General features: G+C 58.5%; 1 protein-coding gene across 2 annotated transcripts; it reads left to right on the top strand.

Annotated features, from left to right (window-relative positions):
- Positions 1–16866: 16866 nt before the first annotated feature.
- Positions 16867–65361, top strand: RCAN1 (regulator of calcineurin 1). 2 transcript variants are annotated; one of them, XM_079766867.1, is made up of 4 exons: positions 16867–17298; positions 60275–60448; positions 61680–61839; positions 63991–65361. In XM_079766867.1, exons 1-4 carry the CDS (start codon positions 17065–17067, stop codon positions 64161–64163), a joined length of 741 nt encoding a protein of 246 aa, XP_079622993.1. In that variant the 5' UTR covers positions 16867–17064; the 3' UTR covers positions 64164–65361. The 2 variants fall into 2 exon arrangements, with proteins under 2 accessions (XP_079622993.1, XP_079622994.1); XM_079766868.1 differs by lacking the exon at positions 16867–17298 and adding an exon at positions 57440–57671.
- The last annotated feature ends 4795 nt before the right edge of the window (positions 65362–70156 follow it).

Below are 70156 nucleotides of genomic sequence, written 5' to 3'. Positions count from 1 at the left end.
CCCAGGAGGAAAGGGGAGCGGCCACGCCCACCTCCCGTCTGCAGACCCGGGGGCGTCCCAGAGGCCCCGCCCGGGGGGGTGGGGGGTGGCGGGGGGGGGGGGGGGCAGAAAGGGGCAGCGAGCTACCTAACAAGCTCAGGTGAGGCCCGCGTGGCGGCCTTGCAAACTCGGACCCAAAGTAGCCACAAAGGATGGTCTGAAATTAAAACTTTTCAGTTAAAAGCAGTGCGGTGGGTAGCAGGTCCTAGGCAGGTATCTTCCCTGACAAGGTCAACTTTGATCTTAACTGAACCTGTTGTCTTTTGCACCCAGGTAACACACCTTTGGGAGGTGGGGTAAGGGGGGGAGGGGTGACGTGTAACTTCCCTTTTAACAGACCCTTCGGCCACAACCAAGGCGCCAGGGCCCAGGGCGGAAACCACAGATCCCCTCCTTGTCCTTGTTGTTAATTGTGGACTATCCTGCACCCACCCCGTCAAAGACTCTCTCCTTTCACTTCTTATCCGATCCCCCAGGCTCCCCCCTTGGCTTCCTCCCTCCTCCCTCATCTATCACCAATGGATTTCACGTGGCCGCTCCGCACCTCCAGGTGACGGTAATTTGTAAAAAGAGGTGAAACCCACCATTCCCTGGGAGCGTGACCTCCGTCCTTGGAGATTCTGCTTCCTGGCAATTGTCAGTTTGGCTCAAACAAACTCACGAAAATGTGTTACAGGTGTGAATGTTTCTCCTGTTTACAGAGCAAGAGGAGCCAGGGGAGCTGCTCTGATGGGGTCCCTGTGTGGGGGCCCTCTTCCCACGTGAAGAGCCCATGGGGGGGGGGGGTGCTGCCCTGGGGGGAGGAGCTATGGGGAGGGCCTATGCTCCCTCCCTGGGCTCTGAGCACGGAGAGTCTGTGGATCTTGCAGGTCCCCAGATCTGAAACCCGCCCAATGCTCTGCCCCCAAGCTTCTGCCTCTAAGCTGTGTGCTGGGAGTTTGGGGAGATGGCGATGGGGGAGGGGGTGAAATACAGGATTTGAAGGGGCGGGGGGGGGGGGGGGCTGTGGAAATCCGGGAGTGTGGATTTGTGTGAAATCCTACAATGAACTAAACCTGGGTAGGTTCGGGATCTCCCGGGACCACAGACCGGACACCGTGTCCCTAAACATGGAAGTGATGCTGAAAATCACGTGGAAAGTTGATGAGCCAGGCCGGACCCTGGGGTTTCTGCAGGAACGGGTGGCCCAGGGTGGCCCGTCTGAAGGTGGCGGAGGAGGGGTCCCCCTGAGGACTGAGGTGAGGAGCCAGGCTCTTGCCACCTTTGGTGGTGCCCTGAGACCCAGCAGCCCGCCCTGTCCACGCCCCGTCCACCGAGGGCTCTGTTACCGTAACGATCAGGGCGTCGTCGAGAGGTGGACACATTTGGCTAATCACCGGGTGCCTCCTTCTCGTTCCCATCGCTCATCACTGATGGTGACACGGCGGAGCCCACTGTCGCCCAGACCCAGGCCACCATCCCCCAAGGCTGGGCCTGTCTGGGAGGAAGCCCCAGAGGCCTCATCAGCACGAAGCATCGTCTCCTCACAGCTAAGGCACCGCTCACCCCGTGACCTGCGGGGACCTGTCAGCCGCCATCCTGCTCTGCCCAAGCTCCGTCACCTGGAGGCCTGGCAGGTCTCCCCTCACCTGGAGGCCTCCCCTTACCTGGAGGCGTCCCCTCACCTGGAGGCGTCCCCTCACCTGGAGGCCTCCCCTCACCTGGAGGCGTCCCCTTACCTGGAGGCCTCCCCTCACCTGGAGGCGTCCCCTCACCTGGAGGCCTCCCCTCACCTGGAGGCGTCCCCTCACCTGGAGGTCTCCCCTCTCCTAGAGGCGTCCCCTCACCTGGAGGCCTCCCCTCACCTGGAGGCGTCCCCTCACCTGGAGGCCTCCCCTCACCTGGAGGCCTCCCCTCACCTGGAGGCGTCCCCTCACCTGGAGGTCTCCCCTCTCCTAGAGGCCTCCCCTCACCTGGAGGCCTCCCCTCACCTGGAGGCGTCCCCTCACCTGGAGGCCTCCCCTCACCTGGAGGCGTCCCCTCACCTGGAGGCGTCCCCTCACCTGGAGGCGTCCCCTCTCCTGGAGGCGTCCCCTCACCTGGAGGCGTCCCCTCACCTGGAGGCGTCCCCTCACCTGGAGGCCTCCCCTCACCTGGAGGCGTCCCCTCACCTGGAGGCCTCCCCTCACCTGGAGGCGTCCCCTCACCTGGAGGTGTCCCCTCACCTGGAGGCGTCCCCTCACCTGGTGGCCTCCCCTCACCTGGAGGCGTCCGGCCGCATCATGAGGAAGGAAGCCGCCTCCAGCCTGTTTCCTGAGGAAGAAGCCGGAGCCCCGGCCCCCAGCGCCAACACAGGACAGAGGCACAGTCCTGTGCACCCCCCTTCCCCCGAGGACGGGGTGTTTCAGAAGAAAGAATCCTGAGGAAGAGGACTGAGTGCTACTAGTGTCTGTCTGCAGCCAGCGCTCTGCCTGGAACACCTTAGTATTCCACAGGGACACAGACTCCCTCAGGGGGACAGTCTAAACCCTTCGTCACTTCAGGGTCCCCAGGTCAAGGTCACCACCAAACGAGTTCTGGTCGCCCCAGCTGGTTTGGCTCAGTGGATAGAGCATCAGCCTTCGGACCGAAAGGTCCCAGGTTTGATTCCGGTCAAGGGCACATGCCCGGGGTTGCAGGCTCAATCCCCAGTAGGGGGCGTGGGCGTGCAGGAGGCAGCCAATCAATGATTCTCTCTCATCATTGATGTTTCTATCTCTCTCTCCCTCTCCCTTCCTCTCTGAAATCAATAAAAATATTTAAAAAAAGAATGATGCGTAGTGATTATATGAGTTTATTCTAAAAAAAAAAAAAAAAACGAGTTCTGGTCAGCTGGTTTTCCTTCCAGGTGGGGTCCCCAAAAAGCTTACCGTTTCAGAGCCTTTGGGGTTCCCGAGTGTGTATAAGGGTTGCTCCCATGGCCCGTTGACAGGCTCCGGGTTTACTGGCGCTGCTCGGAACCCCCCGAGATTCCCCACTCTGTCAGCTTGTTCTTAACAGCACACCAACGGCCCCCAATGCTCTTCTTCCACAAAGAACTGAGTTCAAGCACCTGCCGAGGTGAGCAATAGGGTTCCATCAACTGTTCCTCGGGCCACGTGGACAGACACGTCCTGCACAGAGGAAGGCTGGCATCTCTGGAAACACCTCCGATTGAACCAGCCACGGGGTGATTCACTCATCATCTTAGACAGTTAACTGGTGAGTGCAGGCCTGCGACAGGCGGCCGCTGGCTGAGAGCTGGCCGGGGCGTGTCCTTGTAGAAAACAGCACCAAGAAAGCCTATTCTGTCTTGGCCACCGGTCGTGGCCACAGGCCCTGGCCACCGTCCTGGCCATCGTCCTGGCCATTGTCCCTGGCCCACGGGTCCTGGCCATCGTCCCTGCCACTGGAGACCCTTTTACTCTGAGGGTTTGGACTCATCCTTTTGTGCTGTCTGGGACAGTTACTCACATTGACATTGGCTCTCAACACAACATCATCCCATTTAGAACATGGAAAGCAGCATCTGTTACTTTTCAGTGAGAGCCTTAGAAAGCAGTTTTTCATTCTTATTCTATCTAATAAAGAGGGAATATGCTAATTGACCATCACACCCTCACAAAGATATTGGTGCCCACCGCCAATAAGGAGGGAATATGCTAATTGACTGCCATGCCCTCAAAGATGGCAGCGCCCACAGCCACAAGATGGTGGCACCCAGTCCCCTCAGCCCCACTGGGGTGGCAGGCGCGTGGCATGGCTGGGCCTGCCCCCAGGCAGGTCCCGCCGCTCCACATGTTTGCCTCTGGAGTACCCCAGTCCCCTCAGCTCAGGTAACCAGGGCTGGCTGAGGCTTGCGCTGCCAGCAGTGGCAGCAGCAGAGGTGTGGTGGGGGTGCCACCTTCCCTGATCGCCGGGTCGCCTCCCAGCCCTGAGGGCTCCCGGACTGTGAGAGGGGGCAGGCCTGGCTGAGGGACCCCCTGCCCTCCAGTGCATGAATTTTCATGCACCAGGCCTCTAGTGTTATATAATTCTGCAAATTTCTGTTTGTTTTCCTGTAATTAAACAAAATGTATTTGTTTAGCCTGGCTGGGTAGCTCTGTTGATGAGAGCATTGACCTGATATGCCAAGGTTGCAAGTTTGACCCCCAGTCAGGGCACATAGAAGAATCTACCAATGAATGCATCCATTAAGTGGAACAGCACCTCTCTCTCTCTCTCTATGAAATCAATTAATTTTAAAAAATTAATGCACTATTTTTAAATGATTGTAGGCTCAAAGCTGAAAATAGGGAAAACAGAAAATAACAGAGCTCTTTACAATTTATACAGATCTACAGAGATACATAATGGAATATATACTATATATGAATATATGTCACATTTTCTTTATCCATTCGTCCACCAAAGGACCCTTAGGTTGTTTCCGTATCTGGGCTAGCAATAATGCTGCAATGACCATGGACACACACGCCATGTTAAAACACGACTCCCACACTCCGTCACCCTCCTCTGCCTGGTACTTCCCCGCAGTAGTTATCTCCGTATGACATGGCCTAGACCAGGCGTCCTCAAACCACGGCCCGCGGGCCACATGCGGGTGTTTTTGACGTTTTGTTTTTTCACTTCAAAATAAGATATGTGCAGTGTACATAGGAATTTTTTCATAGTTTTTTTTTAAACTATAGTCCGGCCCTCCAACAGTCTGAGGGACAGTGAACTGGCCCCCTGTTTAAAAAGTTTGAGGACCCCTGGACGATACAGTGGCTACTCACAGCCTGTCTCCCTCATCCACCCCTAGAACTCGGTTCTGAGGAGCCTGGGGGGTGTTTGTCATGCCCGGAACAGGTGGGAGCTCGATAAACATGCGCTGAATGAATGAATGAATGAATGAATACATGCAGGCTTCCTTACATGGATCCCCCTGAACCCCTTTTCAAAAATGCTTTTCTCCGTCGGCTTTACACGCGGTGGAACAAGCTAATGTCACCAGACACGCTGCTCGGGGAAGTTTCTATCTCTGACTTCGGCGACCACTTCGGCAAACACTTAATTATTAGCAAAGGCCAAGGCAGTTAGAGAAAGGAGCACAAAGGAAATAAGCAAACACACGGACCCTGAAGGTCACCGTGGAGTCGCGGAGGGATTGGCACGCCGGGAGCCTGGCGGCCGGCGCCAGATTAGCTATTTCCACGCCAGGGAGGGTGACACAGAGGTGACAGACCGCGGAGGGGAGGCGAGAGGCCAAGTGCTGGTGACGGAGTGGCCCCTGTAACTACAGATTCTCCTACCAGATGCTGTGGCGTGGGGTCCCTGGGGTGACGAAGACAGCCTGGGGCTTCAAACCATTTCCAGTCGGCCGGCCGTTCCGGCTGCTTTTCCAGGACGAACGGCCCCTCCCCCGCAGGTCCCTCCCGGCCGCGCCCTTGGGCTTACGAGAATCTATGACATTCAGATCAGGGCGATGCCACCCCCCCCCCCCCCCCCGCCCCGCTTCCTCTCCTGGCGGGTCTCCCTCCTCAAACCTGCCCTCCTCGGCCGGGGCTCACCAGGACAGCGGTCCCGGGTGCCGGCCTTGGGAAGGTGTGGCTTCCTTCAAAGGGGCTCTCGCTGCAGAAACGGCCTCAGCGAGGAGGCAGGGACCGGGCCAGGGTTAGCCCCACACACGTCCATAAGGACAGGACAGGAGCCACGTGAAGAGCGCCGGGGGGCCCGGCCGGCATGGCTCCGTGGTTGAGCGTCGACCTAGGAACGAGGAGGTCATGGTTTGGTTCCCGGTCAGGGCACGTGCCCGGGTCGTGGGCTCGATCCCCAGGGTGGGACGTGCAGGAGGCAGTCGACCATGATTGCCTCTCATCATCGATGTGTCTCTCTCTCCCTCTCCCTTCCTCTCTGACATCAACAAAACTATTTTTAACGTAAACTGGACGTCACTCCCTGCCGGTCCCTCTGAGCCTTCGCCGTGCCTCTCGCCTCCCTCCTCGTCTGTCACCCGAGGTCTTCCAGAGGCGCCGAGCTGCCTGGCCTCAGGTCCGGGTCCCTCAGACCCCCGGCCCCGCCTCACTGTCCGCTCACTGCCCCGCGCTCAGCTAAACGGGCCCTGCCCAAGCCCTCGCCCCCTCTCACGGCGCTCATTCTGGCTTCTGGCAGGTCCCTGCCGGCGTCACCTCCTTGAGGCCACCACCCCCCCCCCCCCCCACCGCCTGTGCACAGTCTCTCCTCCGTCCCCACCCCCGACCCACCCCCACTCAGCTGGCTGTATCTGTGGCTCCAGGCCAGGGAGCCTCCTGGTCTCAGGCCCTATCAGCACCTGGAACAGCGCCGCCTGGAGGTGCTCGTCACCTTAGCAACAGGCGTGAGGACGGGGCACGAGGAGACTTGGCGCTGTCTGAGCTGCCAGGCGTGTCGGGACTGTTGGCACAGCCCATGTCGGTTCTGAGGCAGCCAAGGTCCTCTCACCCGCCCCCCCCTCCCCGGACTCAGCCCCACACCTGCTTCCGCTGGCGAGTCCGCGCACAGGTGGAGTGACGGCAGCTGTGAGCTGTCCTCAAGTCCAGATCCACGCCGCGCTCACTCCCCACCACCCCCTGCTCACTCCCCGCCCCCCCAGGATGCTGGGCCTCCCGCGGAGGAAGTCGGGGGGCCTTCCTCCTGCCCCCCACTTGATCTGCACGGGAACCCCAGGTGTTCCCCTGCCAAAGGGGTGAGCAGCTGCTCTGGTCCCCACCTCCCCCCAGGCTGACCCCGGTCCCCACGGGGCCACAGGGCCAGTTCCCCGGGGTTCCCCACATCACCCTCTCATGGACCCCGGGGGCACACTCAGCTCATTCTGGGGCCCACGCTGTCCCCGAGCACCCGAGGTTGGGATGCATCCAGACCCACGGCACCCCCTGCTCCCCACCCCGCCTAGGCCAGCTTTTTCTTTCCCCAAAAAACAAAAACACCCCTATCGGGCCCTTCCCCGGTGACGGGGGCAACCACCCGCCCTGTGGACATAGCGGTGTCCCTGCGGAGAGGAAGGTGCAGCTTCTCTCACCGAGGAATGGAAGCGCCCGGCCGGCTAGCTCAGCGGGCAGAGCGCCGCCTGCGGACTGAGGCGTCCGGGTTCGATTCCAGTCCAGGGCACAGGCCTTGACCGATCCCCGGCCCTGATCGGGGCACGTGGGGGAGGCAGCCACTCATGTGTCGCTCTCACATCGATGTTTCCCTCTCTCCCTTCCACTCCCTCTAAGAGTCAAGGGAAAGCCGCCTCGGGTGAGGACTGACCGGAGGAAGCAGTAAGCCGGACGCCGGCTGGCCCCCTCGGAAGGCTCCTGGCCACTCCCGGAGAGGAAGAGCTTTTAAAAAGCACCGGTTCCCTATCCAGGTCCCGGGTGTCCCGGGTGCCACCCGACGTTTATTGACATGCAGATTGCCTTGAACCCCAATTTCAAGATGAGCCCCGGGCAGGCCAGCCCCTCCCCCGCCCGCGTCCCTGCACCTGGCGGCCGGGTGACCTTGGGCGTGTCCTCTACAGCCTCCCGTCGCCTCCTCCCAGCCCTGGGCAGTGGTCCCCTCCTCCTCCGCAAAGTTATGGGGACCAAACAAGAAGTCCGTGCGAACTGTACGGGGGCACGGGGAGGGGGACCCTCCATTGCAGTGCACAAAGGCCGTGCACCCAGCCGGCCGCAGAGGGCCGGGCAGCGTGGCCGAAGGAAAGAGCCCGGCGTCCCATCGGCCCATCTCCAGCAACGCTGCAGCCTGCGCCAGGCCCCCCGTCTCCCTCTGTCTCCCGGTCTGGGAAGACCCCCTTCGGGTCAGCCCTCCGTGCGTCCATGTGAGCCTGGCTCAGGGAGCCACCCCCAGGAGTGTGTGCACTCCAGGTCCCGTCTGTACTTGAGAAAGAAAAACGTGGCTCCCGTTGGAATGTCAAGGCCCCGAAGACCAAGTGAGAACCTCGTTTCAGCAGGAAACCTTTGGTCGTCGATTCCCTGAAGTTACCCCCCCACCCCCGCCCACCGAGCTTTTGGTGAAAGAATCCGAGTGAGGCGTCTCTTTACCACCAGGGTGTCATCGTGAAGGAGTGAGTCAGCCCTGAGATCGGAAAGGGACGTCTGGCAAAGTAAGAGAGGCTGAGGGGGGAGATCTCAGGGCAGCCGACTGGGAGATGCTTATGCCTCCCTGTACGTCTACGTGGTTGAAGGCCTGGCTGTGTGCGTCCCGTCCCGGCGCACTCACCGGCGTTCCAGCGGGAGGGATCCTGCCCGGAGTGGGGCATGCGATACCGGGAACCCCGGAGCGGCCCCTCCTCAACCAGGAAGCGAACTTTCCCACAACCGCATGGGCTCACGTTTCAGGAGAAACTCGCAGCTCCGCCCGCCCGGCCTCACGGTTCTGGCTTTTATTTTTTCCGTCGCCTTAGCCTTAAGAGCCAGCCCGCTACAGTGCAGGTGGCTGGCTTCACCGCCCGGACGGAGGCCTCCGCTCCAGTTCTCGCCCACGGGACGGGACGGGAGGGCATACTGGTTCGAGGGCTGTAAGCGGAGCGGTTTCTGAGGTCACAAACCCCCAGGATCGTGTACCTGCTTGGAAACAGTGGGTGATGCACTCATCAAGGCTGAGTCAGCCGAGGAAGGAACGGCTCTGTCTCCAAGGCAACGGGAGCCAGCACAAGGCCGTGCCCCACCTCCCCTGCTCTCTCCCCCTCCCCTCCCCTCCCCTCCCCTCCCCCCCCTTTTCAAGGCTTCGGCAGCAGAATGAGCTGGGCCACCTGATTATAGCCCGGCGCCACGATCAAGGTCCCCGGACACACATGCATAGGCTCCGCAGGCTCCTGGGGAGAAATTATAGTTTTGTGTTTTTTAAAAAATATATTTTTTTTTATTGATTTCAGAGAGGAAGGGAGAGGGAGAGAGAGAGAGAAACATCCGTGATGAGAGAGAAGCATTGATCAGCTGCCTCCTGCACGCCCCCCACATGGAGCCCGAAACCGGGGCATGTGCCCTTGATCAGAATCGAACCCAGGACCCTTCAGTCCGCAGACCGATGCTCTATCCACTGAGTCAAACCAGCCGGGGTGGAAATCAGCGTTTTATATCCTCGAACCTCAGCGTGAAATTCAGCATCCCCTTTGGCTGTGAGTTGAGGGGAGACAACAGGAACGGTATCTGTGATGTTGCCGCCACCCGCAAGCGCAGATACTTTGTATCTTGTTCCAGAGGGCGTGGCCTGGTGCCCCCTCCCCAGCGCTTCAGAGCCTCGGGGTGTTGGGCCCGCCTCTGGGTTCCGCTGCGTGTGTGCACGGAGACGTACATAGATCACTGCGGTTCTTCTCCTGTTTAATTCTCACCCAAGCATATGTTCATCGGTATTTAGAGAGAGGAAGGGAGAGAGAGAAACATCGTGTGAGAGAGAAACATCGATAGGTTGCCTCCCGGACGCACCCAACCGGAGATCAAACTCTCAACTTTTGGGTGTACCGGACGCCGCTCCAACCAGCTGAGCCACCGGCCAGGCATTTCTGTAGCTCTTTTTAATCACACATTTCTTCTTCACATTTGATATTAATTGCATCTCAATATATCTGGCTTTCTTGGAGACATATGCATTTTCTTTTCCTCATCAGAAACATCATTCCGAGGCAAAACAGGCCCAGGTACAGGCTTTGCTGACCGGTCCCTCCCTGGACAGATTGCGTGACCTGCTCACCAACTCCCAGGCAGAGGCCTGACAGGAACAGCACAGCGCGGCCAATTTGTGTGGGGGGTCGCGTTCCGCCCTTTCAGGCCCCTGTGAGGTAACTGGAATTCTCTCCCCATTTTAAAGATGAGCAGACTGAGGCTCAGAGGAAGCAAACCGCCCTGGGAAGCCGCAGAGCCGGGAGTCCAAGCGGGGACTCTCGGACCACACGGGGACCCCGCCATCAGGCCAGCACTGTCCTTGCCTGTCCCGGCACCTGGCACAGGCGTCCTGCAAATGTTTGCCGTCGGCCTGCCCACCGCCTGCCTGATTTAATTGTTTGAACAAGCACATTAACGCCGCCGCTGGCAGGGGAGCTAGCTCAACGGCATGCGCTCAGATGCCCGGCCAAGGTCAGTGTGAGCTGGGAACGCGGGCCCGGCACCCGAAAAGGTCCCAGTCCCGGCTTCGCCTCCAGCCATGATGACCTTGTCCAGAGATTTGCAGTCATTAACCCAGACGTGGCCACACCCCTTTGCCCTTTGCCCAGGCTCAGCGCCCCCCACCTCTGCCCCAGGTGGGAAGGAGCGGGGATGAGAGGCGCCCCCTCCTGGCCGGGCTGGGAAGAGAGTTCTTTGCATCGGGCCCAGCTCCCTCCCTCCCTGCCCTCTCCCTTCCACATCCCCGGAGAGGCAGCAGGTCCTGCCCTCCTGCCCAGGGCTGGCGGCTCATGGGGCGGGGTGGGGGGGCAGTGCAGGAGAACTCAGCACACACAGCGAGGGGGCGGGGCCGGTGGGAGGGAGACACCTGTGAGAGCCTTAGCCAGCCCTTGCCTTCTGAATCGTATGCACCCCCTTTATCACATTAACATGTTTAATAGTTAATATTAAAAGTCATTTCTGCCGATTCAAAAAGAATATCCAATTAATTTCTTAAAAGAGGCTAGCGATCCAGATTTCCACAGGTCTCCCTCCTGAACGTTCTTGGTCAATCCTGGGTCTTCCTGCTGACCCCTGTTCTTAACAAATCCACGGCGTCTTCCTCAAAACGCCGAGCCGGCCCCGCCCGCGTGGCTCGGGGTTGGGCATCGACCTATGAACCAGGAGGTCAGGGCTCGATTCCCCGTCAAGGGCACATGCCTGGGCTCGACCCCCAGGGTAGGGTGTGCAGGAGGCAGCCGATCCATGATTCTCTCTCAACATTGATGTTTCTCTCTCTCCCTCTCCCTTCCTCTCTGAAATCCATACAAATATGCTTTAAAACAAAACAAAACAAAAGCCCGCCGTGCTGGCTGGTACCCCCTCTGTGAAACGTACCGAGGGGCGGGCGCTGTTCCTTTAAAAAGGCTCGCCCTCGCCGCTCCCCTCCCTGCAGCAGGTCTGGTTTCAGGCGCTGTTTTCTCCCAGGCCTGACCCGCCAGCACATTCATTCCCCAGGAAGCGTTTGAATGAGTGGCCACCTGTTCCCTCCCCCCCCCCCCCACCCCCCGCTGGCCCCTCACAGGCCTCTCCAAACGCGCTGGCTCATTAGGGCCTTGGATCGCATGTCCCAGGCGGTAAGCTTGTTCGGCACGTTCACCTGCGAAGGGGTTTTGGCAGGTGATCAGCCTCCAGGAATTCGAAGCCTTGATTTGCTACCAGAGCCCTCGATCGTGGGGCCCAGAGGCCCCGGAGTCGGGGAACAGCCCCCGGAGTTTCTGACACGTCTGTCATTATCCGTCTGGCTGGCCTGCCTCCAGGAGGCCCAGGTAAGCGGACTCAAAATGCTTCCCGAATGTCCCGGGCTGCCCCTCATGCCCCTCCCTGCCCGGCTTTTCCAGGCAAAGAGGATCCAGAGTCCAGGCTGGGCCCCTGGGAGTGAGCCTGAGAGGACCTGCGGCAGCCGGAGACCCAGGTCCCGTGCTGTGGGGGTCCTTGTCCAGGGGATTGAGGGGCATGCGAGGTCATCGGGGCCACAGCGCCAGGTTCTTCCCCCCAACACAGCGTGGACGGTTTTCCCTGAAATAACCCAGCGCCCCGTCTTTTTAATGCTGCTGCACCAGCCCGCCGTTCCCACGGGAAACACAGCATCCGGGCACCCCGCGCGTGTCCAAGAACTGAGCAGCCAACGGCTCGTTCTGCGCGCGCCTACGGCTCCGTGTCAGGGGCACGTCGGATGAACCTGCCGTGGGAGCCACAGCCTCGGTCTGGGTTCGTGACGTCCCTCCGGAGTGGGAGGCTGCCTCCCGCTGAGCCGAGCAGGAGACAGACAACGTATGGCCCGAATGGCACCTGCCACGGAGCAGGCCTGAACACGGGACGACCGGGGCCACGGGCTCACCTGGCGAGCCCAGGGCGGCCTTGCAAACTCAGAGCCCTCACGTGGCCACAAGGATGGTCTGAGGTGAAAACTTTTCCAATTCAAAAGCAGCTTGTGGTGGGGAGACATGGCCCAGGCTGGTCTCTTCCCTGACAAAGGTCGATCCTGACCTTAACGGAGCCTGTCTGTTGTCTCCCTGCATCTCCGGTAACAGGTCGTTGGAAAGTGAAAGTTGTTTCCTTTTTCTGGACCCCTCGGCGCACAGGCACCCTCTGCCGAGACCGCAAGCCCCTCGTTGTCATTGAGCTCATTGTCGACCGGTAGCTCCCCTGCACCCACCTCAGTGGAGGAAGTGTGCGTCCATCATTGCACTTTGCATCCAATCCCAGAGGTTCCCCGCTTTGCTTTCTCCCGCCTCCCTAGCCCCGTGGTCGGCAAACCGCGGCTCGCGAGCCACAGGCGGCTCTTTGGCCCCTTGAGGGTGGCTCTTCCACAAAATACCACGGCCTGGGCGAGTCTGTTTTGAAGAAGTGGCGTTAGAAGAAGTTTACGTTTAAAAAATGTGGCTCTCCAAAGAAATGTCAATCGTTGTCCTGTTGATGTTTGGCTCTGTGGACTCATGAGTTTGCCGACCACTGGCCTAGTCCACCCCCAGTGGGTTTCACGAACCGCCTGCGTCTCCTCTTCGGGCTGTGATGTATCCGCACGGCGTGAAGCTATCCTTCTCCGGAGCACGCCTCAGTCCGCTGACAGCTGCTTCCCTACAGTTGCTGACCGTTTGGCTCAACTAAACTAAAATAAAAAAAATTCCTCACAGCTTTGAATGTTTCTCACGTTAACAGCACTGTGTCGCAGGCTGATCTGTGCACGTGCCCTTTGACCCAGCAACCCCGCTTCCAGGAATCTTCCCCCAGGACACACTGGCGGGGGGCGCGGGAGATGACGGCAGAGCCCTTTAACTAGCAGCAAAGGCCAGAATCAACGCTTCGGCCTGGGTGAATGGGTCAGAACCTGGCTGTCAGTTAGGACACAGGTGCACCGCGGGAGATAGACACGAACGAGGAGTCGCTCCCTAGACTAATAGACAACAGAATTAATGAAAAGGGCAGCCGGTGTGGCTCAGGGGTTGAGCGTCGACCTAGGAACCAGGAGGTCACAGCTCGATTCCCGATCAGGGCACAGGCCCGGGTTGCGGGCTCCATCCCCAGTGGGGGGCGTGCAGGAGGCAGCGGATCATGATTCTCTCTCATCATCGATGTTTCTCTCTCCCTCCCTCTCCCTTCCTCTCTGAAATCAATGAAAGTATTTTTTAAAGGGAACTCTGCTTGGCCCAGAGGGGAGCATGTGCACCCCAAGCTTCGTTCCAAGCCCTCCATCCCGAGGCGTGTTTGAGCAAGCGGATCCTGCCCCAGCCTCTGGGCTCCCAGCTCCGATCCTCTGCCTCCGTCTGTCTGTCTGTCGGAGAACGTTAGGCACCTGGCCACGTGGGCACACACTTCTATTTCCCCCTCCCACTCCCCTCCCCCACCCCCCGCTCCTCCTTGCTTCCAGCTTTTACAAAGGGATTTGCCCCCTTCCCCAGCGCTGGTGATAATATTACGGAAAATGGCCCTTGCCAAGCAGTAACCCACGTTTTTTGAAAGTCTGCCTTCCACCACCAGGTGGCAGTGTTGCCCTGGCTTGCTCTCCCTCACCTGCCATCTGCGAGGAGTGGTTCTGACAGACAGACAAGGGGTTCTCTCAATGTTTAAGGCGGGGAACCCCGTCACAATGAGCTACGCTAAAACCAAATGATTCTTTTTAACAAAGTGTGTTTTTTATTGATTGTTAGAGAAACAGGAAGGGAAAGAGATAGAGAGATAGAAACATCAGTGATGAGAGAGAATCATGGATCGGCTGCCTCCTGCACGCCCCCCACTGGGGGATGGAGCCCGCAACCCAGGCCTGTGCCCTGACCGGGAACTGAACCAGTGACCTCCTGGTTCCCGGGTCAACGCTCAACCGCGGAGCCACGCCAGCCGGGCCCAAATGATTCTTTGGCTTGTGTTCTCCAATACTATCCTGACGAGACACAACCTGCAACTAGCTTGTTCCGGCAAGTTTACTGGACTTTCTCGCTTTAAATCACGCGTTCTGTGGCCATGTTATTAGGCAATTAAAAAAAAAAAACAACTTCCTATATATATTTTTAGATACGTTTTGGGTTTACAGAAAAATGAAACAAAGCACAGAGTTCCCATGTGTCCTTCAGCACCCCACACAGCACCCAGCTCCCGCCTTTAGAAATATGCAACTGAGAGCTGCGCGGGGCAGTCTCCTGGGGAACAGCGCGAGTGTGAGCCGTCTGCAGGAACTCCAGGACCAGGGGGGGCAGCTGCTCCTCCTGCTGAGCTGTGCCGCCTGGTGCCCTGAAGGACGCTCCTCACATCCCCCTGCTGGGCACCAGGATGGGGAGGCTCCAGGGGTGAAGGCCTTTCCACTGCAGGGACACGGGTGTTAGGGACGAAGGACACGGGTGTTAGGGACGAAGGGACACGGGTGTTAGGGACGAAGGGACACGGGTGTTAGGGGCGAAGGGACACGGGTGTTAGGGGCAAAGGGACACGGGTGTTAGGTCAGCGCTCAGCCACCGCCGGGCTCCATTCACTTCTTAGTAACAATGGCCTTGGTGTCCAGGCAGCGCAGGGACCTGTCCTCACCCCTCACCGGGGGCTGAGCCTGCCCTGGCCTCAGCGCTGCCAGCGGCGCCCGCTTACTGCGTGGCACTTCGGGTTCCTGCGTTCCGGGCGCCTTCTCCTCCCCGCTTTGTCTGGGCGTGGAAGGAGGCTCAGGGCGAGCCAGATGGGAAGGGCCTCGGGTCCTCAGGGTGAGGACACAGCAGGGACCCGCCCGGCAACAGGCTGGCCCGGAGCTGTTTTCCCCAAACGGGTGCCGCTCCCCTCGGAGCCCCTTCAGCGCGTCTGGCGTCTGGCGGGGCCCAGAGCTCTCAGCTCCGCGATGTCCTTCGCGCTGCGCACGTCACCTAACCCCTTCCAGCCTTCCCCACATCCTCTTGTTTTATTTTTAAATACATTTTATTATTTATAAGATTTCCGAGAGGCAGGGAGACAGAGCGATAGAAACATCCGTGATGAGGGAGAATCGTGGACCAGCGGCCTCCTGCACGCCCCACCCTGGGGATGGAGCCCGCGTCCCAGGCCTGTGCCCTGACCGGGAATCGAACCGTGGTCTCCTGGTTCATAGGTTGATGCTCAACCACTGAGCCACGCAGGCTGTGCCACATTCTGTTATTTTAAAATACCCGCTGTGTTGAGGTAGAATTCACCTACTATGAAACCACCCTTCAAAGCACAATCAGTGGTTCTCACGGTTTTCATGGCGTTGTACAGACATCACCTCCGATTTCAGAGCGTTTTCTTTGTTCCCGAAAGAAGCCCTGTATCCTCAGAGGCCACCCCCGCCCCCCTCCCAGCCCCTGGCCACACGCACCCGCTTCCCTTCTCTATGGATTTGCCTTTTCTGGGCATTTCATGGGAATGGAACCAGGTACAGCCTATTGTGACCGGCTTCTTGAACGTAGCACGTTTTCAAGATTCCTCCAGGTCCTGACATGCCTCTGACGGGTGACTCGTTGTCCCGTGCACGGCTGTGCACCTGGCGTACCCCTTTATTGGCGGGTGAACTCAGGGCTGTTTCCACTCTTGAGCCATTAGCAGGACGACGCCATGCGCCTTCGCTAGAGGTGTTTGTGTGGCCACCTGTTCTCCGTTCTCGCGGGTCCCCACCGGGAGCGGAATTGCTGGCCCTGCGGCGGCTTCCTGTTGACCTGCTGGAGACACTGCCGGGCGTTTTCCCCGAGTGGCTGCACCACGTGGCGCCCCACCAGCCAGGCAGGGGGTCCCCGCGGCTCCAGGTCCTCACAACACTTTCTAGGTCATTTCTAGGTCAGGAGCCTTCTCTGCCTACAGATCACCGCCCCCCCCCCCCCCCCCGCCCATGGACGTAAGCCTCTAGGGGCCACAGGCTGGCCTGAGGTGCCACTGCAGCAGCTGGAGCCCAGGGCACGTCGGGCTGTCCTGGGATGGACGTGTCATTACCATCAGTTCCAGCTCCAGCCCAGGGGAGGCCTCCCTGGGGCGAAGACGCAGGTCGAGGTGCACATCTTCCAGAAAACCGACAGACACACGGACGGCGCTGCCGCCGAGGGGGCCCTGCCGGGGTCTTAGCCTTCCTGCCCTCATTCTCCAGGCGAGGACACAGATGCTCTGGCCTCCTGGCCGAGGAGTGACGGCAGAGCTGGGATTCTGCACGTTTTCTCTGCCCCACGCTGTCCTGGGGGGGCGGGAGGGGGGATAGTGTGTTTCTTGGGGGGAGAGACAGGGACCTGTGCTTCCCCCATCCGTTCCCGGGGGCACGGCAGACATTTCAGTTCTTCTCTGTCCCACAGTGGCCAGTCAAAGCCTCACGGATCACCTAAACTGTGAGCAGTGACGTCATGGCTGACGCTGACGTGTAACAGTAAGGCGCTGACGTCACGGTCCCGCTCGCTCCTCATTGGCTGCTCCCTGTAGTAATGCAGCTAAGCATCCAACCGCGGGCCCAGGCCACGGGCCTCAGCCCGGACCGGGTCACACCTGGGTCTCCGACGGTTGGTCCACGTGCCTTCAACGTCACCGCTGGGGGCCCCCGCCGCCTGCCCCGCCGCCAGCCCGGGCCCAGGACGCCGCCTGGCCTGCGCGGCCGCCACCCAAAGTCCGGAATGGGACTGGCACCACAGGTCTCTGCCCTTAACCAACATGGCCGCCGGGGCTTCAGGCTGCAGCGGGCACGTGGGTCACGTAAGGAGAAGATCGCTCTCTGATTGGTGGACTCTCCTGGGAGGGCGGGACACGAGAGCCCAGCGGGTCCGACCTTAAAGGGCCCGCCGCCGAATCCGCCGGAGTTCTGTCCCGAGGCCTGGCGGGTGGGGCTGGCGCGGAGGCCGCGTCTCCCGACCCCGGTGGACGCCCCGCTGGGCCGTGGTCGGGAGCGGGTTCGCCGAGGCCGGCGGCGGGGAGCGCCGGTGCCGGGATGGAGGACGGCGTGGCCGGGCCCCCGCTCGGGGAGGCGGCCGAGGCGCGAGCGCGGCCGGGGGTGACGCTGCGGCCCTTCGCGCCCTTCGCGGGGGCGGCCGGCGTGGGCGAGGGCGGCGGCGACTGGAGCTTCATCGACTGCGAGATGGAGGAGGTGGACCTGCGCGGCCTGCCCAGCGCCGCCATCGCCTGCCACCTGGACCCGCGCGTGTTCGCGGACGGCCTGTGCCGGGTGAGCGCGCCGTCGGAGGGCGGGCCCTGTGGCGGGAGGAGGCGGGCAGGTCGCGGCCGGCGGGGCCGGGGCGGGGACCCCGGGGGCGCGGCGACCCCTTGGGCGCCCTGCCCGGCTCCCGGGTGCCGCCGGGGCGGGTCGCGCTCCCCGAGGGCCGGGTCCCAGCACCCGCTGGCCGGCGCCCCGTCCGCCCGGGTTCCCCCGCCGCCCCTGCCCCGCGGCTGGGGAGGAACTAGCACCCAGAGGCCGGAGCTGGGAGCTGGGCGCCCGCACCTGCTGGGAGGAGGGGTCGCCTGGGGACCCCGGACCGACTCACCGTCCCGTCCCGTCCGCCCGGGGAGGGAGGACCGGCGTGTTTGGGGAGCGGCCGGGGGAGCGCCTGCTCATCGCCCTGGGGCGGGCGGCCAGTTTGGGTGCATGGCGCGGGAAAGGGGCTCCGCTCCAGGCCTGTGGGACACGGACTTGGAGGAGGGACATGCCGCCGCCCCCCCCGCGGGAACACTGGGTACCTGGACCCCCGCCCCCTGCACCTCCCCAGGTTAGAGACACCTGGGACGGTGAGGGGCAGGTGTGAGTAACCGGTGTGGGAGGAGGAGTTATTTCACATCTGCAGTTGGCACCCGAATAAAATGTGGGCGGGGGTGTGGGGTGAACCCTGTCTTCCAGCGAGATGCCCAGGCGGAGGGCGGCTTCCCCTCCTGGCTGCACACTGCATGCCGCGCACTGCACACACTGCATACTATACACACTGCACACTGCACATACTACATACTATACATGCTGTACACGCTGCACACTGTACACACTGCACACTATGCACACTGCACACACTGAATACTATACACACTGCACACTGCACATACTACATACTATACATGCTGTACACGCTGCACACTGTACACACTGCACACACTACATACTATACATGCTGTACACGCTGCACGCTGTACACACTGTACACACTGCACACTATGCACACTGCACACACTGCATACTATACACACTGCACACTGCACATACTACATACTATACATGCTGTACACGCTGCACACTGTACACACTGCACACACTGCACACTATGCACACTGCACACACTGAATACTATACACACTGCACACTGCACATACTACATACTATACATGCTGTACACGCTGCACACACTGCACACTGTACACACTGCACACACTGAATACTATGCACACTGCTCACACTACACACTGCACACACTACATACTATACATGCTGTACACGCTGCACACTGTACACACTGTACACACTGCACACTATGCACACTGCACACACTGAATACTATACACACTGCACACTGCACATACTACATACTATACATGCTGTACACGCTGCACACTGTACACACTGCACACACTGCACACTATGCACACTGCTCACACTACACACTGCACACACTACATACTATACATGCTGTACATGCTGCACACTGCATGCCGCACACTGCACACACTGCATACTATACACACTGCACACTGCACACACTACATACTATACATGCTGTACACGCTGCACACTGTACACACTGCACACACTGAATACTATGCACAGTGCTCACACTACACACTGCACACACTACATACTATACATGCTGTACATGCTGCACACTGTACACACTGAATACTATGCACACTGCTCACACTACACACTGCACACACTACATACTATACATGCTGTACACGCTGCACACACTGCATACTATACACACTACACACTGCACACGCTACATACTATGCATGCTGTACACGCTGCACACTGTACACACTGCACACACTGCATACTATGCACACTGCTCACACTACACGCTGCACACACTATATACTATACATGCTGTACACGCTGCACACACTGCTCACTGTACACACTGCACACTATGCACACTGCACACTGCACACACTGAATACTATGCACACTGCTCACACTACACACTGTACACACTATACATGCTGTACATGCTGCACACACTGCATGCTGTACACGCGGTGCACACTATACATGCTGTACACGCTGTGCACACTATACATGCTGCATACTATTCACACTGCACACACTGCACACCCTGCAAATGCTGTACACACCGCACACACTACACACAGTGTTCACTGTACACACTACACCCCTTACACTGCACGCCCTATAGACATGGTTGCACACACTGCTGTACATACTGTGCACATTGTACATGCTATACACATTACACACACACTGTACACACTGCACACACAATACACTGTACCCACTGCTGTACCTGCTGCACATGCTGTGCACACTATCCACACTGAGCACTCTGTACACACTACACACGCTGCCGCTGAACTGTGTTGGAGGCTGCTGCCTAGGGGAGTCACTGTGGAGCGGGGAGTGTGTGCTTAAGCCCCATTTGATTACAATTGACTAGAGGCCTGATGCACGAAATTTGTGCATTTGGGGGGAGGGTGGTCCCTCAGCCCGGCCTGCACCCTCTGGCAGCCGGGAGCCCTCGGGGATGTCGCTGTTGGACATCCTTAGTGCTGCTGCGGAGGTGGGAGAGGCTCCTGCCCCGCGCTGTGCTCTGCAGCCCTGAGCCTGGCTTCTGTGGGAGCGCACTGACCTCCAGGGGCAGCTCCTGTGTTGAGCGTCTGCCCCCTGGTGGTCAGTGCGCGTCACAGCAACCGGTCATTCGGCTGTTCGGTCGATTTGCATATTGCCGTGGATGCATAGCAGGGAGAGGCGGGAGGGACACCCCGACTTGGCCCTGGATGCTGAGCAGGGAGAGGCGGCAGGGACACCCCGACTTGGCCCTGGATGCTGAGCAGGGAGGGGCGGAGGGACCCCCCGACTTGGCCCTGGATGCTGAGCAGGGAGAGGCAGGAGGGACCCCCCCGAGTTGGCCCTGGATGCTGAGCAGAGAGAGGTGGGAGGGACACCCCGACTTGGCCCTGGATGCTGAGCAGGGAGGGGCGGAGGGACCCCCCGACTTGGCCCTGGATGCTGAGCAGAGAGAGGTGGGAGGGACACCCCGACTTGGCCCTGGATGCTGAGCAGGGAGGGATGGAGGGACCCCCGACTTGGCCCTGGATGCTGAGCAGAGAGAGGTGGGAGGGACACCCCGACTTGGCCCTGGATGCTGAGCAGGGAGGGGCGGAGGGACCCCCCGACTTGGCCCTGGATGCTGAGCAGGGAGGGCAGGGGGCCTGCTTCCCAGGCAGACTTCGCCCCTCCCCGCGCCCTCACTGGTGGGAGGAGGGAAGGGGCTCTGAGCGCCATGGCCCTTTACGAGGGCGGATCCCAGCATGAGGGCTCCTCGCCATGACCTAGTCACCCAAAGGGCCGCCTGCCAATACCTTTGGGATCAGGATGTTTGCATGTGGATGGGGAACCCAAGCATCCAGGCTGTGGCGGAGGGCGTGAAGGGGAGACCGCGTCGGCGTCTGACACGTGTTCATGTCACTCTGACCCTCGTCGCAGATGAAAGGAGGAAACTGACCCGAGCGACCAGCTCTCGGGGCTCCCATCAGAGGCCGCCCCTGCCTGACGGGGGGTCTGGTCTGTAAGAGCTGCTGTTGGCTGGGTCCTCGTTAGCTGAAGTCGTTTTACTGAACATGTTCATCGCGTTTGCCTAGGAACAGCGGGGGTGTGCACCAGGACCGATGGACGCGGCCGCTAAGGGGAGGTGTTTGTGATGTGCGAGTGTTTGCTGAGCACGCCCCCACGGTGCCCTGTGAACGCTGTTCTGTTCTGTTTGTTTGAGGCTGAGAAAGCAGCCTGAGCAGCGGGTGAGCCAATGCTGGCACATGCTGTGGGCCGTGGCCGTGGGCCATGGGCCGTAGGCTGTGGCTGTGGGCCGTGTTTTGTGGGCCGTGGCCGTGGTTTGTGGGCCGTGGGCCATGAGCTGTGGCCGTGGGTTGTGGGCTGTGGGCCATGAGCTGTGGCCGTGGGCTGTGGGCTGTGGGCCGTGAGCCATGAGCCATTGGTTGTGGGCCATGGGCTGTGGGCTGTGGACCGTGGGCCGTGAGCCATGGGCCGTGGACCGTGGCTGTGGGCAGTGGGCCGTGGTCCCGGCGCCCGAGACGAGGGTTGCCCCGCCATCACCTGGCCAGCCAGGAGTGTGAGCTCTCAGCTGCTGTTCCGTGGTTTCCGGTGTGCGTGCGCTCCTGCAGGAACAGGGGTGGATGCTGTGTTCCCTTGTCTGAAGCACGAACGTGCACTTGATCGAGAGCGCGTGGCCCGAAGGCCGAGCCGGACAGTGCTCATCGTGGGCGTGTGCTCTCCCAGGGGTGACCCCCCTTGGCCCCAGGCCCCCGGCCCTGCCGCCTCCGTGACTCCCTTTAAGCACCAGGAAGGGGGCGATGGGCGGGAAGGAGCTTGAGTGGTGCCCTCAGACTGTGCCAGTCGAGACCCTGGGCGGTCTCAGGGCCTGGGGCCCCAGGACGCACCCGGGGCTGCACCTGGGGGCGGGGGAGACCCTGGTCCAGGCCAGTGGGTTTGGCCCCGCAGCCAGAGGCAGGGTGACGGGGTCGGCCTGAACCCGCCCGTGGGCAGGGGACACGTGCGGTAAGATCTGCCTTCCAGGTGGGGTGCCGCCCTGGGCCTTGTCGCATCCTCCCCGCCGCCGGCCCCCCGCCCCGTCCTCCCCGCCTGTCCTGGGAGTAATTCCGTGATGGGAATGAAAGGCCGGCCGCCCAGCTGGGACGGGTTCGCGGGGGGGGGGGGGGGGGGGGGGGCGGGGTGCTGGGCGCGTCCCATTGCCAGTCCGTGGGCGGCCGCGGGTGGTGAGTGTGGCGTGCGGCGGGAGAGTGACGGCCGGGTCTGGTTCATGTGAAATCCGGGCGTTTTACACCATCTCCCTTTCCGTCCGGTGCCACAGGCTTGTGGTTCCTCAGACTAAATGATGCACAAAATTCCCCCTTAAACCAGGAGAGAAAGGTGTTAAACCAGTCTGGTGCGCGGCCGGCGTGGCTCGGGTTGAGCATTGACCTAAGAACCCGGAAGTCAGGGTTCGATTCCTGGTCAGGGCACAGGCCTGGGTTGCAGGTTCGATCCCTAGTGGGGGCGTGCAGGAGGCAGCCCGTCGATGATTCTTTCTCATCATTGATGTTTCTCTCTCTTTCTCCCTCTCTAAAATCAATTAAAAACATTTTTAAAAAAATTATTTTGTAAAACCAGTACGTCTGGTTTAATTTGTTTGAGGTGTTCAGAATGTTGTATGTTTTTTAAAAATGGCATGGCATGTGCTGTAAAGTGTAATTTAGAACTCTGCTGTTCCCCTGATTTTAGAATCTCTGCCCCTTTAATAAATCAAGTGGTTTGGTGGGTTTTACGTCCAGGAGGTCCTCCGGGCCCCCCTCCCCCCGCCTCCTGGCCTGGCTCCCTGCTGCTCGCCTGCCGGCCTCGTCGTCTCAGCACCTTTTCCTCGGCAGCAGCTGTAAAGCCATCGAGGGCAGGAGGACGGGCTTGTGCGGGAGTCGCGTGTCTGTGTTCCAGTCCCGCTCTCCCCCCCCCTTCCTTCCCTCCTTCCTTCCCTCCCCTCATTCGCCCCCTTCCCTCGTTCACTGAGCACTGCACTGGTCGGGGCACCCGCTGTGGGACCCCAGGGAGTCAGTCCCCACCCCCAAGCCCGGCCTCGGTTACTGGAGGACCATCACCTTTTTAATTACATAAGAAGAAGAAAAGATAAAAAGTGTGAATGATAAAATGGCAATAAATACCTGCTATCAAGGCCTGAATCTAAAAAACAAAATAAACGAACAGCCGAGCAGACAGACCTGTGGACACAGCACATTGTGACGCTGCCAGAGGGGGGGTCGGGGGGGCGGGCTGGGCAGCGCGGCGGGCAGTTAGCGGACAGTCACCGTGTCCAGCGCAGGGAGGAGTCAGCCACCGGATCGCAGGCTGGTGCCGGCGGGCACAGGGGCGCGACTCCTGGGCGAGGGCTGCACCCGCTTGCCGGGCACTTGCCATGTGTGCCACATGTCTGTGTGCATCATTATCTCATCCTTCTTACAGCCGCCTAAGAGAATCACTGTATCTGCTCTTCTCCCTTCGAACAACGAGGCAAAAAGGATCTTGGCAGCTGCTGTGCTGAGCACCAGCCGGCGCCGGCCGCCAGGGGGCGGTGCGTCACGTCCCTCTGCGTGGAGCCTGGTGGGTGAGGGTTTCAGGCATCAAAGACCCAAGTGCCTTTTCCGAAGGGAGAAGCCAGGCCTGGGCCGCCAGGAGCTGTTACACAGTTTGCAGCTGGAACACGGAAGCAGAGGCGCCCCACACAGCGCCCGCCCGCCCGCCCGTGTGTGCAGTTTAACCGGAGGGCCTGCGGGGAGGTGGCTCTGTCATTCCCGGGGTGCACATATACTTCCCCGAAGGCCCGCCCTTTGTGGACAGACACCTGCTTCGTGCGGAGTGGTGCGTTTTAAAAGGTGGCATGACACAGGGGTGAAGAGGCTGGGCCCCGGAGCCACGTCCGCCCGATCCACATCCCAGCCTGCGGCAGCGGGCTGTGTGACCCTGGGCAGGTAGCCCCACCGCCCTGTGCCTTCCTCTCTTCGCCTGTGAGGTGGGCCGTGTCTGCGTCCCAGTCTCACTCTCCCCGCCTATAGACGCCCGGCTTTTAAAGAGTACTGCCAGGCTCGCGTCAGTTTAGTGCAGGAGCCATTTGTTCAGGTTGTTGAAGTGCCGAGTAAGTGTCTGTTGCTCCCTGTTACGTGTCGTGTGCCTAGGACGGTGCTGCTAGGACGGCGTGGTGGGTGTGCAGCAGTGGAGGTAAAGCCCAGCGTAAAGTGAATGTTGTGCTCTTTAGTCCATCAGATATTCAGCCTCATTTTCCCAAACGTAACTGAGGCCCTTCGCGAAGCTGCACGAGTTGTGTTAGGCCGGCAGAGTCCCGGCGTTGGGATGACTACACGGATGTGTCTGTCACACCTGTAAGTGCTCAGAACATGCTGTGATTTCCGTGGAATCTGTTGGACTCAAAAGGATATTTCTGCTTCGAAGTTGAAAACTACTTAAGAAATGAAACACTTTTAAAAAAATAAATCTCAGATAAATAATGAATTTAACAACCCCTAAACTCTAAGGCATGAAATCACTCTTGCTGATGAGAAGTCCTAGGCTGCCTGGCGCAGTTAAGATAAATACTGGAACTGGAAACTGCACGCCATGGTTGCTGGAGGTCGTCTCTCTCTCTCTCTCTCTCTCTCTCTCTCTCTCTCTCTCTCATTGCTCTCTGAATGCCTTTTAGGGCCCACAGCTCTTTCCAGAGCGTCCTTGTCATCTGCTCAACCTCGGCTGCACCTGCCAGCCTGGAATGACGGCGCTGTCACCTTTGGCGCGGCCCACCCTGAGCGGCACCCTCGGCTCCTCTCCTGGTCGCTGAGCTGGCTTCCAGCCCTCGCGCCGGGAGCGGCCGGCTTCCTGGGCGAATGCGCTGGCTCCGGCCCGGCAGCCCGCCGTGCTCCCGTTGATGAACCGTCCTTGCGAACTCGCTGCTTACACACGCAGCGCAGCGCCCGCAGCCTGGCCCCGGCGCCCTAATGAGGCGCTGTGTCATCGGGCTGCCCCGTGGGGACGCAGATTGGAGCGCGGGCTGCAGCACTGGGCGACGGGCTCGGGGACTGGGGACCAGTTCTCGGCGCCTCAGGGCCAGGATAGCACGCCCCCATCCAGCCTTACCGCCCACTTAGGCCAAAGTTACCACCCCGCTGTGCTGGTCCCACGCCGGGCTGGCCTCGGGGAGCCTCCTGGAGAGCCCGCTGGGAACAAGGCCACGTGCTGAGGGCCAGCTCGGCCAGGCGTTGGTGCTGCGGGAAGCGGAGAGGAGTTATGAAAGTCACGTTTGGTCATAAAGATAAAGACGGACATTAATAAAAACCCCACCCTCTGCTCTCCACCCGTTTCTAGGAGGTAGCCTCTGAGGTTTCACATGTACTCCTTTCATGTATGTTCTATACATGTGTAACATGCAGAGTGTCAATAAACACACAAGCACAATGATGTAGATGCACACAAGTTCTTACAGTGTGCTGTGTACACCCCCTCGCTACTGCCTTTTAAAATCGGCGGGGACGTCTTTCCGTGAGCTCGGTGCATTGCTGTGATGACTGTCTGGCCTCGCATGACAAGTACAGGCGTGATTTAAGCAGAGACATTTAGGTGGTTTCTCGTTTTTTCTCCTGTATAAACAGGGTTGCAAGCAGCATCCTTAAACATAAATCCGTGTCACGTGCCTAAATGTTTAGGAGATGCTTTTGTTGTTGTTAATCCTCACCTGAGGATGTTTTCCATTGATTTTTAGAGAGAATGGAAGAGAGAGGGAAGACAGAGAGAAACACCAATGTGAGAGAAACACATCGATGGGTTGCCTCCTGCACGTGCCCCGACCAGGGCCGGGCCGGGGAGGAGCCTGCCACCGAGGTACCTGCCCTTGACCAGCATCGAACCCGGGACCCTTTGGTCTGCAGGCGGACGCTCTATCCACTGAGCCACACCGCCAGGGCTGTGAGAGGCAGTTCTAGGAGTGACATTTCTGAGCCGGGGCGTGGTCACTTTGCATTTTGATAGACGCTGCCAATCTGCCGTCTGTGAGTCCCACTCCAGCTTCCGGTACCCGCCTTGACAAGAGTCCTCCCCCCCCCGCCTTTTCGCCAGGCCCGGGGGTTGTTCCCCGTCCTCGCCGGATCTCGGGTGACGAGAGGATCTCTCTTAATTTGCTTTCCTTAGTTAGGAACAAGGTTGGTCATCTTCAATGCTTATTGGTCATTTGTTGTTGATTTTTTCTGTAAATTGATTGTATCTTTTTGCTGCTTGTCTGGTAAGGTTTTGGTCTGTACTTACCTGAATTTTAAGAGTTTTTATATAAATTAAGGAAATCGATACTTTAACTCATAAGTGGCAGGTAAGTCCTCCAGTTTGCCATTGGGTTTTGTGTTGTGTTGTCCCTGCACACGGAGACACATGTAACCAGCCTCCAGCCTGCACACAGAGACACGTGTAACCAGTTTCCAGCCTGCACATGGGGACACATGTAACCAGCCTCCAGCCTGCACATAGAGACACGTGTAACCAGCCTCCAGCCTGCACATGGGGACACGTGTAACCAGCCTCCAGCCTGCACACAGAGACACGTGTAACCAGCTTCCAGCCTGCACATGGGGACACGTGTAACCAGCCTCCAGCCTGCACATAGAGACACGTGTAACCAGCCTCCAGCCTGCACATGGGGACACGTGTAACCAGCCTCCAGCCTGCACACAGAGACACGTGTAACCAGCTTCCAGCCTGCACATGGGGACACGTGTAACAAGCCTCCAGCCTGCACATAGAGACACGTGTAACCAGCCTCCAGCCTGCACATGGGGACACGTGTAACCAGCCTCCAGCCTGCACACAGAGACACGTGTAACCAGCTTCCAGCCTGCACATGGGGACACGTGTAACCAGCCTCCAGCCTGCACACGGAGATACATGTAACGAGCCTCCAGCCTGCACATAGAGACACGTGTAACCAGCCTCCAGCCTGCGCATGGAAGACATGTGTAACCGCAGCCTCAAGCTTACACATGAAGACACGTGTAACTGCAGCCCCCAGCCTATGCATGAAGACACGTGTAAATCAGCTGTGTCCCTCCATGGGTCATGGGGTCTGTAGGTCACTCCTCTGGTCTGCACACGGCCCCTGAGGGTGAGGCCCACACCTTCCCCCCCTGCACCTGGGCCCTGGGGTGCGGGAGCCTCCTCTGAGGGACTGTCCAGGGAAGGACAGTGGCTGCTCACATGCATTTTTTGGGAGATCCAGGAAGCCAGGAACTGGCCCAGAGCCCCATGAGGAGAGCCCCCATGAGGAGAGCCCCCATGAGGAGAGCCCCCATGAGGAGAGGGCCCATGAGGAGAACCCCCATGAGGAGAGCCCCCATGAGGAGAGCCCCCATGAGGAGAGTTCCCATGAGGAGGGCCCCCAGGACAGTCTTCTCTCTCCAGGCTTTTCTCATTTGCGTGTTGACTGCTGCTGTTCCTACCTGGAAGCTGTCACCTCCTTTCTCCACGTGTGAGCTGCTCAGTAGCCAGAGGCCTCCTCAGCCCCACGGGACGCACTGAGGCCGCGCCTCCCTCTCTCCCAGGCTCCCTGCCATCGTCCGCGGAGCAGGCTCGTCGTCACACATGACAAGAGCGCTTCGCTCTTTGTTCAGGCAGAAATGCTACCTGGTCAGCCTCCTGGGAGGAACCGCCCACATCTTAAGCCAAATCGTATTCATAGCGATTCAGTTATTTCGTAATCTGTGACGAGGCGTGTAGAGTTGGCAGCGAGGTGAGCTCTGCGTGTGGTCAGGGTAGGCTGTGCCTTGCCCGGCAGTCCTGGGCACTCTGCCCGCCTGTGGTTGTGGGGTGGGGCTGATTAGCATTATGTCAAAACACATGAACCCGCCTGGCTGGTGGCTCGGTTGGTTGGGCGTTGTCCTGTGCACCAAAAGGTCACGGGTTCAATTCCCGGTCAGGGCACATGCTCAGGTTGTGGGTTCAATATCCGGTCAGGTGCGTATGGGAGGCAATCCATCGATGTTTGTTTTCTACTCGTGTTTCTCCTTCTATTCTCTTTGGGTTACATTTGTTGTTCCTTTTTCTTGTTTTTTGAGATTAATACGTAAATTATTGATTTTCAGTCTTTTTTCCCAATGTATGCATATAATGCTATAAATTTTCCTCTAAATATGGCTTTTGCTGCATCTTACAGCTTTGATGTGTCATATCTTCATCATCTTTCACTTCAAGATATTTTCTGATTTCCACTGTAATTTCTTCTTCGACCTAAGGATTCTTTATAAATGCGTTGCTTTCTTGTAAACATTGGGGGATTTCCTAGTCACCTTTTATGTTATTGATTCCTAGCGTAATTCCAGTGTGTGCTCAGAAAACACTACCTCAGCCCCTTGAACCTCTTTCAGACTTGCTTTCTGGCTCAACAGAGCCCGTGTCGATGGCACTGGAGAAGAGGGGGCGGCACTTCGCTGCACACACTGTCAGTCGGGTTCATCGGTGACCGTGTTGTCCGTGTCATCCTCGCCTTACCGGCTTGCCTCTGGTCTAGCTCTCGCTGAGAGAAGTGTTAACAGTTCCCACTGTGACTGATTTATTTCTCCTTTCTGACCTGTCAGCTCCTACACAATATTGTTAGGGACGTACAGCTTTAGGGCGCCTCTCAGGCAAAGTGGAACTTTCGTGATTATTAAAGGCCCCTCTTTTCTGCTGGGAATGCTTCTGGTCTCAGTGTCTGTCGGCATGCTGGGAGAGAGCTCAGCTTTCTTCTGCTCAGTATTCATGCGGTGTAACTTTTTCTGTTCTCCTACTTCTTGTCATTCCGGTGTTTTTCTGTTTGTCCCGCTGATTTCACATTCCATTTCCTCCTTTCTGGACTTCCTTTGTGGCAGTCATCACTTCCTCACTGTTTCACTGTTTGACTCTGCTGATGTGCTTGTTGCCCGCCTTGGCTGCGAGGTGAGGTCACCGTGGGGATGGCAGTGCGTCCAGGGCTTACTGAGGTCACACAGACGCTATAGAGGAGACATGGGGTCTCAGCCCATGCTGCTTCTGTAGCGAGTGCCTATCATCCTGCCAACGCCCGTGAGTCTGCGTCTGTCTGTCCAGCCACGTGTCTATCCATCTGTCCCTAAGACCTAGGGCTGTTAATGTGATAATCCCCCAGGTGGGTGAAAAGGGTGAGGTTGAATCTTACATAATCTTTAGAAATTTCTTAATCGTTTTTGAAATTCTGTTACTAATTTCCTAGAAAAAATTGTTTGAACAGTAATGTATAGATTATTTTCATCAGAACCAAAGAGCTCAGTTCCTGTAAAAGCTTAAAGCGTTGCCCTCAGCATCCTCCAGCGAGTCCACTAACTGCCTGTCAGACACCGGCCACCTCTGCTTTCGTCGCTGATGCCACTGTACCTGCAGCTGCGGGGCGGGGTCAGAGTGCACCCGGTTTGGGATTCATGATGCTCTTATGGATCTTGTGATGGAAGTCAGACTGAGACAGGTCCAGGTTCACTTTCAGAAAGGCTGTCGGTGGGCGGGCGGGTACACGCTTCTGCCGCGGCTGGAGGAAGCCGGCTGTGACTCTTGTTCATCTGTAGGCGCGGGATCCTAAGCTAAGAGCAGGGTGCGAGCTCCTCAGTCTTCACCCCTTTGGACTGATGTCCTTCGTAATTTCCCTGCATGTCCCCAGTTACCCCCCCCTCCCCCCAGCGATGTGACGAAAGCCTTCACAGGTGTTACTATCAGCAGGACCGTGTGTCCTGGGCCTGGCATTTTCTGCTGCCGTCAGCAGGCGGCGGGGGGGAGGGGGGTCGCTCAGTCCAAGAGCCCTTTACAAGAGGCTGTGTTTGAGGACTTCTCCACAAGAACAGGCTGTAATCGGGGAGAGTCACCTGACCAGGTGCGGGCTGTTAAACGCGGCGGGCCTGCTTTCTGAGGTTTGGTAGATGGACGGCTTCCGGCGGCGGACGGCTGCTTTCCCCGCGTTATTTGCTCCGATCCGTTCATTCTGAAGGAGACAGTTTGGATATTTCCAGCTCACTGAGTTTCTGATTTCATTTTGGTTTCTTAAGATCGCCTGAGGGCTAGGAAGGGATGTTAATAGGGATATTGAAATAAGGTATGAGCTCTTTCTGCCGCTAGAATACGGGCAGCAGTTAAAGTCAGCAAAGCACCCAGATGGCTGTCCCTGTCCTCAGACTCAGGGCCAGAGCAGGGCAGCCACGCGCCTCATGGGAGCTCTGGGAGAAGTTGTGTGTGTGCGTGTGTGTGTGTGTGTGCGTGTGTGTGTGTGTGTGTGTGTGCATGTGTGTGTGTGGTTTGTTTCCAATGGCCAGCCTCCGGCCTCTGCAGTGGCTGATCTGCTCATGGGATGGGTAGACCTGGTGAAATTATCAGCCAATAGAGATTCAAAGCGAAGCGGAGCTCCGTGTCTTGGGTTGCTGGGGCTGCGGCACGGACGCACCACAGACCGGGCGGTGTGAACAGCGCACTTCCTCTCCCACGGTCCCGAAGGTGAGGGAGGCCAGGGCGCCCTCGGCGTGGTTCTCCCGGGCCTCTCTCCTGGGCTTGCAGACGGCCGCCTTCTTGCCGTGCCCTCGTGTGGTCTTCCCTCCGTGTACACGCATCTGATTTCCCATTTTGTGTCCTACTCGCTCCTATGAATTGGGGCCCACCCGAAAGGCCTCTTTTCCAGTTAATACCTCTTTAAAGGCCCCTCCCCAAAATAGTCACCTTGTGGGGAACGGGGGCTAGGAGTTCCTCATGCACATCACGGGCCCAGTGCAGCCTGAACACTGTCGGGGTGATTTTAGCTCCAGTGGAAACAGGCGAGTGGTGGTTAAACACCCAGAGGCCGGGGCGTGGGCAGAATGGGGAAGTGTGGGTCGGAGGGGGTGCACTTTCAGTTATAAGATGAGTTACTTTGGGAGACGACTACAGTGCACAGCATGGCGACTGGAGTTAGTGATGCTGCATCATGTACCAGACATTTAAAATAATATTTTTTATTGATTTCAGAGAGGAAGGGAGAGAGAGAGAGAGACAGAAACATCAGTGATGAGAATCATTGACCAGCTGCCTCCTGCACGCTCCCTACTGGGGATCAAGTCCCACAACCCAGGCATGTGCCCTGACCGGGAATCGAACTGTGACCTCCTGGTTCATAGGTCAACACTCAACCAATGAGCCACACTGGCTGGGTTGTACTTGACATTTGCTGAGAGTAGATTTAAGTGTTCTCACCACACACAAAGGGGGTGAGTGTGTGAGGTGATATATTGATGAGCTTGATTATAGTAATTATTTCACTGCATATAATTCATCGTGTACATCTTAAATATATATTTTATTTGTCAATCATACCCCAATACAGCTGGGGGTGGGGGTTAACAACAGGAATTTATTAGCACTGTGGTTCCTGAAACAAGCATCGGGTTGTTCTCTCTTTCTTACTGACGACTCGACCAGATTCCAACGTGTGTGTGGGGGGCAGGGGGTCCCACACCATCAATTCTCGGACACCAGCTGGTGTCCTGCAGTTCATCCCAATTCTCACACTGTCTCCCTGGAGATAACATCAGAGCCCAAACAGGTAAGGGCTCAGACCCACAAGACTGCCCCCGCCACACACACACATATGCACACACACACATATGCACACACACATATGCACACACACACATACGCACACGCCAGGTGCAAGTCCAGGTTGTCACCTGGCTTCTGACAACCAGGCAGGTGCCATGCCCCTCCCTGGGTCCCACTGACTTGCTGGGCAGCTCACAGAGCTCAGGGAGAGTTTACTGACTAGCTGGGCAGGTCCGTATAAAGGGCAGAACGCAGAAGCAGCAGGGGGAAGAGACACGTGCGGCAGGCGTGGGGGAAGTGTGGGGCCCCATGCTCTGAACACCCCACTCTCCCCACAGCCCATGTGCTCACCCCGCAGCCCTTGAGCCGGGAGCCCTCCGAGCTGTCCGTTTGGGCTTTATGGAGCTTCACGTGCAGAGAGTGTGAAGGCAGGCTGTTTAAGTCCCGGGCCATTGCAGTGGATCCAGCCTCAGTGCCCCCTTTCCGTGGGGGTGTAGGGGTGAGGCTGCACATGTCACCCTCTAACCCAGTGGTTCTCAACCTTCCTAATGTCGCGACCCTTTAATACAGCTCCTCATGTTGTGGTGGCCCCCAAACATAAAATTATTTTCGTTGCTACTTCATAACCAATTTTGCTACTGTTAGGAATCGTAATGTAAATGTCTGTGTTTTCCGATGGTCTTAGGCGACCCTGCTAGCGACCCACAGGTTGAGAACCACTAGCAGCGTTGCCTAAGACCATCGGAAAACACAGATACTTACATTACGATTCATAACAGTAGCAACATTACAGTTATGAAGTAGCAACGGAAATAGTTTTATGAGGAGCTGTATTAAAGGGCCGCGGCATTAGGAAGGCTGAGAACCACTGGTCTAACCACTTAGTTGGCTCCCCTGGCAACTAGACCCCTCCTCAGGTCGCCCGAAGGCCACCTCACTCACATAACCAAAGACACCTGTGCCCTCGTCACTTAGGACACCCAGGGGTCTCAGGAGCCCCTGCCAGATCAGGACAGACCAAGCACACGCCGCTCACCCTCAGCATCCCCCTGGGAGTGCCGCTCCCCTGGCAGCGCTGGCTCCTCTCCCCCACACCAGCTCAGGTGGCGGAGACAATGGCGGTCTGGCTTGAGAGTGCAGCCCGGGGGTGGGGGGGGGGTGGCCTGTGATAACAGATGCAGAGCTGGGGCTCCCTGATGAGTCCCCCCCCCCCCCCCCCCCCGATTCTGTGACTTCGAGGAAGGCGCTGCTTTGCAGGAACGTGGCCAGGCCCCTGGGGGGCGCCCTCCTCGCTGTTCGCTCTCGTGGACATAGATCAGTGGTCGGCAAACTGCAGCTCGCGAGCCACATGCGGCTCTTTGGCCCCTGGAGTGTGGCTCTTCCACAAAATACCACGGCCTGGGCGAGTCTATTTTGAATAAGTGGCATTAGGAGAAGTTTAAGTTTAAAAAATGTGGCTCTCCAAAGAAATTTCAATCGTTGTACTGTTGGTATTTGGCTCTGTTGACTAATGAGTTTGCCGACCACTGACATAGATGCACAGGTAGGCTGCTGCCTGATTTCCTAACTTTTTAAAGTTTTTCTTTAACTCTGGGAACTGTCAGGGAGGCGTCCTGACTGCGTTTAATGCTTCTCAGGCCTGTGCGCAGGGAGGCCTTTCGCTTTTAGGGACGCACCGCCGCCCGGAGGTGGCTCTTCTCTCGGGCTTCTCTGCTCCCAGGTCAGAGCCTGGCAGGCGGAGCGGAGCCTGGGTGGGGCGGGGGAGCGAAGGGCGAGGAACATTCTCTAGCTCCTCCCTTCCTTTGGCTCCTCTCTGGGTACAGGAATGACACCTTTTCAGGTAGATGAGACCTTCGGGGGCAATACCCACTCGCTGTTTGCCCTCCGAGTCGGAATGGGGTGTCCCTTCCCTCCGCTCGTCCCTCTGTCCGTCCGCCTGTCCAGTCCCACCTTCCAGCAGCGCGTGTGCCCTGCGGTGGCCGATGCTTCTGTTCTGCGCTGGAACCCGTGTCTGTGTTTTACTCATAAGTTGGTTCTAAACCCTAAAACCAGCGAGGGGGGGAGGCCGTTCTGAGCCAGGCGGGCCCAGCTCCGCGCCCAGAGGTGCCTGGAGGGCGTCGCCTCGGAGCCGAGGCCTGATGACACTCGGCGCCGCCTGCAGCCCCCGTTCGCTGCGCCTCGTGTGGGACCGACTCTCCCGAGCAGCATGTCCCTGTCCTCAGTCTCTATCGTGTCGTTGGCGTGCACCACGCGCTTCGCCACAGACTCGAGTCCTTGCCTCTCGGTGACGGGCACTGTGTCTGCCGTCCCCACGCACAGCTCTCAGGTCCGGGCCGGCCGGCCGGGCTTCCTCTCCTCCCGAAGCTCCCCCGGGTTCCCGGAGCCCGGCCCGCTCTCGTGGGCTCAGCTTTCTCCTCGCCGGGCCACGTGCACGGACCGGCTCCCCTCCCCGACACAGTGCTCAGCGAGGGCCTTCCCGGGGGTGCTTTCTCAGAGTGCGGGCCGCCGCCCAGCTCCTGCCGTCCCGCCGCAGCCCGCGGGCAGCCTGGCTCCCAGCTGCTGTGGGGAGCGTTTCGGCCAGCGTGGCTGTGGGCCGGTGCCGTGGCCTCGCTCACCTGGGGATGCGGGAGCTCTGGTCCTCTGAGCGCGTCTCCCTGCACCGCGGCCTCTGAGCGCCCTGCGGCCTTCCTTCGCCTGGGAGCCTCCGTCTGAAGGCGCGGCCGCGGGCCCAGGGGTGGCGCTCCGCGTTCCTCATCTCCCTCACGCACTTCTCCTCTCCCGGGACCTGGGCCGTGAGCGTGGGGTGCTCAGTGGTGTCTGTGTCTCATGTTTTCTCTCGCTGGGTGTTTTCATGGCACAGTAACTTTGCAGTGTTCTATTAGAGAAGCGTGAACATAGTCACAGCAATAATGATTGTGAGTGGGAGTAATTGTGAGTGGGAGTAATTGTGAGTGGGAGTAAGACTTGGAGGAGGCGGGAGGGAACGGAACTGGGGAACAAAGGAGGCGTTGTCCTGGGAAGGAGGGAGGACGCACGGTCGAGAAGGAGTCAGGATCCAGAAGAAGGTGGGGTGGAGACGGGGACCCACGCAGGTTTCCGGCCTGACTCTGATGAAGGAGAGTGGAGTCACTGGCTTGGCCGGAGACTCTGGGCCTAAGAAGGTCCGAGCCCCTGCTTGGGAAGCGGTGTGGGCAGCAGGCCCCTGGAGCTGTGCGGGATGGACGGGGAGGGACCGCGCCTGGCTTTGTAACATCCAGCGGTTAGAACCTGTGGGCAGGCGTGGCATGGGAATCTGGCAAAGCAAACATGGTGACAGGACGTGCATGAGGTACCTAACCAATGGGCACAGTGTTTCATCAGTGATGGTTAATGCTGAGATCAGATCGATAGTCCTGCCGCTGTCCAGGGCCGTGCCTGAACGTTCTCTGCGCACTGCCCGCCCCCCCCCCAGGTCACCGTCCCCATCACCATCACCATCACTGTCACTGTCCCCATCATTGTCCCTATTACCGTCACCATCACCGTCACCATCCCCATCCCCATCACCGTCACTGTCCCCATCACCATCCCCATCCCCGTCACCATCACCGTCACCATCCCCATCCCCATCACCGTCACCATCCCCATCCCCATCACCGTCACCGTCACTGTCCCCATCACCGTCACCATCCCCATTCCCATCACAGTCACTGTCCCCATCACCGTCCCCGTCACTGTCCCCATCACCGTCCCCGTCACTGTCCCCATCACCGTCCCCGTCACTGTCCCCATCACCGTCACTGTCCCCATCACCGTCCCCGTCACTGTCCCCATCACCGTCACTGTCCCCATTACCGTCCCCGTCACTGTCCCCATCACTGTCACCATCCCCATCCTCATCACTATTACCGTCCCCATCCCCGTCACCGTCCCCATAACCGTCACTGTCACCATCCCCATCACCATGACTGTCACCGTCACCATCACCATTATCATCACTGTCACCGTCCTCATCACCGTCCCCATCACCGTCACCATGCCAACATGGGTCCCAGGAAGGACTGAGACAAAGGAGAACTTGGGAACGTTTGGTCCCCAAGTTTAAGGGTCTTTGCCACAATCTTCCCGTCCCCACCAAGTCCACCTCCAAGCGGCAGCCTTGGTGACTCGTGAAAGCAAAGCCTGGTCCCGAGCGCGTGTCGTGCGCAGTTTCTGTTGCTGCTGGCCAGGCCTCGGCAGAGCTGGGACCTAGACTGAGGCTGAGAAGCTCGGTGGTTTGGAAACGGTCTTGCTTTTGTTTGTGGTTATTTTTAATGAAGTGCCTTTAAAATGAACTTTTCCATGAACCAGACATAAACAGCAGCGTGGTGCTGCCCGTTGCAGCCAGGTCGGTCCTGCAGCCCCGCCCCCGAGTTCCCTGCACCCCAGTGCCCCCACCACACACTCTGAGGGCACTCCCACTTCACCATGATGGAACCCAGCCCCTAAGAGGGCGGGCAGGGCAGACCTGCACCCTGTCTCCCCCCCCCCCCCCCCACCTTCGGTGCGCTGTGATCTCCCCACCACCGAGAGGCAGCGCGTCCTGGGCCAGTGGTCGGCAAACTCATTAGCCAACAGAGCCAAATATCAACAGGACAACGATTGAAATTTCTTTTGAGAGCCAAATTTTTTAAACTTACACTTCTTCTAACGCCACTTCTTCAAAATAGACTCGCCCAGGCCGTGGTATTTTGTGGAAGAGCCACACTCGAGGGGCCAAAGAGCTGCATGTGGCTCGCGAGCCACAGTTTGCCGACCACGGTCTCGGGGCATCATCTCTCTCGTGTGTCAGCCCTGAAACGCAGCCTTCAGCATCCAATGCACAGCTCACTCAGATTTCTAGAAGCCTCCTCAGGGGGCGTGAGAAACGGTGATTCTCATGAAGTGGTGCTAATAAAACGGTGAGTTTTAGGTGAAAGTGATTGCGTGATTCACAACGGTTTTACCTTTTAAAACAGAGCCATGCTTTTCGGGATGCTAACCAGAAAAATAAGGGTAATTCCAAGTCTCAAAGAAAGACGGTGAAAAGGAAAAGGAATGAGCGAGGGAGTGACTTGTCTACTCTTTTTCCATGAGCTCCAACCGAAGTTCCGGAACGTGCGTTGTTCCAGGAGAGGCCGTCCTGTGAGGCCCGGGTCCTTAGCACAGGCACCTGAAGCACTTCCAAGACCGCCACGCCCCTTTGCTGATGGTGTACATGCCCCTTTGCTGATGGTGTACACGCCCCCTTTGCTGATGGTGTGCATGTCCCCTTTGCTGATGGTGTACATGCCCCCTTTGCTGATGGTGTACACGCCTCCTTTGCTGATGGTGTACATGTCCCCTTTGCTGATGGTGTACACGCCCCCTTTGCTGGTGGTGTGCACGCTCCCTTTGCTGATGGTGTGCACGCCCCCTTTGCTGATGGTGTGCACGCCCCCTTTGCTGATGGTGTGCACGCCCCCTTTGCTGATGGTGTACATGTCCCCTTTGCTGATGGTGTACATGTCCCCTTTGCTGATGGTGTGCATGTCCCCTTTGCTGATGGTGTACACGTCCCCTTTGCTGATGGTGTGCACGTCCCCTTTGCTGATGGTGTACACGTCCCCTTTGCTGATGGTGTACACGCCCCCTTTGCTGATGGTGTACATGTCCCCTTTGCTGATGGTGTGCATGTCCCCTTTGCTGATGGTGTACATGTCCCCTTTGCTGATGGTGTGCATGTCCCCTTTGCTGATGGTGTACACGCCCCCTTTGCTGATGGTGTACACGCCCCCTTTGCTGATGGTGTACATGTCCCCTTTGCTGATGGTGTGCACGCCCCCTTTGCTGATGGTGTGCACGCCCCCTTTGCTGATGGTGTACATGTCCCCTTTGCTGATGGTGTGCATGTCCCCTTTGCTGATGGTGTACATGTCCCCTTTGCTGATGGTGTACATGTCCCCTTTGCTGATGGTGTGCATGTCCCCTTTGCTGATGGTGTGCATGTCCCCTTTGCTGATGGTGTACACGCCCCCTTTGCTGATGGTGTACATGTCCCCTTTGCTGATGGTGTGTATGTCCCCTTTGCTGATGGTGTGCATGTCCCCTTTGCTGATGGTGTACACGCCCCCTTTGCTGATGGTGTACATGTCCCCTTTGCTGATGGTGTGTATGTCCCCTTTGCTGATGGTGTGTATGTCCCCTTTGCTGATGGTGTGCATGTCCCCTTTGCTGATGGTGTACATGTCCCCTTTGCTGATGGTGTGCATGTCCCCTTTGCTGATGGTGTGCACGGTGCACCCTGATGGACACTGACCTGGCCCTTTCAATAAAGCTCACGGTGGGGCCTCAGAGCCGCAGCCCGTCCCGCCGGCCCGGTGCGTTCTCACCGCAGGTCTTCTCGGTGTCAGACCCTCTGGTCTGAGGCGAGTTTTGCTTCGTGGCTGATGTTTGGACACGAGGAGGTCTGGTCCTGGAGCGGACTGCGGTGGCTGTGCCCCTGAGCCCTGCCCGGCTGGGAATCTGCGGCCAGGAGTGGCCGTGGGACCCGCGTTGAGACTTGACGCTGCCCCTAGGTGTCTGGGTTTTGCGTGTCATTCTCTTTCTGTGGAACGACCTCCCTCGGAAACAAGAGGAGGGGCGAGAGGAGGGGCGAGAGGAGGGACGGTGAGTCAGCGGCCACGCTGCGGGAAGCGGCGTGACTTTCCAGGGCTCCAGCTGTAAACCACGCGCAGCTCCAGGCACTGGAGGCACCTGCTCTCCTCAGTCACACGGGCCCTGGGGTCTGCCAGGTGGGGTGTGGGGAGCGGCTGGCCCCGCAGGCGGGTCTGCTCTTTCTTTGGCTTGTACCTCTTTCTCGTGCGGTCTGGACATCTGACGCTGCACTGCGTGTGTCTGCGGGAGGGCGCTGCTCCACGCGTGTCAGGAAGGTGCTCCGAGATGCAGAGCCAGGCAGCGCCTCCCGGCTCCCAGCATCCCAGTTGAGAGAAGAGCTGGCGGCCCTGGCCGGCGTGGCTCAGTGGTTAGAGCGTCAGGTGGCACACCAAAGGGTCGCAAGTTCAAATCCTGGTCAAGGGCAAGTACCTGGGTTGCAGGTTCGATCCCCAGCCCCAGTTGGGACGTGTGTAGGAGGCAACCAATCAGTATGTCTCTCTCACATCGCTCGCTCCCTCCCTCCCTCCCTCCTTCCTCCCTCCTTCCCTCCCTCTCTTCCATTCTCTAAAAGCAATGTGAGGATTAACACAACAATTAAAAAGTAAAAAAGAAAAGCTTGTGGGACTGGGCGGGTTCAGAGCGTGAGTCATGTAACCTCTGTGAAACCGCATCTCTGGAGGAAATGCCGAAAATGGAGCGTTAGCCTCAAACTCTGCCGTGAGGGGAACGAGTTTGCCGTTGGATTGACACTGCGAGTGGGTTAAATTAATCCAGCAGTAAGTTCTCTTCCCTGGCGGTCATGCTTGGTACGTGCATGGAACGTTCAGTAATTACAGCTGGCAAGATCCCCCTCCTTCATACACACACACACGCACACGTGTACATAGGTGTGTGTGTGTATAAATACATGCTTTTAACCAGTGATTCTCACGGGATAATCCGGGTAAAGTGGGGCCCGCGCACTCACACTCCCATTGAGCGCCGATGAATCCCGGTGACTCCGGCGCCTTGGCACCCTGGAACACGTCCCCGGGAAGAACCCGGAGCCAGGTCTGCCTGGTTGCCATGTGTGACGACCGCGAGGTTGCTATGGGGAAGGATTGCTCCGCAGTGAACCCAGGACGGTCTCGTGCTGTCACGGGAGGTCCCAATCCGCGTGTTCCTCCTCCTCCCTCCTCCCTCCTCCCTCCTCCCTCCTCCCTCCACCCTGACCGGGCCTCTCAGACCTCCCTGTGCGCCACAGCCTAGTGTCTGTGCCCCCCCCCCCATTTATATGCTGAAATCTAACGCGGTGTGATGTCCAAGGAGGTGGGCCTTTGGGAGGAGCCTCAGTCCCGAAGGCAGAGCCCCCGTGAGCGGGATTAGGTCCTTATGGATGGGACCCCGAGCGCTGGCTCACGCCCGCCATGTGGGGGCGCAGCGAGGATGGTGTCGGTAAGCCAGGTCTCCATCTTGGGCTCCCCGCCTCCAGGACGGGGAAGTCAGCGCCAGGCCTTGTGTTCCCGCCGCCCGGCCAGCCTGGGCCTGCAAGGGAGCCGCCTGGACCTGGTTGAAGGGCACAGGAGACCGCAAGTGGGGCCGTCGGTGCGTCCCACAGGCGGACGGGGATGCTGCCGCCGGCTCGGCCCGGCCAGCGCTGCGGCGTGAACCGTCTGCAGGGCTGCGAGCACCAGGCCGAAGGGGCCACTGCTGATCTAATACTCACAAGCCCTTCGACCTCGTCTCTTAGGTCACACACCCCTCGGCGGGACTGGGCGACACCCAGCACGCAGGAGCCGAGGTGGCCTGAGCCCCTGCTGGCTGTCCCACCTCGCAGCCTGAACCGCTGTCTCCTCTGCGTGTGTGGCTGCCGCCCAAACTGCCACGGCCTGAAACGCTGTCTCCTCTACGCATGTGGCTGCCACAGCCCCCAGAGATGGCCGCCAGTTCCTCCCCTGCCCCTGGACTGCGCCTTCTCAGCATGAAGACAGTCACTGCAGCTCCGGGTCCCCTCATCCCGGGACCCACAGCCGACTGACCTCAGGTCTTCCTGCTGAGAGTCTCCCCACGGCCCACGGGCCTCCCCGCCAGCCTCAGGGAGGCCCAGAAAGGGCAGGGGGACAAGAGGGGACTCAACTCTGTGGCCAAGGCGACCGTGCGAGTCCTACAAACACAGGCTGAGGAGGTTTCCCAATCCCTTAAGGGGGATTTAAAGAAAGGACCGAGCCCTAGCAAGTTGGGCTCAGTTGATAGAGCATCGGCCTGTGAACTGAAGTGTCCTGGGTTCAGTCTTGGTCAAGGGCACGTACCTCGGTTGCAGGCTCAATCCCTGGCCCTGGTCAGGGCATGTGCAGGAGGCAACCAATCTATGCGTCTCTCTCGCACATTGATGTTTCTCTCTCCACTCCCACTCTCTCTAAAAATCACTGGAGAAATGTCCTCGGGAGAGGATTGACAGAAATAAATAAAATAAAGAATGGAGAAGGAATGTTCGCCGGGGACTGTCCCAGCGAGTGGCCGTGTTCCCGAGTCACCAGCGTGGGAACCTGGGCCTGGGCCAGCGGAGAAGCTCCTTTCCCCTTGCTGGTCGGCTATTTGATGACCACGGAATTTTCAAGTAAACCAGCAAAGCATTATTTTAAGGTCCTAGGAAATATGACTCAGGGCGTGTCACTGTTTTTCCAAGGAAGGAACGGTTACAGCGGTTTTCTGCAGGAGGAGATGCAGCTCTCCAGCGAGCGCCCGCCCGCCAGCAGGCCTCTCGGACACCCGCCGGTTTGAAAAGTAACCGTGTTCGCAAGGCATGTCTGCACCTCGACGGTGCCCGTGTCCCGGGGCCTTGGGAGGCCTGTCCTGCATCCCTGGGGTCTGTGTTTAGGAAGGGAGCACCCGTCCAGACCGCCAGGAGGGCGGCGTTTGCAGGAGCAGGTGGGATCCTGGCATGGAGCCGCTTGTCTGGCTTGATCAGCATCAGCTAGTGGGTTTCAAACATGAATGAGCACCTTCCAGCTTGGTGTGGGGGGAGGCAGGTACGACTCCCCACGCGTGTGTGGTAAAGCCATGCACACCCCTGGCCGTGTCTGGGTGGCTGCGGGTTTGGGGGAGGGAAGGCAGGTACGACCCCCCACCCCACCCCTGGCCGCGTCTGGGTGGCTGGGTGTGTGGAGGGGGGATGGGAGCTGTCCTCACAGTCCTGCTAAGGCTTTTCTTCCGGAGACTTCTCCCTGCAAACAGGAAGGCAGATGTAGGCAGGACTCGGGCCCGCAGACCTTCTGTGGGGTGGTCAGTAAGAGTGGTCGTTGAAGGCGGGCACCTTTTACAGCGTCCCTCGGGCCGAGTCGGAGGCTGTGTTCGTGCCTGGGGCTCTGCACCAAGGCACCCAGCCTGGGGGGCGGGTCCCGGCCTCGGGGCGGGAGGCTGGGAGTCCGGGGGCAGGTGTCAGCGGGATGATTGTTCCTGAAACCTCTGCCGGGCTTGCCGAGGGCCGCCTTCTCGCTGGCCTCACACAGCCTTGCGCTGTGCGCGCCCTGCTGCCCCTGTGTGCCCACATCTCCTTCCGAGGACACACGTCTGCGGGATACGCCCACCTAACAGGCGTCTGTTTACCTGTGAAAGGCCCTGCCTCCATGTACAGTCACATTGTGAGTGCCGGGGGTTAGGGCTTCAACATACGGCTTTGGGGTGGAGGACACACCATTTGGCCCGTGACAATCATAGAAACCCCTTTGAAATTGCAAACTCTCTCTTAGACTCAGGTTATTTAGCAATACTGTTTCTTTTCTAGAATGTTTCTGTCTTCCTCCTAACGGGAGATAGCGCTCTGGCGTTTTATTTTGTGGAAGAATTGCAACAACACAACCTAATTCTCTAAATGATATTTGAGGTCATTGGAGGGTCTTACTTTGTGAGAAGAAGTCTTTAGAAATGCATCCAGGGTGTTCTACAGAGAACAGAATGGACCTTTGCCACTTAGGAGTCCTGGCTGTGGGTCCCCCATCCCCACTTGCTCCTCCTCACCGTCTGCAGAGGCCACCGCCAGAGTGGCCAAGTGTCCCTGAGGGACTATCAGCTCCTCATGGTTATGACGAATTTGCTCCTGGCTCAGTCCCTGACAGTAAGTGCCTAGCCCATGGTGTAGATATTTGATGGATGGATAGATGGATTGATGATTCGATGGATGGATGGGTGGATGATGGATGGATGGATGGATGGATGGATGGATGGATGGATACATGGTTAGATGGATTGATGATTGGGTAGATGTATGACAGGTTGGTTAGATGGATGGATGGTTGGATAGATGATGAATGGGTGATTAGATGGATGGGTACATGGTTAGATGGATTGGATTGATGATTGGGTGGATGTATGGCAGGTTGGTTAGGTGGATGGATGGGTGGGTGGATGAATGGATGGTTAGATGGATGATGATTGGATGGATGTATGGCTGGTTGGTTAGATGGATGGATGGATGGTTAGATGGATGGTTGGATGGATGGTTGGATAGATGATGAATGGATGACTAGATGGATTGATGATTGGATGGTTGGATGGATGATTAGATGGATGGATGGATGGATGGATGGATGGTTGGATGGATGGTTGGGTAGATGATGAATGAATAGTTGGATGGACGATGGATGCATGGATGGATGGGTGAATTGATAAAAATGGCAAACCACTTCACACCTACTCCTGCTCAGAAGTGTTTCAGAAGAACGTTAGCCATCGAGGCTACGACCTCCTCCTTGCCCTCAGTCATTTTCCTCCGCCCTGTGCAGCCCTCTAGGGACCGCTGTGGTAGAAGCCACCAGTAGAGTTAAACCTCATCTGCTCTGTGTAAACCGGAAGCAAGGCAGACCTGTGCAGCGTTATCCCCTGGGCTGGAGGGCACGGGCCACCCCGGCTGTGGGGGGGCACAGGCCACCCTGGCTGTGGGGGGGCACAGGCCACCCTGGCTGTGGGGGGGAGGGCACAGCCCACCCTGGCTGTGGGGGGGCACAGCCCACCCTGGCTGTGGGGGGGCACAGGCCACCCTGGCTGTGGGGGGGAGGGCACAGCCCACCCTGGCTGTGGGGGGGCACAGGCCACCCTGGCTGTGGGGGGGAGGGCACAGCCCACCCTGGCTGTGGGGGGGCACAGGCCACCCTGGCTGTGGGAGGGCACAGGGCCACCCTGGCTGTGGGAGGGCACAGGCCACCCTGGCTGTGGGAGGGCACAGGCCACCCTGGCTGTGGGAGGGCACAGGGCCACCCTGGCTGTGGGAGGGCACAGGGCCACCCTGGCTGTGGGAGGGCACAGGCCACCCTGGCTGTGGGAGGGCACAGGCCACCCCGGCTGTGGGAGGGCACAGGCCACCCTGGCTGTGGGAGGGGCACCACCACTAATCCTGGTTTTGAGCAACCACGGGGCGTCATCTGAAGATTCCTGTTGTACTCAGAAGCAGATCAACATCACCTAACGCACCCCCAGGGTAGGAAGTGAGCATAGCTCTAGCGATGAACGATGAACGTAGTAATTACGGAAGGTCACAGGCTCGCCTAGAAAGTGCCCTCATGCAGGTTCCACCATTTGGAACGCAGGCCGCCGCAGCCGTGGCGACTGGCTGGCTGACTCCCTCCTTTGGCCCAGCACCGTCGAGGTCTGCGGACAGATGAGTCGGGAGGCACCAGCACACAAACAGAGCAGGCACGGGCACGGCGCCTGCGTCACTGGCCACAGACACTGCCTTCTCCATCGTGCGGGGCGGAGACAGGGAGGAGCCCGAGCGACTGGAGGCAATCGGAGCAGCCGGCAGACGGGATCTCGCTGCTCCCGGGTGTGTGACCACAGCCCGGGGGTCCGCAGCACAACTTAGCAAAGTCACCAGCCCACACCCAGGAAGGAGCACGCAGGGAGGAAAAGCAGGCATTCTTCTCTCATTGGTTCCAGAGAGGCAGGGAGAGGGGGGAGAGATTCATGGTGAGAATCATTGATCAGCTGCCTCGTGCACGCCCCCTACCGGGACTGAGCCCGCAACCTGGCATGTGCCCTGACTGGGATTGGAACCATGACCTCCTGGTTCATAGGTCAACACTCAACCACTGAGCCACGCTGGCCAGGCAAGCATGTATTCTTTGTAACTGCTGTATACTCTGTCATAGCCCTTTGCTTGGGTTTACAATATAAAGTTAGAAGAAATGAGGTTTTTACTCAGGTGGCACTCGGACAGAAATTAGCATTCTTTAGCCAGCACACTTTGCACTAAACAGTAGGTTTACTGACAGATGTCGAATTCATAGCGGTTTTTTAAATTTTCAAGAATAATGTTTTTCAATTAAAACAATACTTCTCATGATATCAAGCAAACTTTCAATTTTTATCACAATATAAAGGCAGACTTCTAAAGTACCATAATGGTATTTAAATTATATCTCAGCAAAGCTGTTTAAAAAGTACTATGTTCATATTTCAAATTTTTCAATATTGAAGGGAATTTAAATCCTGAACATGTACTGACGCAACGTTTTGATCATTTTTATCCTTTAGAAAGCTCCTTTCCCAGTTTAAACCTGAAAACCCAGCCTTCCTGGTCATTAAAGAGCTTTTACGGAAATCGGAGAAATGGCATTTGATTAAGAGAGCTGATTTGATTGTGGATATGTTAATTTCACAATTCTCAGTCACGCAGCACACGTCTAACCACGCGGAACAAACTCCGTATGTGGCCGCGAGGCAGGCAGTGTGCTGCAGCGGAACACATGGACTGTCCTAATTCAGGGCTGCTCGGAAAGTGGGGTCCCTGGACTCTGGCTCAAAGACCCGGTCCCCTGCTGAGTGACAGTGGGTCTGGGCACAGGTGCTTATTTCTCAGTCCGAGGCTGGGGAGTCTGAGTTAGGTGCCGGCGTGACCCGGGCTCTGGTGGCTCCGTCTTCCGCTCCCACCTGGCGCCCCCACCTGGCAGAGGGAGAGTGAGCTCTGGCGTCACCTCCTTTTCGGGTCAAGGCACTAATCCCATCCTGAGGGCCCCACCCGCATGGCCTCACCTGAACCTGATTCCTTCCTGAAACCGTCAATGGGGAGTTGGCTTCAGCAGGTGGGGGGACCCAATTGAGTCCATTGTGTGTGTGCAGAGAGCAGTGGGTCCAAGCGACAACCTGGCTGCGTGCGAGGCCTTCCTTTGGCTCCACTGGGAATGCCCTCACCCCACCCCCTCGTTCTCTCCAGGTGCCGGGACCGTCCCCGAGCCTGGGCTCAGTCTCCCAAGTGCCCCGGCCCTGGGGGCCCAGCCATTCCCTGACTGCACTGCTCCTTGGACCTGGGGGGCTTGAGTCTTTCTGTGATCACAGCACCCCCAAATCCACAGTCTTGCTCACTGCATAGACCTCTCAAAGGTACGGACCCCAAGCCCAGAGGTTTGGGGAAGTGTCCTCCGGCAGGGCGTCTCGGTTAACCCAGAGCCGTTCTCCCCAAGTCACGCCGCTGACTCATCATCGTTCCACCTTCTGGACTTTCCAGAAAGGACGGAGCGAGTGCTGATGCCTTTCCTGTTTCCCCTCTTGGTGGGAAAAACACGCTGTCTTTCCCATCTCAAGTGGAATTGAACGCTTCTTGTAAAATCTGCCTCTCGGGGAAAAGCCCGCTGCTATTCTGGTCCCGCTTCCTCCTGGCCTTCAGTTCCTGGCCCTGGAGGCGGCTGTGAGTCGGAGAGGTGCCCCACCTTGCTCGCTCGTTAGCATTGGAGGACGCTGCGTGTCTTCGCCTGCAGGGGAGCGGGCTTTTTAAGCTGCACGGATGGGTGTCTCTCACGCTCACGCTGGCCGTATCTTCTTCGCATCAGCTTCTAAAATAAACAGTAGTTATCGGCCTGTTGACAATGTACTAGTAGTAGCATCGTTATTGGGATTTTTCAAATCGTGTAGGCTCAATTTTACCAGTAAATCATTTCCAGTTAAAGCCCGTTTACTCTGAAACAAAGACGATGGTACCTTCGTGTGTTATGTAAAACCCGATGACAAGAACCAGAACGAGTGCACAGAGGCGTATTTCCACGCCATTTCTTAGCGCCAACACAGCGAGCTCTCTGCATGGGCCGTGGAGAGAGGGAGGTCGTTGGGCAGGTGTTCCGTGTGTGTGTTTAACAGAAAGAAGGGAACATTTGCCTGGTGTGATTCCCAGCCGTTTCCTGAGTCGCTGAACTGTTTCATCTGTGAGCCACTTTTTTCCTTACCATCCGTCAGCGCCTGAAAGCGCATGTATGTGGCGGCATGTCACGTGTAAGGGACTGCACTTTGTTCAAGACCGGATGTTCCCGCACCTCTGCACGCGTTTGAACTGAGCTGTGGACACGGACACGCTCCTCGGGGCCCTTTGAAGTGACAGGTGTCAGAGGAGCCCGCATCGAAAGGCGTTTGCTTCCTGCTGGACAGGAGAGTGGACGTGCGCGGCTCCGGGCTGCTCTCAGGGCGCCGAGGTGCCTGCAGCTCAGGTCCCAGGAGGAGCCGCTGCGGGCCGTGCGGAGGGGACGCTGGCTCTGCTCCTGCCTCTCGGTTTGGCCTCTCGGGGCTGCGGGCTGCTTCTCGGGCCGGCGTGCCAAGGCCAGGCCCCGCGGGGACAAACTGCCGTGTCCCAGACGCGATGAGTGGGCTGTTGAGAACAGGGAGGGAGAGCCTGGGCTCCTCGGGGACTAGGACCGGGGGTCTTCCCGCCTGCTCGCTGCGTGCGGAGAGCTCCAAACGCACACACTGACCGAGGCAGTGTCCCCTCCGCCCGGCCCCGCGGCGCAGCACCTTCCTCAGAATCACAGGAGCCCAAGGCACGCTTCCTGGTTTCCACGGCGACCTTCTTAGTCACAGCTCGGCCAGGTTCTGTGGGACAAGGCTCCTGGCCTCCAACCACAAGCTGGCTGGCGAACGTCACGCCGGGTGCAGACTGTCCTCCGGGTTCGGAAGTGTGGGTCACACTGATCTGCCAGGAGGGCCAGAGGCACACTGAGATGACGTTAGGGGGCCGGGGGCTGGAGGGCTCGGGGAGAAAGGTGAAGGGTTTAAGCAAGAACAAACAAAACCTCACAGGCACAGCAGCATGGTGGTTACCAGAGGGGGAGGGGGAGGGGGGGTTAGGGCGCACGATGGTGATAGAAGGAGACTTGGCTTGGGGAGGTGAACATACAGTACGATACGCAGATGATGGTTAGAGAATTGTTTGCAGGGAATAAAGTGTGTGTGTGCCTTTAATAAACCAGCTTTCTTCCTGAGCACCTGCTCCTGGCTCAGTATCTCGTGATTTATTGGACGATGAGCGTTTGGAAGGAACTCGGTTCCGCACTGCTCGCTGGGTCTCCATGAAGAGCCGGCACTTACCTGCATGTGTATTTCGGGAAGGTCTTCCGTGTCCCAGGCTCCGCGGCTTGGTCTGCCCTTAGGTTAGTGGGGAAGCCAATCCATGACCATGTGATACATGCTAAGAACTAGAGGTTCCCAGTGCCCTGAGAGCAGGGAATAGTTACCCTTTGACCCAGCCATGGAGTGCAAGCAGGCACACAGCAGATCCTTCGCAAATGGTGGTTGAATGAATGGACCAATGAGTGCGTTCCTTGGGAGTCTGTTCTTAAGCCCAAACAGCCACCAAGAATCTGCTCGACGTAAGTGCTCGGGAAATACGCCTCCTCCCAGCGGGCAGCACCCAGCCCCACGGAGCCCACCTGTGCGGGGACTTTCCTGGAACTGGTTGCTGCCTGGAATTCCCCTCATGGGGCGCATTCCTGTGCGGCTGAGATTTGGCGTCCAGACTTTGCTGATTAAATACAACTTCGCCGGGAGTCGTACATTAAACAGCAGCTGTTGCCAACACTGCGGTAAGGAGAGTTCATTGGGTAACACCCCCGTCTTGGAAGGGAGGCGCAGAGGGCAGGACCGTCCCAGAGAGAGAGGAGCAGGCCTGGGTGTCAGCCGGGACAGCAAGAAGAAAGGGGAGGACGGGCGGGAGGGAGGAGTGGGTGTGGGGACGTGGCAGTGGCAGGAGGGACGTGATGGTTTTGCTCAGAGAAGGCATTGCACTGGGGTCATCGGCAGGGCCTGGATGGGAGATTCCCACAGGACGTGGAATTCTGTGCCGGCGCCCTCGGGCCCTTGGTGTGCAGTGAGAGGAGCTCACGCAGAAGCAGAGCTTGCCCTCTACCCGCTGGCGGAGCAGGGCACGGTCACACGGCTTCCCTGGCAGGCTGGCCGCCTGACTCTGCAGGGGTGGACGCTCATTCTACACAGCTGGTCAGTGGGCATTGCACCATGAAAGACCCTTGAGAAAGTGTTTGCATTTCAGTCTTTGCCCACAGCTGGGAGGATATCTTAGAATAAGTTCCTAGGAATGAAACTGTTGGGTCAGTATTCAGGGTTGAGTTGACCTGGTTTGTGCTGGAAGTTTAAATTGATGTGTTTACTACTTACTTTACCATGTTCCTTTGAATTTCTTACACGGATAGCTGACCTGGAGTAGAATCAGTGGTGTTTTCATGATGTCCGCTTTAAAGTGTGTCATATTTGTGAGAGATTTTAAATTTTAACTTAGGGTACAAATCGTTGAATTTGGGTCTGATTGGTTTCTTGAATTTAGGTCTCGTTGGTTGGTTGTTTAGTTGTTTGGTTGGTTGGTTGTTTGGTTGTTTAGTTGGTTGGTTGGTTGGTTGGTTGGTTGATTGGTTGGTTGTTTAGTTGGTTGGTTGCTTGGTTGGTTGTTTAGTTCGTTGTTTGGTTGTTTGGTTGCTTGGTTGCTTGGTTGTTTAGTTGGTTGCTTGGTTGGTTGTTTAGTGGTTGGTTGGTTGGTTGGTTGGTTGTTTAGTGGTTGGTTGGTTGGTTGGTTGGTTGGTTGGTTGATTGATTGGTTGGTTGGTTGTTTAGTTGGTTGGTTGATTGATTGGTTATTTAGTTGGTTGATTGGTTGATTGGTTAGTGCCATGGTCGGCAAACTGCGGCTCTCGAGCCACATGCGGCTCTTTGGCCCCTTGAGTGTGGCTCTTCCACAAAATACCACGGCCTGGGCGAGTCTATTTTGAAGAAGTGGCATTAGAAGAAGTTTAAGTTTAAAAAATGTGGCTCTCAAAAGAAATTTTGATCATTGTACTGTTGATATTTGGCTCTGTTGACTACTGAGTGTGCCGACCACTGGGTTAGTGGATACTATAACACACCCCAGGTCCCTTCAGGAATAAAGGATTTGTCTCCCAGCTGCCCTTGGCAGTCACCCCCTTTGGGGATCACTTCAGCTCAGGAGAGCCACCTTCCTAAGCCCCGCCTTCTCAAGGCAGCCACTTCCCCCAGAGCTGACCTGCGTGAGTGCATCAAGGCCTCATGTTTGTGCTCCAACCGGAGGGTCCCATTTCCAGAACTGCCCACGGGGTCAGGGAGGCTTCCACTCTCCCTCTGCTCCATCTCATTTTACACTGCCTCCCCGTCCCTCGCCTCTGCTCACTTCCTCTGCCTTCCCTTCCTCTCCCCTCTGCTCCTCCCTTTCTCCCCCCCCCCTTGCCTTTTCCCTCTCCCCTCTCCTCCCCTCCCCTGCCCCCTCCTTCCCTGGGCTTAATCCCAGGAGCACTCCCTAATAACCCCCCTGTACAACGACCTCTGACCCGGAGTCTGGAAGCAGCCTGTGCCTGTGGGGTTTGCTGGGGGCGTTGCAGGGAGTGGGGGTGGGCTCAGCAGCCCCAGCAGTGGGTCACTGTAGATGCCACATAATTTCCCCTCTGGAGAGGGCAGCACTGCCACCGTGACCTCCCTCAGGACGGAGGCGCCCAGGGCAGCTCAGCTCACATGAAGCTTCTTGCAAGCTTGACGTCAGGCACAGTCGTCCTGACAGTGTGTCAGCATCAGAACGTTGATCAGACTGTCCCGGAGTCTTATAAGCGCAGGGAAAGCTGTCTTCCCAGAGTGCTCTCTCAAACTCATCTTACCCCTCACCCCACAGTGCCTGGCCTCAGTCTCTTCCAGGGCCTCCTCCTCGCACGTCTAAGGCCTTCATGTCAAGACCTTGCTGCCATCGTCATTGTCAGCCCGTCCCGGGGAAATGCCTGCGTCCTTAAGGTTCCGATTCTCAGCCACGCTGTCTGCCCCCCTGGGGCGAACCACCACGTCTTACTAACGTGGCTAAAGAAAGCGGCTGTGGTGTCAGGAGGGGCAGAGAGCTCCCCGCTGTGTGAGGAAGCCATGGGACGGTGCGACTGGTGGCACAGGGGCCGGAACACAGTAACGACCGGCTGTGTGGGGAGCGAGGGCCTGCGCTGCACGGATCATCCCAAGCAGATTCTTCTGTGGAGAACATCCTGGCCACAGGCGGAGGGCGAGCCGCTCTCCCCGTGCCTGGCTCACAGCGGGGACCGCATCTGTTTTGGATGACTTACTCAATCAAGGCGGAGGTGAAACCTCACATGCCTGAGGTCAGGCCCGGGGTCCTGGTGTCTGGAGGGCACGGGGTCAGCCGCAGCCACGTGCCCAGACCCGGCATTGCCACAGCCTCCTTCCTTTTCCCAAAGAAGCCGACAGTTCTCTGTCCGTGTGAAACCTCCCAGAGGTTAAATATTGACCCCTGATTTTTTTTAAATGCTGAGGCTGCCAGTTCACAACCGGGAACTCACTGGGCGTCCGGACCTGCTGAGTGGGGGCAGCCCTCACACCTCGGACACGCCGGCTCCGAAAGATGGTCTCCACGTCTTAGTCACGGACGGAACCCCCACGTCGGCCCCACGTTGGTCCCAGGCTCACTCTCTCGATGGCAGATGGCAGCGTCCAGTTGGGTGGGTGCGTTCTGTGGTGCAGTTCACTGTTTTTGAAGTTTGAATCACTGTGTTCTCCTCGGGCGACTTGCGGTGAGAGTTTATCCTCAGCAGAGGGACAGGGGAGTGTGGGAACGTGCTGCCACGGCTCGTCCTAGCTTCTCCGCTGCAGACGGGACCCCGCCTCGGGTGGAGAGGGCAGAGCACTTTCCTCGTCCGCCAGACACGTCCCAGCTGACTCCGAGCGTTTAAATGGAGTGCGATCCGCACTGCTCACGCAGAGCTGTGGAACGTGTGTTCTCTCTGGAATGAAAGGTCCCCAGGTCCCCAGGGCCCTCTCCTTCCCCCCTGACCTCCTCACCTCTCCGTCTTGTCTGTGAGGTCAGCCGGTCTCACTGGTATCCGTGGGCCCTTGCATCCTCCCCCGGGAGAACCTACAGAACCACACGGCCTGGCCTCACAGCAGCGCATCCACCAGGGCTTAGGCGCGTCCGTTCCTCGGACGTGAGTGTGGACCAGGGCGAGGAAGACCGAGGCTTCTCGTCGGCGTGAACACGGGCCGTGGAGCTCACACTGAATGAATCGGCTGGGCTGTGCAAGCTGCTTGGGCAGAAGGACAGCCAGCCGGGCGCCCACAGCAAGCCAGTGCCCACCGCCAGCCAGGCGCCCACAGCCAGCCAGTGCCTACAGCCAGCCAGGTGCCCACAGCATCTGGGTGCCTGTAGCCAGCCGGGCGCCCTCAGCCAGCTGGGCACCACAGCCAGCCAGGTGCCCACAGCCAGTCAGGTGCCCACAGCATCTGGGTGCCTGTAGCCAGCCGGGCGCCCTCAGCCAGCTGGGCACCACAGCCAGCCAGGTGCCCACAGCCAGCCAGGTGCCCACAGCCAGCCAGGTGCCCACAGCATCTGGGTGCCTGTAGCCAGCCAGGCGCCCTCAGCCAGCTGGGCACCACAGCCAGCCAGGTGCCCACAGCCAGTCAGGTGCACATAGCATCTGGGTGCCCACAGCCACCTGGGCGCCCACAGGCTGGCACCAGCCCTCCTGCACGGCCGTCCTGGCCCGGGTGTGGTCCCTGCGGGACTGCCTTGCCTACCACAGCACCAGAGCACAAGTAAAAATCATAAATTAGAGCAAGGTGGTCGGCGAGGACCGGACCACGGGGAGCTGACATTTCAGAGTAAACGTCCTGCCGCCTGCACAGCTGCTGGGCTGCACGCCCTCTGCCCACTGCGCCTCCCTCAGCGGGCGGGCCGTGCACTAGGAAGTACGGCGGGCGGCTAATCTTCTGTACCGGGAAGGACTGCGGTCACAAGGAACAAGAGTTAATGGGATTTCAGGCGCCCTGGGAATTTAACAAACAAGATGAAATCTTGTAGGAACACACTGTTCCTGTCTCATTCCCCCAATCCATTGGTTCTTATTTCACTGCACTTCTTCCTTGTTCTTAGTGATTGCAATTTTCCTTTCTTTCCACTGTGAGGCTTAACAGAACACAGTTACCATTCTGCCAAAATGATAGATGAACGATGGATGCATGCATGGATGGATGGATGGATGATGGATGGGTGGTGGATGGACGGATGATGGATGCATGCATGGATAGATGAATGGATGATGGATGGGTGCATGGATGGATGATGGATAGACAAATACATGCATGGATGGATGATGATGGATGGGTGCATGGATGGATGATGATGGATGGGTGCATGGATGGATGATGATGGATGGGTGCATGGATGGATGGATGGGTGCATGGATGGATGGATGATGGATGGATGGATGGATGGATGGGTGCATGGATGGATGGATGGGTGCATGGATGGATGGATGGGTGCATGGATGGATGGATGGGTGCATGGATGGATGGATGAACAGATGAGTACTGGTCATCTTCAACTGAAGGAGAATGGGAAGTCACTGCTGTGCTTGCAGGAGGAGAGGACTGTGATCACGCTGGGCTTCGGGAAGTGAGATGTGGGAATCACACTGTTTGGAGCAAAAGGAAATTGCCAGGGCGGGGCTGGTTAGGAAGGTGCTGTGGCTGCGGTGGGCTGCCTTAAAGGGGGTGCCGGGTGCAAAGTGGAGACGGTACAGAGCACCTACCTCACGCCCCACTGGCCTGCCTGGCACAGGGCCTCTGGGCAGTCCAGCCAGAGGCCTGAGGGAGGGGGTGGGGAAGTGGGCTGCAGTACCAGGGCACCGGTGCTCGGTGGGCATGGCTTATGTGCAAGCGGGGAAGCTGCAGTCGCAACGCCCAGTGCGCCCCTCTGAGCCTCAGTGTCTTTGTCAGTGAACGGGGAATAGAGAGGCGGCTCACACGCATCAGCCACGGTTTGTGTTCCAGGCACTGTGCCAGGCACGTTGTCGGTGTCAGGTTGTTCAGTTCTCGCCAGGACTGAGTTTATATTCCCCCAGTTGATACAAAAGGTGAGGGCGGGGCACTCCGCAGCGGAAGTGGGGCTGAGGAGGAGAGAGCCTGTGTGCGTGCCGCTCGGTGGTGGGAACAGCGGAGCCACAGGGCAGGGAGTGGCGGCACAGGCTGTGGGACGGGGAGCCGTTCCGTGACCTCGGGCGAACGTGGTCCAGGTACACGCGACCCCTTAGGCCTCCGGCAGGGATGTCCTCTTGCTCCCTCGGGATCGTTCCGAACATCTTCAGTCTTCGCTCCGCTTTGGTTTGCACAAGTCAGCGCTCGCTTTCCCCGTGGTCACTCGGCAGGAAGTTCCACGGGGGCGCATTCTTGGTGAGATTGTAACTCCTTGGGGTGTCTCGTGGGCACGCTGAGGTCACCCTAATTATGCGTCAGGAATGCTGTCATGGCAGGGATGGAATGCAGCAGCCGCCTCAGTTTTCCCCTGGAAATAGCAGCTTCTAATGAAAATACCTCTCACTGCTGGGCCAGGGCGGCCAGTGCGGCCTGACAGTGCTGGCGACGTTCCTGGTGAGGAGGGAAGAGATGCCAACAGCTGAGGCTCTCAGTGGCCGCGCGCTCCTTCTCCTCCCGTTTCCGCGGGGCTGTTCCCAGCGTCCCTCCCCGCGTGCACTTCTCAGGGTGCTGGTCAGGGGTCGGATGAGACCCTGCATTAGCCCTGCTCCCTCCAATCACCTGCCTCCACGCAGCCTCGCGGGGATGCACCGGTCCGAATCACAGGGGCGTACAAGCAGGCAGTCAGCTTTTCACTTAACGTCTTCTCAGCAGCCTCAGTGGGAGTGAAATTCCTTAGGTTTGAAGCGTACACTGAATTCTCCGCTACAATCAGGACGTGGTCTCCACCCCCCAGAGTTTATGCCGCTCCGTAGCTCGTGCCTCCTCTGCCCTGGCTCCAGGCACTTGGGGTTGGCATCCTGCTACTGTAGGTTGGTTCGGATTTTTGTTTGTTGTTGTTATTAAAGTTTTAGGTATACGACATTATAATTTGACAACTGTACTCAGTACAAAGTGCTCACCCCAACAGCCTAATTACAACCCATCACCCTACAACTGACCCTTCACCCCTTTCTCCCACCCCGAGCCCTTCCCCTGTGGTAGCCGCCATCTGTTCTCTGTGTCTATGAACCTGGTGTGGTTTGGTTTGGTTTAGATTCTGCATGTGAGTGAAATCACACAATATTTGTCTTCTTCTGTTTTATTTCATTAGCATTACACGCTCAAGGTCCATCCGTGTTATCACCAATGGCCAGATGTCACTCCTTTTCTGTGACTGAGTAGAATTCCATTGTGTATCTGCACGTCGGTATCCATTCATCCATCGGCGGACACCTCGGTTGCTTCCTTGTCGTGGCTGTGTGAACAGTGCTGCAATGAACCTAGGATCCATGGAGCATTGCACATGAGTGTTTTTGTGTTTTTTGGACAAATGCTCCGCAGTGGAGTTGCTGGATCATCCGGTAGTTCTGTTCTTAACGTCTTCAGGAACCTCCACACTGTTTCCCATGGGGGCGCACCCACCTGCATTCCCACGAAAAGGGCTCCTGTTTCTCCACATCCTCTCCAGCACCCGTTCTTTCTTGTCTTTTTGATAAAACTCACTTTAACGGGCGTGAGGTGGCATCTCATTGTGGTTGTGACTTGCATCTCCCTGATACTTAGTAATTTTGAACGTCTGTTCATGTGCTGTCACCGTCTGTATGGCTTTGGAATGCTCTGCTCATTTTTAATCGGGTTGTTCGTTTTTCTGTTGTTGAGTTGTATGAGTTTTTTATATATTTTGGACATTAACCCCTAATCGGATATACCATTTGCAAACATCATCTCCCATCCTGTAGTTGCTGATGATGGTTTCCTTTGCTTCGCAGAAGCTTTTGAGTTTGATATAGTCTTATTTATTTTGAAAGTCAAAATTTTTAAGATGTGCTTTTGGATCGATTTTTATTCTCAGTGAGGAACATCAGTATTTACAAAGTGAATTCTTTTCATAAGACGCCTAGAAATCCAAGTTCATGTGTAATAGACGTGCAGTCAGAGAGCGGGCGTTCCTACAAAAACTGTCAGATCAGTAGCAAAAGGACAGGAAATGAGCTCAAAGCAGTGTTACCTGTGGCACAGGGACAGGTTCCACGCCTCCCTCCCTCCTCTCCCGCCTCCCTCCCTCCTCTCCCCCCTCCCTCCCTCCCTCCGGCGACCACCTGTCCCTGATGTGAACGTGGAGCCTCAACTTCACTAAAGTTGGTTCCCGGGCAGCCCAGGGGGGAATGGGTCCTTTATCGGTGTTTCAGGAGCAGAGACAGTGGCCAGTCTTCCGATTCCTCACGTGCTCTCTCCTTCCCCGCGGAGTGAGCCACACTGCGGCCTGGGCGAGCGCGCCCTCGCCTCGGGACAGAGATGCCCAGCATTGCCCAGCGTTGCCCACAGCTGGTGCTCTATAGAGAAGACGGTGAGCTGCCTCTCCTCCCTCCTCCCTTCGCCTCCCACTGTCTGCCAGGGGGTCCAGGAGGGGAGGGGTGGCACGGAGGCCCAGGGCTCTCAGAGAAGGTGCAGCGGACGAGCGGGTGCAGCTCTGCGTCCTCCTCCTCCCTCCCCCTGCGCCCCCAACACCTCCCACGCCCACACACCGCAGCACCACTCAGTCTGCGTGCGCCTCCAGGACACGCCGCCACCCCACGCCCCAAGCACGCACTCCCTGCCCAGCACCGGCCCGTGCGGTCCCCTCGGTGCCCATGCGTGCCGTGCCGCCCTCAGTGTGGCCCCACTTTCTTAGAATGCGCGCATTCGGCTCCCTTCGGGTTGGGCGCTCTGGTAATTCGGCAAAGCCAGTGCCATGCCTGGGTTCCTCCCTAGCTGCACTGGCATGAGCGCCGGGCACTGCGCCCAGCGGCGCTCACCCGTCCGAGGCGGCGGCTTCCTGGTTGGAGGAACTCGTGTTCTGGGGGTCATTTCCGGGGCAGGTGTGCTTCTTCTTGGCTGGCTTCATGATCCTTTGAAGTTCATCTCTAAGTGTGACGGGGTGGGGGTGGGGGGTCCCGGTGTGTCTCCAGCACCGAGGCTGCTCTCCGGTGCTAACGAAGCTGGGAGGGTGCGGGGACAGGGCCCGGCAGGCAGAGGGACCTGAACTCCTGAAGTGCCGGAGGTCAGCCACCCCAGGATGCTCTGCAGACCTGACCTCTGACCTGAGAAGGCCAGCTGAGCTAACCTTCCCGCCTGGGGTCCATTCCCCAGGGGAAAAAACAAAACCAAAACCCAAAAACTTTCAATCACATGATGTCACTCATACGTGGAACCTAATGAACAAAATAGATCCAGAGACATAGACGCAAGGAACAGACTGCGGAATCTCAGAGGGAAGGTGGGGGGTGGGTGGGGGGGTGGGAAGAGATGAACCAAAAAACGTGTATGCATGTATGCACACCATGGACACAGACAGTAGGGTGGTGAAGGCAGGTTAGAGGAAGTCAGTGGGTGGGGGGGGACATGTAAATACTTTCAACAATGAGGATTAGTAGTTAATTAATTAATTAAAATAACGACTTCCTGTCTCTGCGTCTCAAAGCCCGACAACCCCTTCATGTTCCCTTTCCCACCTCAGACCCCAGATCCCTGCGGTTAGCGCTTCCTCTGAGCTCAGAGCTGGGAGAAGACGGTCAGTGGTCAGTGCTGCCCAGTCCTCCTCCTCACATCGCAGCCTCACGCTTTCCGGGGGAGACCCTGCATTGCTCAGTAGCTCCTCCCGGGGCCCACTGGGGGGGTCCCCGAGGGGATCGGACATTGGCCGGGAAAGTTCAGCTGTGGGGAGGAGGGGAGGAGCTGTATTTCAAAACCAACTCCACTTTTTTCTTTAAAACCAGTTCACCGGCCAGGACAGGTTCCAGTGTTCTCTCTCTCACCCGCACTCAGGAAATGAGGGCTCCAGCCGCCAGGCTGCCTGCCAGGCTCCCCAAAGCCGGCGCGGCGGCTAATTGCTGTTTACTGCGGGCCGTCCCCCTTCTCCGTAACATTTTCCATCTGCCGCGTCCATTCAGCCCGGAGCGTGTCTGAGCGTGAATGGAATTACTACCCGTGGAAACTATGCTGCCGAGGCCATAGAGCAGCTGCAGGAACGCGCACATTTTCCATCCTCGCCGCGCCTTCCCAGGGACGGTGACTAAGGCGCTGACGTCACCTCTTTCCAGGAGCCGCTCACACTGTCCCTGCGGCTGGGCCTGCGGCTCGGGATCTGCCCTCCAAACAGGATGCGCCTGGAGCCCAGTTTTCCCGGGGGGCTGGGCCCGGGCGCTTTATAAGCCGGGCTCCGCGGACCAGCCGTCTCTCAAAGGAATCTCGCTGGCTCTCCGTGCGACCCTGCCTCTCTCTCCCTCTCCCTGGGAGGAAGCAAGATGCACTTCAGGAACTTTAACTACAGTTTTAGCTCCTTGGTGGCCTGTGTGGCCAACAGTGACATCTTCAGCCAAAGTGAAGCGAGGGTAAGGCTTCTGAGCCACAGCGAGTTTGAGTTTTCAAAGCGTGACGTTAATCGGGACTGTTTCTTTTTCTTTCCGACTTCTCTTAACTGGGACTGTTAACGGGACTATTTGGGGGTGGGGGCATGTGGCTCTCCTGTGGCCTTGGGGTTTTTGAAATAAATCCAAAATGCTTTGAGCCTTAAAAAGCAAAAGTGCTCGCCCGCGGGACGGGCTGGGGAGGACTTTCAAAGCTCGGTGACGCCAGAGCCCTGGCCAGCAGGAGGCGACGGCGCCGCGGGCTTGGCTCTGGGCAGACTCTCTAGAGGGAGGGCTTAGTGGAGGGCACGTTTCGCTGGCGTCCGGAGAGCTTGGTTCCGTCTTAGGAAATAAAGGCCGCGCAGTGGTTGTGTGACTGCAGAACTTCCCGGTTTCTCTAGCCCAGAGGGCGCAGCCACGGCGAGTGGTAAAGCTGAGAAACAAGGTCCGAGCCTCCGGAGGGCGCTCCGGGCTGGCGGCGGGCACAGGCGGTCACTGTCATGGCTGTGCCGCCTTCCTTGGAGGGGATGTGAAGTTCGCAGCAGCACCTGCCGCCGCCCGGCTCCCCGTGTGTGCGGGAGGCACTCGGTTAGGACACGCGCTGCGGTTAGCCGTGCGCTCCTGCTGTCCCGGTGCCGCCGCGGGCACCGCAGCCGTGCGGCCAGCGCGCGCTGTCGGGACAGAGGGTTTGGGGGGCTGGCAGTGGCGGGTCTCACAGAGGGCGCACGCTCTCCGCGTCCCGTCCTGAGCCCTGACTTGTATTCTAAAAATACTCGCCGAGTCACCGCTCCTCAATGGTGAATCATAACTTCAGACCTGACAGCAGTCACGGCCTGTAACGAGGTCAGCGGCACTCCGGTGCTCCGTCAGGGCACCGTGCGGCAGCCCGCCCGCGGAGAGGCGGAGAAGCCGGCAGTGCGGCGGCTGCGGCTGCCCGTCTCCCCTCCCCGGTGCAGGTGCCGAGGGAGGGCAGGTCTCCATGACCGAAGGGAAGCCAGCGAGTTCCGGAGCGAAAGCGTGTGCCTTGTTCCCGCTCCCGCTTCACAGCGCTGGGGGGGTCGCCCGGTGGCGACATGAGGACCTGCCCCGTCCCCGCGTGCCCGGCCCCGAATGTTCTAGAAGATGCTTTCCTCTCGCATTAGGAATCCCCTCTCCGCTCTGCAGAAGCAGGTGCCTCCCATAGGTCTCAGGTCCCCGCGGGCCAGCTCTGTCCTGCGTCTCCGTGCGGAGGGCACCTGCCCTGGCACCTGCTCAGCCCAAACTCTGCAAGTTCTTCCAGGCCTGCCTGTCCGCCGCTCCCTCTCTGGCTGGAACCCTGAGGGGCTACCGTGGACACCCCGCGCCCCCCCGTAAGGACCCCCCCAGTGACACCTCCCGCGGGAGGGGGTGGTCTCAGAGCCTCTCCGGGAGCTGCTGGCTCTTCGCTGCGCCTTCGTCTTCTCGGCCCCGTCACTGGAGGTGCGCAGGGCGGGCGCTGTGCCAGGTGCAGAGTGGGCCCAGGACGCTGCCGTGAGAGCGGCTGTTTCAGAGAGTTCAGAACAAGCTTGTTCTGAGTGAGCAAACAGCGGGGAGGATTGTCAACCCTCTTCCTTCACGTTAAAATGTGCCAGGTCCACAGAAACGGGTTTCTCAGGTGAGCCGCACTGCGTCTCCGCCCTGAGGAGCCTGCGGGGGACACGGTCCGGGTCCTGCGCCGCGGGGCAGGGACGGGGTTCACAGGCGGGGAGGCACTGGGCTCAGGGCAGGGGACCGGCGCACACCTCATTCTGCGTTAACAAGAGCGTTTCTGTGAGGCTGAGAAGTGTTTGTTGGTGATCGTCCCACCGATGAGTGAGCTTAGTCCGTCATGTGCTCTTCCTTCCTTCTAAAGTCATGGTCGGCAAACCGCGGCTCACGAGCCACATGCGGCTCTTTGGCCCCTTGAGTGTGGCTCTTCCACAAAATACCACGGCCTGGGCGAGTCTATTTTGAAGAAGTAGCGTTAAAAGAAGTTTAAGTTTAAAAAATTGGGCTCTCAAAAGAAATTGCAATCGTTGTACTGTTGATATTTGGCTCTGTTGACTAATGAGTTTGCCGACCGCTGTTCTAAAGCAGTGGTTCTCAACCTTTCTAATGCCGCGACCCTTTAATACAGTTCCTCATGTTGTGGTGACCCCCAACCATAAAATTATTTTTGTTGCTACTTCATAACTGTAATTTTGCTACTGTTATGAATCGTAATGTAAATATCTGTGTTTTCCGATGGTCTTAGGCGACCCTGCTATGACAGGTTGAGAACCACTGCTGTAGAGCCTAAGACCATCGGAAAACACAGGTATTTACATTACGATTCATAACAGTAGCAAAATTACAGTTATGAAGTAGCAACGAAAATAATTTTATGGTTGGGGGTCACCACAACATGAGGAACTGCATTAAAGGGCCGCGGCATTGGGAAGGTTGAGCACCACTGGTCTAAAGCCGTCCGCCTTCTCCCAGAGCGCGGCTTCCTGTGGGTAAGAATCCGCTTCCTCCTACAGAAACGTCACGAAGCGGCTCTCCAGGGTCCGGTGAAGGCACCTTTTAACTCCTGTATTTCTGTTTCCCAGGCCAAGTTCGAGTCCCTCTTTAGGACGTACGACAAGGACATCAGCTTCCAGTACTTCAAGAGCTTCAAGCGCGTCCGGGTCAACTTCAGCAGCCCCTTGGCCGCCGCCGCCGCCCGGCTGCACCTGCACAAGACGGAGTTTCTGGGGAAGGAGATGAAGCTGTATTTTGCGCAGGTGCGTGGCGCTCATTGGCCTGCGTGCTTCTCCACCCCCCCCCCCTGCCCTGTTAAGAGAGTAGCCTGGACGGGGATCACGTCCTGCATCCATTCAGATCCGAGACCTCGTCCTGAGAAAGGCAGACCTCACCCTCCAGAGTCCCCAGGTCCCCTCTTCTCGGAAACCTCAGGCTTTCTGCGGAGGTGACTCACACATGGCCTTGGGTGGAGTGTTGATGGGGAGGGGGCAGCCTGCACTGGGTGGGCATGGCCCCTGGCCCCCCAGACTCGAGCAGTAGGTCTCTGAGAGTCTGATGGGGTGCCGCCCTCCACAGGGGCCGCTCCCGGTTCTCGGCAGCCGCCCGCCCTGGCTCGCACCTCAGCGCAGCAGCCAGCGCTGTGGCCGGGTTGCTTTGCCTCCTGCTCCCCACCCTCCAGTGCCCAGGCCCTCCATGGAGGTGACCACCTCCCGGGCAGCTCACAGAGTTCCACTGGATGGTGTGACCCGGGGGGAGAGGAGCTTCTGGGGTGCCACTCCCCGGTTACAGTGAGCCCCGCGGGGTGCGGGGGACGGGGTGGGCGCTGTGTCCCCCAGGCCAGGGAGCAGCCCTCTAGGGCAGCTTGCTGAGCAGAAAAGGCCAACTCCCTGGGCTTAGAGCGGGCGCCCTGCCCTGCCCCCTAGTGGTGAGTGTGGGCGCAGGCTTCCCTGAGGATGCCTGGCTGTGAGCATGCTCCTGGCTGCACGAGGTGGGGTTTCCTATAAATAACGGCTTAGACCCTCCACGGCTTGTTCTGATTATTCAGGAAAATGCATGTCAGATTGTGTGTAGGGAGGGGCAGCCCAAACGGGTAAGATTTTGCTGCTCAGCCCTCTGATCGCCGTAGAACTTTTACGCTCAACGAGGACCAGAGGGTGCGGGGGGAGCCTGGGTCCCCGGCCCGGCCTGGTCCTGAAGAATGACGACATCCTGGAGTGTCCTTGGCCTCCTGGCGCTGGAGCCTGCTGGGTGTGTGAGGGGCGGCAGAAGGGGTGTCCCGGCTCGGTCTGACCTGGACCCATTTACACACAAACCATCTGTCCGTCCTCCCTCCGTCTCTGAGCCTGAGTGCCTGAGCCCCGTCCTGGAGGCTCCCCCAGAACCCGAACCCAGACACCCTCTGGGCCGCTTTCCGTGCGGCCTGGCCTGTCCTCGCACCTGCGTTCCGAGCGGCATTGCGGCTGCTGCATCGCCGGCCCCTTTCTCCCCCAGACGCTGCACATCGGGAGCTCCCACCTGGCCCCCCCAAACCCGGACAAGCAGTTTCTGATCTCTCCTCCCGCCTCGCCGCCTGTTGGCTGGAAGCAAGTGGAAGACGCCACGCCCGTCATAAATTACGATCTCTTATACGCCATCTCCAAGCTAGGACCAGGTGAGCGGGGCCCCCGGGCCAGGTGAAGGGGGTGCCAGGGCCAGGTGAGCGGGGCCCCAGGGGAGGGGAGGGGCAGGTGAGCGGGCCGGGGCCGGGGACAGCAGTGAGGAGAGACCATGCTGAGGGCCCAGACGCAGATGCTCGGGTCGGGAGGCGTGGCCTCCCCACTGTCCTTCCCACCCCGTGTGCCTGGCGCCAGCGAGAACCACCTGTCTGCGCCTTCAGTGTCAGGGGAACCCGTGGGGTGCGGCGTGCTGCCTCTGGCCTCGCTCCTTAGGGAGGACCACGGGGATGTGGTTGGTTGTGGGGACCGAATGCCAGGGCCCCTCCTGGCCAGCATCCGTGACCCCATCCTCACCCACTGACAGCCTGGGTGGGCTCCAGGCCCAGTCCGGCCGCTCCGCGTGGAGATGAGCGTGGACTGTGGGGAGGAAACCAGCCCCCGCCCCCCTCCTGGCCCAGGGCTGCTCCCCTGGAGTGGCCAGAGGACGGAGGCTCCAGAGCCCGAGGGGGCAAGGTGTGAGCCTCGGGGGGACGGGCACCCTGGCCTCGGCTCCTCCTCCATGAGACGGGCTCTGACCCCCGTGGGGCCCAGGCAGCTCCCCCTGTGCCGGGCCCTGGCCGCGCTCAGTTCCTGGTTTCCCCAAGCGGTAAAATGTTGGGGCGCCGGGCTGTGTGGTAGAGGGCTGGGGAGGAGGCAGGTGGGTCTCGGGGTGCAGAGGGGCGGGCAGCAGAGGAGAAGGTGCTGAGCCATGGCCCCTCGTTTCTCCTTGAGCCGCAATCAGATGTCCTCGGTCGAGGTGTCAGTTTCTCGGCCATCAGCAGTTTCTTGTGGAAAAGGTTACGTTTCTGAAAACATCGGAAACGTCCTGTGCGGCGGAGCGCAGGGATCCGTTACCGGCGGCCCGTGGCGCGTGAAGGTCGAGGCGGGCAGCGGGCTGGGCCTGTGCTCCCACAGCTCCTGCCGAGGCGATCAGGCTGGGGGCGGGGTCCCCCGGCAGAGCAGGGGGACGGGGTCTCCCCGGGGCAGAGCAGGGGCATGGGTCTCCCCCGGGGCAGAGCAGGGGGACGGGGTCTCCCCGGGGCAGAGCAGGGGGCATGGGTCTCCCCCGGGGCAGATCAGGGGGCATGGGTCTCCCCCGGGGCAGAGCAGGGGGCATGGGTCTCCCCCGGGGCAGATCAGGGGGACGGGGTCTCCCCGGGGCAGAGCAGGGGGACGGGGTCTCCCCGGGCAGAGCAGGGGGACGGGGTCTCCCCGGGGCAGAGCAGGGGGACGGGGTCTCCCCGGGGCAGAGCAGGGGGACGGGGTCTCCCCGGGCAGAGCAGGGGGGACAGGGTCTCCCCAGGCAGAGCAGGGGGACGGGGTCTCCCCCGGGGCAGAGCAGGGGGGACGGGGTCTCCCCAGGGCAGAGCAGGGGGATGGGGTCTCCCCAGGGCAGAGCAGGTGGGACGGGGTGTCCCCGGGGCAGAGCAGGGAGACGGGGTCTCCCCGGGCAGAGCAGGGGGACGGGGTCTCCCCGGGCAGAGCAGGGAGACGGGGTCTCCCCGGGCAGAGCAGGGGGACGGGCCCCTGCGGGGAGAGGGCACTGCTGAGGGAGACCCCTCTGCCACACCTCCCCCACGGAGGCTGAGGGGAAGCTCTGGTGGAGACTGCGGGAACCAGCGTGCCCGGGGCTTCCTAACGGAGCCGGTGGCTGAGTCGTGGTCTGGCTGTGCTCTGCAGCCCGCGGGATGGCAGAGGTTTTGCAAACGTCGTCCTATCCCTACCCTCTGGGTGCGCCTGGTTGGTGGGTTGGGGGGTTTGTTAAGAGCATCGTGGCCAAGATGGCCCGTGACCTCTGACCCTCTGGGCAGCTCTCCCCCAGCGAGGCCCTTGCGCCCTTCGGACAGTGGCAGCACCCCAGGCTCGGCGTGCAGCTGAGCAAAGGCATCCCCGCCCTCCTGTGAGTGAAGGCGCCTGCGTGCGGACAGGAGGCCAGCGGGGGCGGCGGGGGCCCTGCTCACGGCTCCTCCCGTCGGGAAGGCCCCCCGAAGCAAGTCCTGTCCAGGCGTGTCCCTCCGGCCCCTCCGCCGACCCGGACGCTGGGCCGCGGGCGCTCGCTCGGGCTCTCGCTCCTGCCCGGGTGACCTGGCTGCTCTCTCTCTCCCCAGGGGACAAGTACGAGCTGCACGCGGCCACCGACACCACGCCCAGCGTCGTGGTGCACGTGTGCGAGAGCGAGCAGGAGGACGAGGAGGAGGACGAGATGGAACGGATGAAGAGGCCCAAGCCCAAAATCATCCAGACCCGGAGGCCGGAGTACACGCCCGTCCACCTCAGCTGAGCGGCCTGCGGCGTCCCTGTCACCACGGGGGGATCTCACTGGGAGGCGGCCGCTCTGGGCCGTGGAGCGGCTGCCGTGGCCGCGGGGCGGACCGTCCCGCTCTCATTGTCAGCGGAGGACCAGCGTGGTCTCCTGGTCCTCCCCGCATCGCTGTGTGTGCCCCGGGGAGGTCCGGACCAGCCACGCCGCTGGGTCATCGCACACGGACCTCGGGGCGTCTCACGCCAACCGGCCGCGGTCCTGCCTCGTACCTTCCCCAGCGGCTCTGTTCTGCCCAGGGCAGGCTGATCCGGGGCCGGGCCGTTCCCAGCAGCCCTCGGGCAGGCCCTCTGGGGGGCAGAGTGCCCGTGGTGCCCACCAAGCGTCTGAGGCGGGCAGCTGGGGGACGCAGTGCAGTGCGGACAGCGCGGCGCCCCTCCTCCCTCCCGCCGGCGGCGTTCCTGCATGTCTGTTCCCGCCTCCAGAGCTGAGCCGGCCCGTCGCTCCGCCCCGCTCTGCACGTCGGAAATCAGCGCTGGGACTGCCGCCTTCCCGGCTCGCGGCGCCTAAGAGCGCCCACGCGGCGTCTACCTGGATCCGAGGCTCGGCGTCCTGCCGGTGCCTGCAGCCATGTGCCCTGCCAGCCCATCTCTGGTCTGGGCGGGTCCCCTCCCGCGTCAGAGACAGCAGGTTCCCTGCCAGCCTCCGGGGGTGAGGCGTCTGGGGTTGGCGTTGGTCTGTCTGTCTCTCTCACGCGGTGGTTTATACCGATTCCTGGGAATGGTGGGGTAGGGTGGCTGGGTTTCTGCCCCACGAACATCGAGGTGAACTTGTAAATAAAGCCGGCAGCACATGGTCACGCCTGCTGTGCGCTTGGTGGACGCGGCAGAGGGCGCCTGGCTGGGCGGGTGGCCCACCTGGGCGGGGGCGGGGGACACGGTGTGGCGTGGACAGTGGGCGCGGCGACGTGAGCGGGACACAGTGCCTTCCCCCTTCGTCCACGCGGTTCCCTCTGGGACTCCTCGTGGAGGCTGTCCGTCGGGTAAGTGGGTTCTGTTCTGGCCTTAAAGCACCACGACGACGCCTGTCGATTTAACACAACCCGCTGCCGCGGAACGAGCAGCGCCGGGACCTGCGAGCGGGCTCTAAGGGAGCGAGCACGTCTGGGTGTTCGTGTCGGAAGCTGACTGGATGGATATTCTCAGAACCCTGTTTACGTGCTTGGCGGGGGCGGGGGGCTGGGGGGGGGGGCGCATGCGGAGCGCACTGCCGGCATTCGGGGTTCAGCGGAGTGCTGTCCCGGAGAGGCCGGCTCAGAGCGTCTTTATTGACTGCGTCGGCAATAAACCGCACACATGCTCCTGGAAAAGCGACCTCTGTCCTTTCTGATCATCGGTCTGGACCCTCTGAACCCATCCCGGCTCAGGAGGACCGTCCCTGTCAGGCTGAGTTTAGAAACGGCTGCCTGGTGGCTGTGGCTCATGGGGGTCCGCCACCCCGACACGGCGCGGGTCCTGGGGAGGCGGAGGGCATCGGAGGGGCTGGCTCACTTTGTCCGGCAGGCGCCACCGGGAGGGAAACCCTCCTGGCACCGTCGCCACACAGCGCTGTGACCGTCCCCTCGAAAAGCTCACTTTCCTGTTCGATAAGACGCCATGGGGATAGGAGGTTACAGAGGTGCCTCTGTCCCGAGAGTCTGTCCCTCCGCACGGCAGGCAGCCTCGGCCGGGACTCTCCTTATAGATGGGGGGGGTTCAGGCCGACCTCACCAGGATCTATTGCTGGTCGCCAGCAAGTGACAGGCATCCTGATCGAGATGAATGTTCATCCGTTTCCCATGAAAATCCACGTGCTTCTCCCCTCAGCGGCAGCCTCATCTCAACAGCACTTGCGTGTTTTAAAGCCACGTGTGCGTGAGGCTTAGCCATGCTGGGAATCCACACTTCAGTCACGTCGTGACGCTGACGAGGAGCAGATTCACTCAGTGGCCATCGGGGGCGGGGACTATCACTGACTGAGCCTTAGCGGGGCGAGGGGCACAGTGGGGAGCCCGGGACCCTGTTTCATAAATAACCTGGGTTAGGCCGAGGCGGGGCCCTGCGCCTGGCTCCCGGCAGGTGCCCTCACTATGGGGAAGTGCAGGCAGACCTGATGGGAATCACAACAAATCACACCATCTCCCTCACCCGGACCATGTCCCAGCTGCCTCCTGCACGCCCCACATGGGATGGGGCCCACAGCCCGGCCTGTGCCCTGACCGGGAATTGAACTGGGACCTCCTGGTTCATCGATCAGCGTTCAACCACTGAGCCATGCCAGCTGGGCATCTTTTGTTTACGAAAGAAAGAAATGATTTGTAAGGGATTAAGGCGTGGTGTCTACATTCGGCATTTCTTTTTCCTACAAGATTCTGATTAGAGATTCGATGCATTCTGCATAGCAAATGAGAGCCAGTGGTCACTCTACAGCTGCTCACAGCTCCCTGGTTCAAACCTACCAGGCCCCTCTGGCTGACATTCATGTCCTGGCGATGTGTAATTTTCAGTGTTCTAGCTCACCAAGGTCTCTTCCCTAGGTGCCCTGGCCCAGGTTTTCTCTGCCCAGAACATCGCCCACTGCCCCAGCCCAGTCCGGATTAACGCCCATGTTCAGTCCTGCTCCCCTCTGTCTGCATCAGCAGCAGCTTCCACCAGGCCCCGCCTGCAATGCTCAATAAATACAACTGAGGTGACTAACTGGCTTACTGACATTTCTCTACAAGCCCCTCACTAATCCTCTCCCCTTGAGAAGGATTCCAAGGCTGTTGCACATGCCCGGGCTGTGGGCTCCATCCCATGTGGGACGTGCAGGAGGCAGCTGGGACATGGTCTGGGTGAGGGAGATGGTGTGATTTGTTGTGATTCCCATCAGGCGTAGGGCCCCACCTCGGCCTAATCCTCTCCCCTTGAGAAGGATCCCAGCTGCTGCTCCTGCACCTCCCACTGTACCCCATATTTCCCCATTGTGATATGTATTGTCTTTTTATTATAATTTTTAAATTGTTTGTCTTCCTTGTTAGAATATAAGTCAAGTGGAGGCAGGATTCCTGGTAGCCCATGGCTCACAGTAGACATTCAACAGTTATTGGGTGGATGGATGGATGGATGGATGGATGTATTGATGGATAGGTGGGTGGATGGGTAGATGGGTGGGTGGGTGAATGGATGGATGGATGGCTAGGTGGGTGGGTAGGTGGATAGATGATGGATGGGTGGATGGATGATGGATGTGTGGATAGGTGGGTAGATGATGGATGGGTGGATGGATGATGGATGGGTGGCTAGGTGGGTAGGTGATGGATGGGTGGATGGATGATGGATGGGTGGCTAGGTTGGTGGGTAGGTAGATAGATGATGGATGGGTGGATGGATGATGGATGGATGGGTAGGTGGGTGGCTGAGTGGATGGATGATGGATGGATGGCTAGGTGGGTGGGCAGGTGGGTGGATGGATGATGGATAGATGGATGGGGTTTTAGAGGTGGAGGAGTTAGAGGTCACTGAGAAGGAATTCAAATCGTGAGGCATGCTTTCATCTTCCAAGTGAGTAGAGCCGTAAGCATCTCAGTGTTTTAATCCAATAAATTTCCAGGCAGCTGGAGCAATAAGAATGAAAGAGAAAATAGATGTAAGTGTTGGGGTAGACAATAGATGACGAAAGGAAAAAATATATGTTTTTAGATTTTCTTCTCAAAATAGAGTGATTGACTAGAAGATGTGACTGGGAAAAGTGTAAGAGGACGTCTCAGGTGATGGGAGTGGTCGGTGCCTTGATTGAGCAGCACAATAATGGTGTCAGTGACAACACAGCAGTGGATGAATGAATGAATGAATGAATGATGAATAGATTGATATATGGCTGGCTGGATGATGGATGGATGAATGGATAGATGGTGGGTGGGTGAATGGATGGGATGGATGGATGGATAGATGGATGGATGGATGGATGGCTAGGTGGGTGGGTGGGTGGGTGAGTAAGATAGATGATGGATGAGTGGATGGATGGGTGGGTGAGTGAATGGATGGAAAAAATCCCATCAAACTGTATACCTTAAAGGGTAGCATTTTGTTACATGTAAGTTTGCTTTAATAAAGTTGACTTAATGATTTTTTACCTTTTTTTTAAATGTATTGGGGTGACACTGGTTTTAATAAAGTTACGTAGGTTTCAGGGGTACAGTTCTATCATCCATCACCGGTATGTTGTATTGTGTGTTCACCACCCCAAGCCAATCTCCTTCCATCACCATTTATTCCTTTACCCTCTTCCACCTTCCCCTGCTCCCCTTAATGTTTTAAAAATCAGGATAAAAGGAAAAAACTTCAAATCTTTGGACAACGGACAGAAGTCGGGAGAAGGTCTTAGCTCTGGTCACACCCAGTGGAAAGGTTTTCGTGTCTGACGCTGAACAGAGCCTTACGCCAGGGCGGACAGCCCAGTCATCGCGAGATTCCAACGAAGCTTTCACGTGTCCGCGACACTTTAAAAATTCACGTGGGTCACATTTCTTTAAAGTTTAATATATGACTACGTTTTATGTATGTGTGGGACCAGCACACTGCTACCTCCAGAACAACATACATGTGGTCAGTGGTGAGTGAATAGATGTTGGCACCGCTGTTCGTGACAGCTCACATGGCCGTGTGGCCTCGAGCAGCGGGACTCCAGACCCGGAACATACATCTCAGTGGTGCCTTTGAAATGAATGAACTGTTGGAGAAGAAACAAAAAAAAGACCCACTTCCTGCCAGGTCTGTTTTATTTCTGAAGCTCCTAAAACATTTTTCCTGCCAATCATACAAAAAATGCACCATTCTTTTCCTTACAGAAATACATTGTAAAGCTACGTAGGATCATTAGCAACCATTATAAAGAGTGGCTCCTATCCCAGCAGCATGGTTATGCCTTCCCAAATCTAATGGTTTCCACGTGGCTTTGTGGCCTCGGTTGCCAAATAACCTCTTTTCACTGAGCTTGTGTGAGTCCGTGGTTTTTATAAGGTAAAAACGGCCAGTTTCGGTTTCAGATCTCTGTGGCAGGTTGTGAAATTTGAAGAATGGTGTCTTGCAGAGGTACCCATGAATGGGCGTGTAGAAGCTTCTTAAACTCCCATCACAGTGAAGTCAGGAATGGAGGGCCCTGCACACTTTCTCGTCTTAGGACCCACCCATCGCTACCCCTGTGGGATGCTGCCACGGAAACCGCTGGGGGGGCGGGGGATGCCCGCAGCTGCCCTGCAGGATGGCCGGCCTCACCTGCAGGCCAGGTAAGCTGACTGGTAGGCCACCAGACAGACAAGCACCCTGCTGTGCTGTCTTGGAGGGAAGAGATGAGAATGTTCTGGACTTGGAGGGAAGAGATGAGAATGTTCTGCCGGGTTCCGGAGACGCCCTGAGGCGGTGTGCACACTGCAGCTGCCTGAGGGGCGTTGGGGGACCAGAAAGGGGTAGAGAAGGGGGCATGCCCGGCCCCTCGCCGCCAGGCATGGCTCAGCTTCCCACTGCATCCCCCCGACCCTAGGGTGCAAGCAAGGGGGGGGCGTGCACCTCTGCTCCCAGGCCCCCACCTGCAGTGACCGCCCACCTCCTGAGAGTGGGTCCTGAGGCCTGGAGACAGCAGGAATGGGGAAGTGAGTGGCCGCATGCGGCTGCCCAGCCCAAGCCAGCGGCGCCCCCTGCTGCCTGTACTGAGCGGTGCACACCAGGAGCAGGGAGGCCAGCAGGGCGTGGGGATGGAAGTTCTGGGGGAGGCTGAAGTTCCCTGGCCTTTGGAGGGAGGCAGGGAGCAGACCAGGCAGGGCTTGCGGGGCCATGTGGGAGAGGTAAGAGCATCCTGGCTGCCCCCCCCAATCAGGTGCGCCCTCCTGGGAGACAGGAGCCCCGCAGGGCCCCAGCTGGCAGAGGGGGTGAGCTGCCTGCTGGGAGGGAGCGCCGAGGAGGAGGGAGCTGCGGACAGCGTCCTGCAACTGCAAGGAG

Source organism: Cnephaeus nilssonii, assembly GCF_951640355.1.
Source record: "Cnephaeus nilssonii genome assembly, chromosome: 3".
Lineage (NCBI taxonomy): Eukaryota > Metazoa > Chordata > Mammalia > Chiroptera > Vespertilionidae > Cnephaeus > Cnephaeus nilssonii.
This window is presented reverse-complemented; position numbering and strand designations above follow the sequence as displayed.

Excerpts from the sequence above, each read along its gene's own strand:
- RCAN1 (XM_079766867.1), top strand. The coding sequence starts at position 17,065 with ATGGAGGACGGCGTGGCCGGGCCCCCGCTCGGGGAGGCGGCCGAGGCG. Across the intron at positions 17,299-60,274 it reads TCGCGGACGGCCTGTGCCGG|GCCAAGTTCGAGTCCCTCTT; the intron begins GTGAGCGCGCCG and ends TCTGTTTCCCAG. Across the intron at positions 60,449-61,679 it reads TGAAGCTGTATTTTGCGCAG|ACGCTGCACATCGGGAGCTC; the intron begins GTGCGTGGCGCT and ends TTTCTCCCCCAG.